General features: G+C 41.0%; 3 protein-coding genes across 10 annotated transcripts in view; 2 read left to right on the forward strand and 1 right to left on the reverse strand.

Moving 5' to 3' along the window:
• The first annotated feature begins 14,198 nt into the window (after positions 1–14,198).
• LOC108438159 (gap junction gamma-1 protein-like) lies at positions 14,199–24,812 on the forward strand. Of its 2 annotated transcripts, XM_017715776.2 has the most exons (5): positions 14,199–14,385; positions 19,476–19,958; positions 20,836–20,877; positions 21,222–21,924; positions 22,595–24,812. In XM_017715776.2, exons 2-5 carry the CDS (start codon positions 19,506–19,508, stop codon positions 22,606–22,608), a joined length of 1,212 nt encoding a protein of 403 aa, XP_017571265.1. In that variant the 5' UTR covers positions 14,199–14,385; positions 19,476–19,505; the 3' UTR covers positions 22,609–24,812. The 2 variants fall into 2 exon arrangements, with proteins under 2 accessions (XP_017571265.1, XP_017571267.1); XM_017715778.2 differs by lacking the exon at positions 20,836–20,877 and having other exon boundaries at positions 14,202–14,385.
• An 858-nt stretch (positions 24,813–25,670) lies between these two features.
• inha (inhibin subunit alpha) lies at positions 25,671–33,240 on the reverse strand. The gene is made up of 3 exons (XM_017715795.1): positions 32,892–33,240; positions 26,594–26,892; positions 25,671–26,114 (listed from the first exon to the last, which is right to left on the reverse strand). Exons 1-3 carry the CDS (start codon positions 33,199–33,201, stop codon positions 25,671–25,673), a joined length of 1,053 nt encoding a protein of 350 aa, XP_017571284.1. The 5' UTR covers positions 33,202–33,240.
• Positions 33,241–42,082: 8,842 nt separating this feature from the next.
• The window catches only part of spega (striated muscle enriched protein kinase a), a 48,732-nt gene continuing 19,503 nt past the window's right edge, over positions 42,083–71,311 (forward strand). Inside the window, exons 1-18 of one of the 7 annotated variants that reach the window (XM_017715773.2) lie at positions 52,457–53,119; positions 53,890–53,932; positions 54,401–54,435; positions 54,803–54,898; positions 55,194–55,329; positions 55,990–57,299; positions 57,939–58,082; positions 59,133–59,315; positions 62,356–62,519; positions 62,683–62,771; positions 62,932–63,107; positions 63,239–63,499; positions 63,786–63,944; positions 64,832–65,021; positions 66,984–67,213; positions 67,959–68,078; positions 68,181–68,285; positions 71,021–71,227. In XM_017715773.2, the coding sequence (XP_017571262.1) occupies positions 54,847–54,898; positions 55,194–55,329; positions 55,990–57,299; positions 57,939–58,082; positions 59,133–59,315; positions 62,356–62,519; positions 62,683–62,771; positions 62,932–63,107; positions 63,239–63,499; positions 63,786–63,944; positions 64,832–65,021; positions 66,984–67,213; positions 67,959–68,078; positions 68,181–68,285; positions 71,021–71,227 (3,526 nt within the window). In that variant the 5' untranslated portion in view covers positions 52,457–53,119; positions 53,890–53,932; positions 54,401–54,435; positions 54,803–54,846. Of the gene's footprint in view, positions 42,361–42,790; positions 43,303–52,456; positions 53,120–53,889; positions 53,933–54,400; positions 54,436–54,802; positions 54,899–55,193; positions 55,330–55,989; positions 57,300–57,938; positions 58,083–59,132; positions 59,316–62,355; positions 62,520–62,682; positions 62,772–62,931; positions 63,108–63,238; positions 63,500–63,785; positions 63,945–64,831; positions 65,022–66,983; positions 67,214–67,958; positions 68,079–68,180; positions 68,286–71,020; positions 71,228–71,311 lie in introns of those variants that run through there. The other 6 variants (XM_017715772.2, XM_017715769.2, XM_037536315.1 and 3 more) reach the window with 6 other exon arrangements.

The following is a 71,311-nucleotide window of genomic DNA, read 5'->3' on the forward strand; positions in this document are numbered from 1 at the left end:
AACTAAACTATAGCTTCAATTTCAATTTAATTTCAATTCAATTTAAACTTCAATTTAATGCACAATTTCTTTCTTTTTTTTTTTTTTTTTTTTTTTTTTTCTGAGTTTTACATGTTGGGGGGGGGGGGAAATCAAGTGGAACAAATGTGCTGGACCTACACCTTTTTGTGTTTTATTTTTTCTCCAGTATGTTCAAGTCAGGGCAGTAAAGCCCAAACAAAGCTGTTTAATTCATTTGGTCAGGTTTTGTGTATTTCTCTAAGCAAAGGTTTTATTTGCTCAGAAAAACACAAATATTAGAGTAAATATAATAACGTTAATACAGGTAAGTAGTGTTTTTTATGTATGTCAGTGTAACTATTTCCAATCCTCTCTTCAAGGTGGTTTAGTGTCACTGGAGCCACATTTTGTTCTTCAAACTAGCTCATGAGATATCTACTTTTTTTTCCTTCGCAATTGGAAGAAGACCTTGTGTCTCCAGAATGGTAACTTTACAGGAGAAAGAAAAAATGTTAATGTAACATTTTTTTTCCTTCAAAGTACTTTCGGAGGAGTGCTGTCGCCTCACAGCGAGGAGGGTCTGGGTTCGATTCCCCGGCCGGGCGGGTGTGTGGAGTTTGCATGTTCTCCCCGTGTCTGCGTGGGTTTCCTCCGGGTTCTCCGGTTTCCTCCCACAGTCCAAAGACATGCAGTCAGGCCAATTGGACTTGCTAAATTGCCCCTAGGTGTGACTGTCTCTGTCTGTCTGTCTGTCTGCCTGCTTGCGATGGACTGGCGACCTGTCCAGGGTGTATCCTGCCTTCCGCCCGAAGACTGCTGGGATAGGCTCCAGCACCCCCCCGCGACCCTGACGGAGAAGCGGCTTGGAAATTGGATGGATGGATACTTTCGGAGGACCATTTCTATTGGTCGGTTTATTAAAATTGAAATTTCAACGCAATGCAAAGTGTAACTGCAGCTTTCAAATGCAAAATGAAAAAAGACAAAAATGGACTTTACAGTTATGCAAACACAGTGGTGTTTGAAAGTTTGTGAACCTTTTATCATTTTGTGACTTTCTATGAGACACAAAATATGGTCAGATCTACATTTAAGTCATAACAATAGATGAGAGCTCAAATAACAAACGAGAAATGTAGTTTTTCTTTTATTTACTGAATGAATGTAATCTAACTGGTAGGTAATCTAACATTTTTAATATCTTTGTTTGCAAATGTATCTGAACCTCTGCTCTCAGGAACTGATGTTCTTCAGCCAAGCAGGCCCTTTAACGTTTGTTCAGCCTGCATACTGAAGGAATCTTGGCCCATTCCTCCTTATAAAACTGCTTCATGTGCATTATGTTGGTGGGCTTTCTTGCATGAAGGCCACATCTTAGGTTCTGATACATTTTTGTTGGACTTTGATGAAGCCATTCCAAAATGCAAACTTTCATCAGCCTTAACCATTCTTTGAAGACTGTGGTGCTTTTAGGGTCGTGGTCTCTCTGTGGCCCATTTTTTGTTGAGGTTCAGGTCACGGTTGGCAAATGACGGCAAGCTGTCCTGGTCCATTAGCGTCAAAAACAGACCCAAACTGTGATGTTGCCACCACCATGTTTTACAGTTAGCATTGGGTTCTTAAGCTAAAATGCAGTGTTCAGTTTTGCCAAGCATAACGTCTCTTATTTAGGCCATAGTGATACATATTTGCCTTATCTGTTCTCAGGCCATGCGTACAGTGTTTACCTGATTATGGACTCGTGAACACTGACCTCAGCCAGTATAAGAGAGACCTTCAGATCCTTAGATATTACCCTGGTTTTTTTTGTGGTCTCCAGTCTATTCTACAACTTAGTTTTGAAGTCATGTTTTGTTGGATGAGTACTCTTGGGAAGTGTAACTTTGGTGTTGAATGTCCTCCATTTGTACACTGGCAGTGTATCAGTGAAGTGGGAAATAGTTTTGGAACCTCTTCCAGCCTACTAATTGTTGGAGAGCTTGAGAAATCTCATTTGACTGAGTCATGGCATGCACTAACAAATGTGTGTAAAGACCAGCTTTTGATGGTGAAGACTCGCGTTGATGTTTCTAAATAGGGTACACCCTTAAAAAGATGGTTCTTCAAGGTTTCTTTTTTAGTAAAGACAATGGTTCTATATCCAAGGCCATTCAAAGACCCACTTACTTGCTCAAAGGGTTCTTTGCACTATGAAATGGTTCTTCAGATGAAGCACCAAAAAGGGTTCAACTTACTATGATATAATGATAATGAACCCTTTTTGGTGCAATATAGAAAGACAGAAATATTTGAACACATCAGTGAAATCACATTAATATATATATTAATCTACTGATTAATCTACTGATCTACTACTATTGCAACAAATGGAAGCGTAAAGTGGTAAAGTGATCTTGACTTTGAGAAAGGTACTATATCTATAAAACGAAGGTTGACAAATTACTCACTGTAGGCCTCTGCCCTTCACACAGTTTGCCTTGTCTTAGAACTCTCTGTACCCCAAGGTCAGGTTCAGATAAGGTATCTTAAGTATCCTATTGTACCTTTCGCTGAGAGCATCTACAGCAGTTAAGGGGACATTCAGAGACACGTTTCAGAGAAAACTGCTCATTTAATAGTTTTGTTAAAGCATCACAGAAGAATGTATAAAATGTAATGCATTGCTTACTATTTATCAAATAGGACACCTATAAAAGTGTTATTGTACTGTAAGAATAGTGTATCCTTTCAAAGAGATGTGGCAAATGGATCTTCCATCCATCCATCCATCCATCCATCCATCCATCCATCCATCCATTCATTCTCTAAGCCGCTCCTCCCTCAGGGTCACGGGTCCTAAAGAATATTTGAAATAAAACAAATTTGCATCTTTGGGAAAATAATATTTTACTGCTCGTAGTCTCCAGGAATTCCATTGTGGTCTATGGACATTTTTCCTACAGTAAATATGAGGTCACACATATGGAAAATCTCTCTGTCATCCATCAACACGGGTAGGGATCCATCGATGTCATTTACAAGTACAAGTACATCATGTACAAGTTCTTTGGTACTTGCCAATACTGACACCATAATGAATAATTGACAGAATTAAGCAACTGTTAGTGTGGATGTTGGTGTAAATGAGTGTAATATACCAGTTAAATCAATAAAATCTTGATTTCAAATAAAGTTTAGAAAGAATGGGCTAATCTTAACTACTTTGGATGGATTGGCATTGCGGTGGAGAAATGCAGGTTTTGTTCCCCGTCAGTAAGGCGCTTCTGTAAGGTTGAAGTAAAGCGGGTTTTATTTAGTAGTTTAGATCCTCATCAGTCGTTTTAACTGCATATTGAATGCCGCCTCTGAAGACAGCTTTGTCTATAGACAATTTTCAGTAAAGCTATTTCATTAAAAACACGGTTTCCCTCAAATACCGAGCAGACGTTCTGAGAAACGGATCTATAGCAGCTTTGTTATCGTGTCACATTGTGCACTGAAACTAAAAGCAGGCGGTGATGTACGTAGGTGTGACAGGATGATCTCTCAACAGCCTGTTGTACAATGACAGGTAATTTTAAAAGATCAACATGTTATGTTTAGACCTCACAATTCTGCTCAGTCGAACAGTATAGGGGACGTGGTTTTGTCCACTTGGAAACTAATACAGGAAATATAGAAGTGGGAAAAGTGACCAATGACCACCACGGCATCAGCAATACTTCACTGTGCGATTGTAACCTTGTTCACTGGCAGCTGGAGTCACTGAGTCGCAGCATACGTATGAGTAAATGAGCATGCTATCAGGCCAATACCGAACACCAGTACTGATACTGATGCATCTCTAAACACGGATAAAACCAAAGAGCTTTCAGCTCAAATAAGAGTTATGGACCCCCATAGATTAGGAAATGGTTGTATAAAAAAATAACACTCGGCTGAAGTTACCATTAAGCACAATCAGAGAGATAAAACATTTAGAAAAGTATGGAACAGTTGACATTTTTGCCAGGAAGAAGAAGATGTCACCATACTGCCGCTATGTACAGTGAGAAGGGTGGTAAAAGACCTCAAAGATGATGTATCATGAATTATGAATTCCTTATAGCTCTGTTTACCAGAAGGCTGAAACTTGGCTGTGGATGGACCTTTCAGCAAGATAACGACTCCAAACGCACATCAGAATCCACAGTCTCCAGATCTGAACCCAGTTGAAAACCTTTGTATTGAAGTGGGCAGTCCACGAGTGAGGACTTCATAATATCAAGCAACTGGAAGCGTTCTGAATGAAGGAGTGGTCCAAGATCCCTCAACAACTGTCCTCCAATGTTACTATAAAAATGTGAATTTACAAAACAGTGTAAAAACAAAACCAAAATAATATGCAGTTTAACCCTTTGATCAAGCCTGAAATATCTCACATCACATAACGTGGTTTACAGGGTTGGGATAGCTACTGAAAAATCAGTAGTTAGCTGCTTTGCAGCTACTTTCCCAAAATGTGTAGCAGCTACAATTTAGCTACTTTTCCAGAAAGAGCAGTGGCTACTTTTTGAAAGTAGTGCACTACTTTTTTTAGCTACTATTTGAAAGTAGTGCACTACTTTTTTTAGCTACTATTTGAAAGTAGTGCACTAATTTTTTAGCTACTATTTGAAAGTAGTGCACTACTTTTTTAAGCTACTTTTTGAAAGTAGTGCACTACTTTTTTTAGCTACTATTTGAAAGTAGTGCACTACTTTTTTAAGCTACTTTTTGAAAGTAGTGCACTACTTTTTTTTGCTACTTTTTGAAAGTAGTGCACTGCTTTTTTTAGCTACTTTTTGAAAGTAGTGCACTACTATTTTAAGCTACTTTTTGAAAGTAGTGCACTACTTTTTTTTAGCTACTATTTGAAAGTAGTGCACTACTTTTTTTTTAGCTACTTTTTGAAAGTAGTGCACTACTTTTTTTTAGCTACTATTTGAAAGTAGTGCACTGCTTTTTTTAGCTACTTTTTGAAAGTAGTGCACTGCTTTTTTTAGCTACTATTTGAAAGTAGTGCACTACTTTTTTTAGCTACTATTTGAAAGTTGTGCACTACTTTTTTTAGCTACTATTTGAAAGTAGTGCACTACTTTTTTTTTTAGCTACTATTTGAAAGTAGTGCACTACTTTTTTTAGCTACTATTTGAAAGTAGTGCACTACTTTTTTTAGCTACTATTTGAAAGTAGTGCACTACTTTTTTTTAGCTACTATTTGAAAGTAGTGCACTACTTTTTTTAGCTACTTTTTGAAAGTAGTGCACTACTTTTTAGCTACTTTCAAAGTCAGAATGTTTGTGAATCTCCACCTGACACACCAAACGAGCCCAACTGATAGTGTGAACAAGACACTGCATTTAATGATGTTCCAGAAAGAAACACACAATTGAAAAGTTGTGAATATACAAAAAATCACCACAAAGTGTAACCAACAATCAAACGTACACACCCAAAGGCCTGATATCCAACAAAAATTTAGACTCATTCCAGACTCGATCATTCCAGGTTTTTCCTAACAAAAATCAACAAAAATCAACAAAAATAACCGTATATAAACCACATATATAAACCAAACAATTTTTCTCCAGTTTCAACATGTCAGCAAGATCTGGACAGACATGACATTTGGAGTCCTTCGTCAACACTTTATCAGTGACCCTGGCTCTGTTTGGGGTGACAATCAGGCCTGAATAATGTCTCCACTGCTGCAGAGATGTAAAAATAACATATTATTATTATCGTTATAACAGCTCTAACACAGTTTTCACAATAAATGGTCTTAAATGCTGGCGTTAACGTAGAACTGCTAATTCACCAAACTTTAGTGCTGAAGACTGACGTGCAGACTGTTGGACATACAGCAACGCAGATAACGAAGTGGCGAATTAAGGTGGAACGGGACAGTTCGAACGAGAAGCAGGAGAATGAGAAGCGACTTAAGTCTCTTAAAACCACTGAAAGATGTTTTACAAGAAACTCATAGAAAACTGTCCTGGCTGAGGAGAAACTAAGCAAAGTAAGTCTGCGTTTTCATTTATGTTATATTTTTAGCCTTTACTAGCACATCAGCTCATACTGAGACTTATTTACAGCCAAGATGGTAAAACGGATTTAACGGATATAAAATGTTGTAGCTCCCCTGGTGGTCTCATTTGTGTTGAAAGGAAAAATGGCTCTTCTGAACATTTCAGTTGCCAAGCCCTGAGCTAATCCTGCTAGTAAGGGGTGATCAGAAATTATAGAGAAAATTATTGTTATAGCTACACAAAAATTCATAGACGCTACAGCTACTAGCTGTATTTCATTAAGCTGTATTAGCTACAAGCATTTGTAGTTAGCTACGGTAAGTAGCGCGCTAGCTACTCCCACCATCCCTGGTGGTTCATTACATATATAGATTTTAGTGTATTTATTGCCAATAATTCTAGAGTTGATATGAAGGCATATCGGTGTCAATGAATTTCAGTAGAAAATGTTGGAGTATTGGAAAGGAAAAATAGAAAACACATTTTTTCTAATAAAATCAGTATTAATTATAATAAAGCTCTGATATTTGTGTGATGTGATTTTGTTAGCTGCAAATTTCTATGTAATGGTAGGTCATGCTGTCCTGGCATCAGCAAATATTCATTCATCAGACTGCCAGATATTGAAGCATAATTCATCACTTCAGAGAATGTTTCCAAGTCCAGCTGCAACATTTATACTCTCCAGACAACACTTTGAATCGCACATAGTGCAGTCAGGCTTTTGTGCTGCTACCCTGCCTTGGAAACTCATTTCATGAAGCTCACGACATGCAGTTCTTGTACTGATGTTGCTTCCAGAGGCAGTTTGTAACTCTGTAGTAAACGATGCGACAGAGAACTAAATTTTTTAAAATGCTTAGCACTTCGCTCTACCCGCGCTGAGTTTGCATGGTCTAACACTGGCCCTAGTTGTTGGTGGTTCCATTTAACAATAAAAGCACTTACAGTTGACTGGGACAGATTTAGCAGGACAGAAATTTCCTAAACAGACTTGGCAATGGTGGCATTCTACCCCGTTGCCACATTTAAAGTCTCTGAGCTCTTCACTATGACCCATGCTACTTCCAGTGCTAACAGATTCCGGCGATTTGCTAGCATCGTGTTGAACAACAGAGGAAGCAAGGCCATCCTCCTCACTCACAAAGAGGAGCGGCAGTTACGCTCCCTTGGACTCTCGGTTATGGATGCCTGTGGTATCACCAGGGCTTGAGCTCAAATGTCCTGATGATGGGGGGGAATAGCGCAGGGGCCTGGCTGAAAGTCCACACTTGCAGTTTGTGTTCACGTATTTTCAAATTAGCAGAAGTTCAAAAGCTCTCATGAGCACGAGTGTGAGTATGTACGTATCTTTGTGGGACAAGTGGTTGAAGACTTTCTCACAATGTTAACATTCTTCACACAACACATTGAACTGTAGATATATACACAGACATATGCAAATGTGTGTTCATTTTAACACGTCCTCTTCAGAGAACACACCTATGCATTTATGGCATTTGGCTGACGCTCTTATCCAGAGCGACTTACAGTTTGATCATCTTACACAGGTAGGCCAAGGTGGTGTTAGGAGTCTTGCCCAAGGACCCTTATTGGTATAGTGTAGGGTGCTTGCCCTGGTCGGGGATTGAACCCCAGTCTACAGCGTAGAAGGCAGAGGTGTTAACCTTCTTCTTCTTTCGGCTGCTCCCTTTAGGGGTCGCCACAGCGGATCATCTGCCTCCATCTTGCCCTATCCACTGCCTCCTCTACTTTTACACCAACCATCTCCATGTCCACCTTCACTACATCCATAAACCTTCTCTGAGGCCTACCTCTTCTCCTTCTACCCGGCAGCTCCATCTCCAACATTCTTTGCCCAATATATCCACTATTCCTCCTCAACACATGTCCAAACCATCTCAACCTGGCCTCTCTGGCTTTATCTCCAGATTAATGTTTATTTGCTACATTTAGCATATTGGAGAAAAACAACAAACATAAAATGTGAAATTTAAGCGTGTCCCTTGTGAAGGGTATGTTAACTTATTTTGAAATAACTTTGAGTTAACTTATTAACTCTACATAGCCCAGTACCACTGAAGTATTGCATACGAGCACTAGCACTTTTTCCATTGTGCTTATGTCTGTTGGATGGACTGCTTACTGGAAGCACATGAACACACACCTTGTGAAGGGTATGTTAACCATATTGTTTACTGTTTACACCTATTACTTGCACAGAACATTACTGTTTACTGTTTACATCTGTTTACATCTGTTACTTGATGCACTTCATGAACAGCTGCTCTATATATTTGCACATACGCACGTGTAACTAATTTTATTTCAACTTTGCACATACTGTACATTTTTACTTGTACTTTTACTTTTTTACTGCTGTTTTTAGAGTTACTCTTATTTTCTTTTTTTTATTCTCTTAAGATTATATTCGGTGAATGGAGGAACAGCAAAGTAAGAATTTCATTGTACAGTGTAACTGCCTGTTCTGCTGTGCACATGACAATAAACCTCTTGAATCTTGAACTTCTAATACCTTTAATGTGACTAGGGGTGTTAAAACCCAGTACCACTGAAGTATTGCATACGGGCACTAGCACTTTTTCCATTGTGCTTATGTCTGTTGGATGGACTGCTTACTGGAAGCAAATGAACACACACAACTACATAAAACTGCAGGTGTGATCTTTGGACAGGGAGGTGGGGGGTTAGCTATTCACTGCTGTAGTCTGATGGGAAATTGTGCATTGTTAAAGGAAATTGCCAGGTCAATTGCTCACCAGTGGTGATGATGGGAACCGGACGTCTTACGTTTACACAGCAGATAAAAGTGACCTGAATCTGATTTTCTCACCAAACTCGATTTTATAGTTTGGCTGTTCACATTATCTTTTAAATGTGATGCGACTTCAGTCTGAACAGCTTTCAAACCGACACGCATGCGCAGAAGACAATGCTTCATGAGGCGGCCCGTCCAGCGGTAAACGGTCATGACAGCCAGAGAACGCCTGTCTCTCCCGGAGCTTTCAGATTCGTCTTCGCCAGCATCACAGGAGCGAGTATGAAGTTCCAGTGTTTGACAGCTGGACTCATCACCCACAGTGTGCTGGAGTTCGCCGTAAAAAGGGCGTGTTATTCGGCCCACGGCCAGTTCTTTGGTTCGTGTCCTCAGATTCTTTAATCGCTGCAGCCTCGGGTTCCTCCGGCCGAGCTCGGCCCTTTATTTCGAAACCTTTTCTGACTCTGAGGGTTTTGATGAGTCTCGTCTATTTTTATTTTTTCGGTGCAGAAACATCAGCCCAAATGTTTGAGTCTCAGCAGCGCAAGATTATGACGAATGTCGAGTTGGACTGACGTAAACGTTGCATGAATTCGGATCTGGCTGTTCAGACTGGGCTGCATTGACGCGGATGGGATACGGATCGGATTTCTGTACCACATGTGAAAGCGCCTCAAATCGGAATTGAAAATGTCAGATTCAGTGCGGTTTTTGCTGTTCACACTGACACACAGGCACACATCTGTGTCACATATGAGGAAAAAAATCAGATTTGGGCCCCTTTTACCTGCTGTGTGAACACAGCCTAACAGAAAACTACCAAATGAATGATCATGAACTTTTTTATTTTTATTTTTCCCAGTGCATGGCTGAGAGGTACATGTAAGGTGTTATAAGCCAACAAAACTTTTTTGGATTTTGGACTGAATTAACATTATCAGCATTACATATAAAAACACAGCTTCACTTTGGGCTGCATGACATTACATTGCCCTCAGCTATACTATAAGGTGCTGGACTACTCCGATCATTCAGGTTTACATTTTTCCTCCAGAAGCCACGTGGATCTAAAGCAGGTACTTACAGTAGGCCTAGACTCTCCGCTCTTCGACAGTTCAGCCAATGCATACTTCTTTGACATTTTTAGTGCCCATAAATCAGGATGTTGGCTCTAATGAGGCTGTTATGAGATTAATATAGTATCAGCGATTTTTTGGGGTCTGGTTGGTTTGGTTTCCGTTCCTGGGGGGTGAAACTTGATAATCTTGTAGTGTGTCTACTTTGCGCTGTTACACTTGTTGGCCCTCACAAGAAACCAGCAAGTCAGCTGAAACCCCCCAGTTTTCTTTTACTGCAGCTACTATTACTCGATTAAGACTTGATCATTTGATTTCAAATGATTGAATAAGACGTGCCTTCTCAATGAACTGCCAATGACGATGGAGCACATTTTAAAGGTTCCACTGGTCTCTTCTACAGTACGAAGCAGAGCCTGACAGACACATGTATGCACCTGCAACAGTGTATTTTAATGATTCATTTATTTATTTAATATTCATTTATTTGTAAAGATTTCTAGTTCATCTTTTTCCAGTAAAGTATTTTGGCGTCTTTGAAAGGTGTGCATGGTTTGTTCAGTTATTGTTCAAGGGCAAAGATTTCCCAAAAGTTCTGTATCATCAAATCCTTAAGACAAGAAGAAGGTCATTCAGGGTGGTTTGATGTGAAATGCTCCATTCTAGAGAAGCCCGAGAATTGTTCACAGTGGTGGTGATAGGAACCAGACGTCTGAAGGTCCCTTACAGAACGCTATTACACAGAATACCAACAACTACATTATATCATGACATTGCGTAAATATGAGATAAGATTTTAGGCTAAAAGGTGTTTGAGTGTATAAAGTTGTCCCCAATTGTGTTTTTTTTTTTTTAGTTTGACTTTTTTTAACATTATTTTAACCATTTCCGTCATTACATCTAAAACTAAACAACAGGAAACACGTACTTTGCCTGGACACTGTGGATAGTAAACTGGGCTGCAGACTTCACAACCTCAGGTTCCTACCATCACCACTGTAAATAGAATCTAATTCTCTAACCAGTATGTATGAACGTTTAGATCCCAAAGGCTGTACTATGTACAGAAAAATAGGTGGGATTCTGAAATGGTTCGGCCTTTAAAAACACAGCACTGATAATCATTGAAATAAAAAGCGGACCAAATGATTACTAATATAATCAATAGTGACAGTCCTGAGACAGAAGCTTGACACACTGCTTGAACCTTTTTGGCTTCAGAAAGCAATGACAACTTACGGCAACTTAAGATTAATCCTTCTGTTTTATTGCGCTCTCGGGACTCTTTTGAAGCTCATGACACAAACAATTTATTCAATAATGTCCTAAATGATGCCAACCAGTTCCTCAGTATTGTCCAGACTGAGACAGTAAGCAGGCCCTGTTTTTCCTCCAGACATCCCTATTGATTCGTCGAATAAGGCACATGTCTGTTTGGGCGCCGCTCATCCAAAGAACAGTCTACAGACTTGGGGACAGTGTTTTCACACCTTGCGTGGAATTGTGAAACACAGTACGCTGGTCTGGTGGAAGCCCGAGCTTTCTGAGGCAAATGTGATGAAGTGCATGGACTTCTGAGTAGAGTAGTCAACGTTCTTTAGAGCCATCTAGCATTACTGGCAGGCTTGAATAATTTCACCTGACGGAAGGCATACATTTCTCGCACGTTTGTTCAGCGTAAGCTCATAAACTAGACCTTTTTTTCATAGCCATCTTGCTCATATATCTACCTGCCTGCTCCTGTTTTGCTTTATTTATCTGAGACGAATGACTTTCAAGTGGGTGGAATCCAACACAGGAGAATAGGGTAAACATTTCTACCTTTGGCACTAAAGCCACTTTCCGGGCTTCCCCTCTCTAACAATAGCAGACTGTTTACAACTGAAGTGAACTGTGATACAGAGGTGGTTGCATAAGAGTCTTCATAAATAGGTGTAAACAGTAAGCACAGTGTAAGCTTCCTATCCACTCACAGCTTATAGCAACTTGCCTGAAGCTTAACATCACATAAGTTTGGTTTTAAGCAATGATGTCAGGCTTTTCATACCTTTACATAAATACTGCCATATATTACACAGGTCAGCAGCAGCTGTGTGAATTACACTACGGCAGCAGAAGAGATCAGCTTTATCACTAATATAAGGTTCATTAGAAGGTTCCAAAATGATGAGAATGGTTCATTTGGAATGAATTATTAATTGCATTAAAGAGAAACTCTAAATGGCTGCTTAATCAAATCATTCACGTGTAAACAAAGTCTGAGTGATTTGAAATGAAATGCTCCGTTCTAGAAAAATCTGCCAGAATATCTTCACAGTGGTGGTGACAGGAACCAGACATGCAAAGTGCCCAGTGCTTTTAAAAAACAAGTTATTACATGAAATGACTATGAACACACTACCTGGTGATTCTCCTTATTGTTAAACTGATATTTATTGATTTAAATTAATATTGGTCATATAATGTCACTTGTTTGCCTTTAGGTTGTGTAGTGAAACCTTATTTTTAAATAATTCTAAGGCAAAATACATTCTATGGACACTACACTATATTGGGACACCCCTTCGGCAACCTTCCGGTCACAGGGCCAGCTCCCTAACCTCCTTAGGGATTAGGGAACAGGCCCTGTGGTTGCTGGTTCGATCCCCAGTGCTGACAGTCCATGACTGAGTTGTCCTTGAGCAAGACACCTAACCCCCAACTGCTGTGCATAGGGCTGCCCACGTGTGTGTGTGTGTGTGTGTGTGTGTAGTGTTTCACTTCACAGATGGGTTAAATGCGGAGGTGGACTCTCCCTGTTTGTGGGATATCACACCCCTGTCCTCTATGTAAGTGCTAATGGAAGCACCTAGGAGCAACAACAGCTCAGGCACTAAGTAGCTGACCATGCAAAGGGCCGCCGAGTGCTAGTGCACATTGCTTATCCTCTGTTGAAATACTCACTAAAGAGTTCCAAATTTCCAAATTTCTTCTGGCGGCAACATCAGCAAAACAGCTGCGTGTTAGGAGCTTCACAAAATGGGTTTCCATGGCCAAGCAGCTACACACAAGCCTAGAGATCAAGATGCACAATGCCAAGCGTCAGATGGAGCGGCGTAAAGCACACTACCACTGGACATCTGGAGAAACATTAGAAATGTATTCTGTGTACACTCTTCTCCATCTAGCAGTTTAATGGACTAGTCTGGGTTTACCGAATGCCAGGAGAACATTACCTGCCTGACTGCACTGTGCCAACTGTAAAGTTCAGTAGAGGAGGTATAATGCTACGGGGCTGTTTTTCAGGGGTTGGGCTAGGCCTCAGCTCTAGTAAAGGGAAATCTTAATGCTCCAGCAGACCAAGACATTTTGGACGATTGTGTGCTTCCAACTTTGTGGGAACAGTTTGGGGAAGGCCCTTTTCTGTTCCACCATGACTGAGCCCCAGTGCACAAAGCAAGGGCCATAAAGGTTCGGTTGGGCGGGTTTAGTGAGTCAGAACTTGACTTGCTGTTTGCTTCCAGCTTCCAAAGAGATTACTAGCCAGGCATCTCGTCCAACATCAGTGTCTGATGTCACAAATGCTCCTTTGGATGAATGGGCGAAAATTCCCACAGACGCACTCCAAAATCTTCCAGAATGCTTCGCAGAAGAGTGGAAGCTGTTCCAGCTGCAAATGGTTGACCAACTCCATTAAAGCTCCTTGTGTGTAATGTGTGTAAGAAGATGTCCCAATACTTTTGTCCATATAGTGTAGTACTGAGACAGCACTTTTTCACACTTACCTTACTACTGTTTCACAATCATCAGTATTACCTATAAAAGCCGGAAAACGCTCGCTGGTTCTTCAGGATGGCGAAGGAAGTTCCTAGGTTTACCTTGTAGACACCGCAACCCCTGGATCTTCTCAGCACCACAGTCATTCTGAATCAGCAGCCTATGTTTATTTCGAGCCCACCATTTCACCTCAAGCCCCTCTTAGTGCTTTACGTCTAAACGAGCTCAATGTGTAGAAATTCTGTGACATCGGTGGAGTTCCCCTTTAACAGCATTAAACCCGGCTCCAAGTTCTAAATGAGTGCTCCAGAAGTGCAGCAGGGGGATCATTAGGGTTCCTGTGGCCGGAGGTGCACAGCAACCTCCTTTACACAGACTTCAGGTGTAATTCACAGGGTTAAAGAACTTAGACCTGGAGTTTAAAGCAGGAGCAGAGCTGCTAGCCTCGGAGCTGTGCTACGTCGAGCTGTGAGGGGGGGAGGAGGAGGAGGAGGAGGAGGAGGAGGAGGAGGAGGACGGCTGGGGGAATTTGGGGAAGGTTGCCCCCTTCTTCTCTGTCTCTCAAATACCGACGAGGATGGAGAGGTCACATGGTTCAACTTCAGCACACCGACTGGGTTATTAGAGAGAGAGGGGGCAGATGGTGAGAATCGAGCGAACGTTATAACGCCGGGATCCCGTGTAAAGCGCCAGAGTCTCACCTTGGCCAACCGCAGAGAGCAGGACGCGTTAGAGGCTTTCTGAGGTAGGTTTTGTCTGCGGTGAGCGATTTAAACCGCAAACACAGAGAGTGTGTGTGTGTGTGTGTGTGTGTGTGAGAGTCTCTTCAGACCGGAGCCACTGAGGTTTACAAGCGAATTGTTCCCGTGTCGAGGTGCTGAGGGGCCTTACACACTCCGAGGTGGCGTGTGTGGAGCTTCTAACGGCACAGCGGCGCGTCTTGCTGAACTTCACGGGGTGAAGTCTCAGAAAAAGAGTTCATTTCGCTGTAATTCGTATGAGGAGATTGTCGTGACGTCAAGCGGCTGGCTGAGGTAGTTAGTTAGGTGTTTTCTGATTGGATTGGGCTTTAAATGCATGAACCTTCCAGCGATTAGGGCGCTTTACGAGAGACGTTTTTCTGTGAGATTGAGATTAAAACACGCGAATAACTCAAATTATTAATTATTTTTTTCTACGTTTCTCAGGTTTAGATTTTTTTCTGAGGACTTTTATCGCTGAGCAGCTCAGCCGCCCCGCGCTTGTTCAGGTAGACTAACGCCTTTGGCGTCACACTCGTTCATCTACAGAATTCATTCATATAAATCAATCCTGTTCAGCTCAGGTCGCTTTTACATTTAGGTTGACCGCTTCCTTGCCAAAATCTCTGGTGTGCTCCATCACTCATCACAGGTTCTGGATACTACGTAAGGCGTTGTGAAGTAATATTGCTTTTTTTTCATATTTCATATTTTCCTGAGGAAAACACATTTTGGGGAACATGGAAGGAGCATGTTGTTTTGTCCACACTGTCCAGTCCAGTCTTTGTCTTTTGGTGTGTTTCCCTGCGTTTCACAGGCCTCGATAAGCGCAAGTGAATATATACAGTGACCAATACAGCAACAGCAGCTTCTGCTGAGAAATGAAATGAAATGACCCCCTATAACTCAAATAACCAGGGAAATAGGCCAGTTGTTTCATGATCCAGGACGGTTCAAAATTCCAGATCCATAATATGGCCAGGAACTTTTTTTTTCAAGTTTTCCAAGAAGCAGTCCCTAGAGATCTGCAACTGATAGCAAGTGTCACGCCCAGCACTGAAGATGAAGTTTCCAGTATTTGACTACCTGCATTGTCCCAGTTGTCTGTGGGAGCCCGTTTCTTTCTGACTCTGCAGAACTTGTAGTGATTAATAATGTAGTTTTACCAGATTCATTAGTCTTTCACCTGTTTTCCATGATGTGGCAAGAGGGCTTGGGTTTCAGTAAATCCAATGTTTGGTAATGCCCAAGTCCCAGATCGTAACTGATCTGAAGAATGACCGTCTGACCGTGACCGATACTTTCTTTTGAATCTGCTAAAGCCTGGACTGTCTGAATGAAACACGAACCTGATGTGGCAGGTTTTGGTCTCAGGTTTTTTCTATGTTCATGTCTGATCGTGTGCTTTGTGCACTGAGACACTGGGTTCTTGAGTCATTTGCCTCCCATAGCCACTGTTATGGTTAGTGGGTCGGGGGGTCATTCATGGTGAGCCTATGCGGCTGCAGCGGTAACCCTGGGTTATCTGTTTACACAACAGTTTAGGGTCTTTAGAACGAATATCCTCACTTCTCTCACTAGGCTGTGAAATATTTAGCCTCCTGGTGTGTTAACGCCTTTAGTGAGCTTCACCTCTTTCTTGAGTCTCCTCCGTCCTCTCCATCTCTGCTCTGTGTTAACGGCCTGCCATGACTTGCCGGCCCTGTCTTTGAAGCTGCTGTTTGCTTGCAAAGTAAGCGATGTTGACCTCGGGGGTGGGGTTGGAAGGGGGCTGTTAAGAGTAGCGGCGTCCTTTTTCTCCAGTATACCTGAATGCGAGCTATCTGTTCCCAGTTTCCTGGAGGTCTTGGAAAAATTAGCAGTTTGCAGTAGTAAATCTTGGCCCTGGAATGTATTTTTGTTTTTCCTTTTTATTTGTTTTTGTTTATCACTCTTCTTACAAGAGATGTGTTTGCATCCATATTTGGGTGATGCTCTTCTTTTTTTTTTTTTTAATATTCTATTCGATGATATTATCTTCCATATTAAAATAAAAACTCCTGAATTTGGCTCCTGAACTTAGTTTGTCCACAGCTAGTTTTTGCAGGCTCTGCGTACATTTCATGATGATTGGTCCAAAAGAAATGGCCCAAAATGACGTTTTGGGGTTATGATTTGTTGCGATTTGTTGTTTAAATATCTTGGAAAGCAGCGTTCTCCACAAAACCTTACCACATCCTACGCAGGGAATGTTCGATCACAGTTTTGCTGCGATTGCAGTATCCTTGCCTGTTACGAGGCCAACCTTCGAGAAAGGTTGAGCATTACAGCAAAACCACTGTCAGAACTATAAGAAGTCATACAGTTGCAGTGAATTGAGTAGATATGATTTTATGGAAGTGTAGCCCGTGTTTATACTAAAGCAGAATACCAGGGGCATTGCCTTTACTCTTATTATAACACACGATTTATTGTGTAGTCTTGAACCTCCTGTGGTTGGAGGCGTTTTTGTAGGCTCTGAATGGGTGGCTTTCTGACGTGTTTCAGACCGATTGCAGGACTGCATAACAACAGTCACAGACGTTCACCCTTACTACCCCAGAAATGCTCCAGCATGCTTGTCAAGGTGCTGGCTTGTTTGACGTCGGCTGAAAACTGAATGCTGAATGCTGAATGTTGCTGAGACATGCATATTTTGGTTTAGGGTTGGGTATAAGGCTAGACCTAGGGGTGTCATAGAGTTCAGTCATCTTGGACTAAACTCAGTAGTCAGTGGGGAAACCAGCCCTATGTGTCCAAAAGTTTGTAGACATCTGCTCATCTAATGTTTTCACCGAAATCTAAGGTATCAGTAGGGAGTCCTCCTCCTCCCCCAGTAAGCCTCTGGGAAGGCTTCACACTAGTTTTTGAAAGATTACAGCTCTTGTGGCTGAATGCAATTCATTCCTCACAGCAGTGTCATCAGATCATGATGTTAGATGATTAGTTTTGGATCATAGACATCACTTCATCTCGTCATTCTGGAGAATGCAGATGCTGATGCTTGCATCTCATTCTATTGGTGGTGCTTTTCTATGGAGGTTATATGTGTGTGTGTGTGTGTGTGTGTGTGAATGCACTGTATTTTTTTTGTACATGGTGCAAAATCCATAAAAGCTGTAATGGGAAAATGCTGCTCTTGTCACTGTGGATAGCTTTAGAGAGGTGTGAGCAGTAATAAGCACCTGGCCAGTGAAATGTAAGGCATGAGTCCTGTTGATTGATTTATTTATTTATTTGTTGCTGCAATGCCATCTAATGGCCAGATGAGTCATTATTATTCAAGGACTATTTGCACATTTGAATTATTAGCTGGATGTTACTGGTTTTTTAAAAAAACATTTTTGAACAAGGTGTCACCTCCAGCTACTCAAGGAATTAAAAAAGGCATTTTGGCTGCTTAGTCTGCACAAGGAACCTTCGCTACTTGCCTTGAAAGTGATTGTAATATTGATTTTTCTTAAGGAAGTCAGAGTTTAATGGAAGAAATTGTTTTCTTTAGCGAGTGTAGACAATAGATCGATAAGACTATACAGAAATTATAATATTATTATTATTATTATTATTATTATTATATTCTTTATATATTACATTAATAAAAATGATATTAGACTGTATGTGGAAATGAAATAAAAAGCATAAATTCTGGGTGTTCATAGGGTGGCTTGGGAGCCCTAAGCGACTGTCTATATGGCCCATATACATAGTCCTGTAAATTGTTTTATAGCTCTCATTTGAATGTTTTGATATTCAGTATCTTCTTGGATATCCATTGTGAGAGAGATTCAAGAGTATACGGCAAATGTTCTTGCTTGACTTGGCTTTTTGCTGAGAGAATACAAACCTAATCCCAAAAAGTAGGACATTACGTAGCTGCAAATGAATCTGCTTTGATCTGTGTTCAAACAACAACAACAACAAAAAAAAAAACACAGCACAATAAGGTATGTAGTTTTATCAACTTATTATATACACACCCAGGGTGATTGAAAAATATTAATTCAATTTCAAAATGATTTATTTCACTTGTAAACCATCACAGAACAATGCAGTAAATTGTAAATGGTTTAAGTGAGTGTAAAGTTTATGTAATTTGCTCCAGCTTTACAGACGACACTGATGCCATAGTCATATTCATTCCCTACCCGATTGAGCATGTTGGGTGTCAATGTACTCGCAGCTCTTTCAATGCACTTTTGGAGATCATCCATTGTTGTTGGGAGTGAAATCCTTAACGTACCCCCACAGAAAACATCACACGGCATGAGATCTGGTGATGTTCCGAGAAAACGTCATCAACTGTTGGTACCAACGCCAAATGCTCTGAGCTGTTAGAGGTTCACTGCCATAATGACAGTCAGAAACTCTATGACCTCCTCTTTCAATTGGTATGTGATTGGTTCCTAGCACCTTGTACACAGTTGTAAAAATGTGGCGCCGTGAAATCGCACATGCATTGGGACACCTACACATTACACCTACAGGAGCTTTTGTGATATTCCATTCTAAATCCATAGGTATTAATATGTAGTTGGTTCCCCCCATTTACAGCCATAACAGCTTTCATTCTTCCAAACCAGGGCTCTGTGTGGGCCAGTCAAGTTCTTCCTCACCAAACTCACCCTGTCCTGCCTTTATGGCCCTTGCTTTGTGCACTGAGGATCAGACATGCTAGAACAGAAAAGGGCCATGCCCAAATTGTTCCCACAAAGTTGGAAACAGAATTGCCCGAAATGTTTTGGTCTGCTGAAGCATTAAGATTTCCCTTCACGGGAACTAAGTGGCCTAGGCCAACCCCCGAAAAACATCCCCATAGCATTATTATCCCTCCTCCACCAAACTTTACAGCGCAGCCAGGCAGGTAATGTTCTCCTGGCATTCGCCAAACCCAGATCATCCATCAGACTGACAGATAAGCATGGTTCATCACTCCACAGAATACATTTCCACTGCCCCTCCATCCGACGCTTGGCATTGTGCTTGGTGGACTATAATGCTTTATTTGTGGCATGTCTCACTGTTTATTTATATTTTTTTTTTCTTATGCTCTCATGTTTTACTTTTCACTTTTTCTCAGTGCTGACTGGTCCCTGGTAACAGTGGCAGCATGAGTTGGAGCTTTCTAACACGCTTGTTAGACGAGATCTCTGACCATTCCACCTTTGTGGGGAAGATCTGGCTCACGCTCCTAATCATCTTCCGGATTGTTCTGACGGTGGTGGGTGGCGAAACCATCTACCACGATGAGCAGAGTAAATTCGTATGTAACACTGCGCAGCCTGGGTGTGAGAACGTGTGCTACGATGCCTTCGCACCACTCTCCCACGTTCGATTCTGGGTCTTCCAAATCATCATGATCACCACACCCTCCATCATGTATCTAGGCTTTGCCATGCACAAGATCGCTCGCATGAATGATGATGACTACCTGCCCCGGAAGCGCAGAAGGACTCCCTTGGTGCACCGCGGTGCCAACCGTGACTACGAAGAGGCAGATGAAATGGGTGAGGAGGTGCCCATGATTACAGAGGAGATCGAGCCACCTGAGAAGGACAAGAAGGTAGGGATGGGATGTGAATATCGATAATAAAATTGAAATGGTGAAACACAAATAGCCCAAATTGGTTTGTCTTTGTAGTTTCTGGGCTTCAGCCAAGATATACAGTATATACAGGTAGCGCTAAAAGATCAATCATTTTTATATTGAAATTGCAATTTGAAAGACTGCAGTTTTCCCTTCGTAATAGCTGTAACTTTTATTACAGCTGACATTATCAACCGCATTGCCTTAGAAAGGTTTAAGTGGAGAAATTGAATCTAGTAACACAGAGCTTGTGAACCTGTAGAGTAATTAGACCAAATAGAAGCAACTAAACCGCTTTATTTTATGTACATGACAACACATTTGCTGGCATTCTGGTAAAATGCCTCCATCATTCCAGTCTAAAACCAGAAAACCTAGATATGCTGGTATGCATGGCCCTATTTTATAGAAAATAACAATTTAAAATGCAGTTACAGAACTGGTCAGAAAAATCGCAATTAGATATTTTCTATCAGTAATTGGATTTATCAGTAGAAAGAAAATTATTAGAAAATTATCAGTAATTTTCTATCAGTGCAGTAATTGGAAGGAGCTGCTAGATTTTGTGCAACAGTTAAGAGAAATTATTTTATTTAATTAGTTTAATTCCAAAATGCTGTTTATCTATTTGATCTATTAAAATGACAGAAAACACATTTTTATTTAACAGATGTGATATTAATCATAGTATAGCATTGATGTTTCTTGTATATGTAAAATAACGCTTTTGTAATTAAACCTTTCAGTTTCAAACTGACTCACTTGTTTCGTTGTGTAAAAAGTAGGAAGCTAAAATAAATGATTAACTTTGAGGAGTTTATAAATGTGTTCGATGTTTGTTTGTATACTGTAGGGGTATCCAACTGCAGTTGTGGAGGGCCAGTGTCACAGTTTGGTAAGTTCCAGTATATTCTTGGAGATTTAGCACCCTATCAAAGTTCATATCAAGCACACCTGGCCCTAATATTCAGATGCCCCTGAAGGCCTTCCTTACCATTACTGATCAGGTGTGTTATAGGTTAGGGTCGGTGCTAAACTCTGCAGGGTTGTAGGTCACAAGGATTGGGCACACCTGCCCTTCTCAAGCCTGGCGGTTAATGATGAGTTAAAGCAGCTGTGTTTGTGAACTGTGCCGGACACCAGCTCTCCAGAACCAAAGTTGAATATGCCGGTTGTATTTTGTGGTCCAAAAAGTGGATAATGATTATAAATTTGTTTTCATATCACTTACGCTACAAGGCAACGGCTGAGTCCTGCAGCACCCCTGTGAAGCATGACGGGCGGCGACGCATCCAGAGAGACGGCCTGATGAAAGTGTATGTGTTGCAGCTGGTGTCACGTGTTGCCTTTGAAGTGTCATTCCTCTTCGGACAGTACATTTTATATGGCTTTGAGGTAGCTCCCTCGTACGTCTGCACCCGCAGCCCCTGCCCACACACCGTGGACTGCTTTGTCTCACGGCCCACAGAGAAGACCATCTTCTTAATCATCATGTACGTGGTCAGCATGCTCTGCCTGCTGCTGACCGTGCTGGAGATTCTGCATCTTGGCGTCGGTGGCCTGAGGGACACATGCCGCGAGCAAGCCGCCCAGAGGCGCTCCTTGGCTGGTCCTCCCCGCACCACTGCCCTGTGCCATCGGCTGGCCAGTGCCCCTCCGGGCTACCACACTGCCCTGAAGAAGGACACCGCAAGCAGGCTGAAGGGAGAGTTCCGTGACTTGGGTGACTCGGGACGTGAGTCACTGGGCGATGAGGTAGCCAGTCGGGATCTGGACCGTTTGCGGAGGCACCTGAAGATAGCGCAGCAGCACCTGGACCAGGCCTACCACAATGAAGAAGGTGGTGCATCGCGCAGCAGCAGCCCCGAGTCTAACAGCACAGCGGCGGAGCAGAACCGGCTCAACCTGGCCCAGGAGAAGAATGTCAGTGCTGCGGAGAAAGGTGCGTAGGAGCTATGCTCAGACCTAGAGTACCTACTGGGTCATGAGAAAGAGGCCATTTCATGGAAAAAGCTTTTTTGAAATAATAGAAGTCTCTGTGCTATATAAACATTGTTAATGGTGTGTGTGTGTGTGTGTGTGTGTGTGTGTGTGTGTAATGTTCATACAGTCCATGTAACAAAGCTGAAAAAACAAACCATTCTAAAATCCTTAACTGCGATGTTGCAGCCATGAACAATTTCTCCTTACTCCAGATGTATTCAGTTAGCCAAGACTTGTTTTGGAAACCAAACGTCTTTAGTTTTGCCCTGGACCCTTGAGGCTAATGTAGCTACCAATTAATGGAAGCTACTTATACCCTTAACACTGTGTAAACTACATGCTCATGTCAGTCTTAAAGCTACAGGACCCAAAAAGCCTGTTTATTTCTAAGGGACAAAAAAACTGCGAGCCTGGCCATGTGAAAATGAATATTGGCTGTTTTGGTGCATAAAACCTCAAATTATAAAGAAAAAAGACCAATACAAGAAATATGTGTATGGTGTTATGACTTTTTTCAGTAACCTAATTTGATCTTTTCTACAGATAAAAACAAAGACCATTGTCCTTTTCTTTCTTTTTTTTTTCCACTCTCATCTCACGTTTGTTCTATTCCCACTTTGCTTCCAAAGGGGTCCATTCTTGAAGCAAGTACGTTGCTGTTGACTTGCCTCTCCATCCATCAATCTGGCCTTCTATGGGACAGGATGCACATATCGGAGGGCAGTCACTGACACGAGGGATACTGAAGATGCGTGTGTGTGGGTTGTGAATGCGCATGTGTTTGTATGTTTAGCAGAAAAATGTGCCTTTCGGTGTTAAAGGGAGACTCCGCTACTTCACACTGTCAGGTTTGTGGCTCATCTGCTCTGCGCAGGGGATTACTGGCTAATATGCTCTGTGCTTTAGCGAAATGATCCAAAGACCATGCATCAGTCAAGCAAAGAGAAGGTGCTTGAGTTTCAAACTCTTACTCGTTACATGCCCCTGTCCACTTGACCTCTCCCGTGGACACTGTCATCTTTAGGGCCATTCCACCACGCTCAAATGTGCTGTGTTAGATGAAGCCCTCAGCTAGGCGGGGATTAAGTGAACCTGGGTTTTTTTTTTTTTTTTTCTCCCCTCAACCCTGAAACATGGCACATAAAGTTGTTTACAAGCCAAATACTATACTAAACTAAAATGCTAGAAAATGCTTAGTAATCAAAACCAGGACATTTGATTTGCTGAGCATGGAGTTACAAACTTCTCCATCTCTTACACCCCGAATATGCTAGAGTGCTTGTAGGACGTCATCACGTTACTCAGCTAGCTTGCTACTTATCATGCTAAATGCTACACCGCTAAAAACAAGAAAAGAAAGGTGGTTCACCACAGTAATACATCACAGTTAAACTTACAGACAAAGCAGTTTTTCTCAGAAATGCATGTACACTATGCTTTGCATGGCAAAGTTTGCTTTACTAGCCATTTAGCACGCTGAGGGTAACCTAGAAGAGGGCAAGTGCGCCGGAAAACCTGCTCTTTACTGCCCCCTTCTTCCTCCCATTGTAACGTAGGTGTGATGAGTCGTGACTCACCTGGCTCTTGATATTGCAATTAGGACTGTACATTTAAAATTTACCATGTCATAAATATGCTGTTGCCACATTCTTTGCCATGACAGAGAAGTAGTGAAATGTCCTTTTAATGTTGGTTTCCAAGTTACGATACAGACCTAGATGCCCTGTTCTGTCAAAATGAGACTTGTTTCTCAGCACATTACCACAAGCCAAAATTGACCAAGTCTTCCACTTCGAGTCATTCCAATGTATGAAAGCTCCATTAGTGTAAATACTTAGCAAACAAGGTCTGTGGTCTGTGGTTTGTAGTGTTTGTGTAAGGTTTTGTAATGTGTGCATACGTGTATGAGAGGCAAACTGTTCCTTCCTCTTCTTTGTGGTACTTCACATCTTCCCAGGTTTGATGCTGGGTCAGATCAGTGCCTTATGATTTTCCGACATTGACTGCACAGTAGGCTCCCTGTCACGCTGTCTTTGTATGTCTTAACAATGACACTAATAACAGTGCACATCTGAATAATGTTACTGCCATAAATGTACATTTGACCAGATTTGGACAGAACTAAAAAAAAAAAAAACCTGGAAAATGCTTGAATAATGTAAATTAAAATCTTTCATGCTGTCTAACTTTTGACTAAAAGGTCTATTTTACATTCATCTGAATACATTAAACCAGTTGTTACATTTTATTCCGTTAGTAATAAAGTCTATACCTAGTATGGGTTTCGCTGTAGTGCAAGTGGGAGAAGTGTACTTTGAATGTGTTAATTTTATAACTTAAATGATTGAAACTAAACAAGAATAGAAATGAATGCATTTGTGCTGTTTTGATCGAATTGTTGCAAATCAGCTGTGATTGTTTAACACGTCGTGCCTTAGCGTTTGTCCATAACCTTCTAATGTTGTCTTGGAATGAGCACACTAACATTTTTCAAACTGTGTCTTCACTTCTGCTTTTCTTTGGATGGATCTGCTCTTCAGAACTCTTCATCATTAAACTGGATTCAGTAAGAGTACTGCATCGGAAAGGTTCGGCTGTGTCGTTGTGGCATCTTTGTCGTTCGTTCTATGCCATTGTAGAAATTAGTTTTTAACTGGAAGATGTGCAATCCTTCATTTTTTTATTTTTGTTTTTTTTTTTGTTTGTTTGTTTTTGCTTTATTGGTGACATGGTACAAACTCATAATCATTTCTGTGCCAATTACACAGATTCCTGTGCATTGATACATTTTGTAGTTATTGTTCTTGTTTACTTGCGTTGAAAAATAAAATTGCGTATTGAAAACCAGTTGAGTATTTTTAATTTTTAATTTTTTTTTTGCCTAAATGACAAAGTTACTTGGATGAACAAGCCAGCAAGCCCCCCAAAACCACCCCCCCCCCCCCCACCATATCATTACACACACAATGTTTACTTGGATGTAAAAACACAAATTTGTTAATTGCATTGTTTACGCCATCTGACAGTTTAATGGTCATTAATACTTGCTGTTGTCATTATTGTTAGAATAATAAGATCATTCAATATATTTGCTCAATATGTAAATAGTATAACCACAATGAATCGTCTTAGTTTATTGAAATTTAGTGAAATCACATAGAATCCAATTACTCTAAAACTCGTGTGTCTTTCAGAGTGGTTTGATGCAATAAAGCTCATATGGAGAAAAATACAGGTTCTGATTTCTTACCTGTAGTGGTGATACGAACAAGGAATTATGATCGACAAAATATAGCCATTTTATTTACTATCCAAACCACCAGTGAACCTACTCAACATCTTGCATCATCATCTTTTACAAGTTGAACTCACCCAGGGATTTAGCTTTGCTTTAAAGTAAATAGACAGTTTTTTTTAATAACTGCTATACCTACTGCGTTAAAAAAGTAATCACTCAGTCAATTAGTTAGTACTCCCAAGAATACTGACTAGCCAATGGAGGGAAATCCATTTTTACTGACCTTGAGAGGTAGAACACTGTTCTCTAGCCATGAAAAGGACAACATATTTTCCTCTCTTTTAATGATGGTCTAAACCCAAAGCATCTTCACATCTTCATGTAGGCATTCTTTACTAATTGAAAATGAATATATCAAATGAAAAAATCAAATAGCATCAAAATACAAGCTGACGGATATGACAGGATCAAATGCAGTTGCAGTCCTCAGGAATGATGTTGGGCAGGGTTTCGTATTTGAAGGAGAAGCCTCCGTCAGAAGTGGTGGTGAAACGGAGTGACTTCATGCTCTCGGGCACTGGCGCACAGCACTGGTTTATCCCCAGCAAAGTGGTGGTGCGCTCCAGGCTGGAGCAGTTACCATGACAGTAGTGGAAGTTGAACACCTTTGGGTGCACGATCCAGTTGTCCCAGCCTAACTCTTGGAAGGATATCTCAATCTGCTCCCTCTTGCAGTCGGTGTTGATGCCTTCAGATGAAGGCCTCTGGAGCTTCTCGATGGCGTTTGGTGACCAGGGGATGCTCGAGGCCCTGCGGGCTCGATCAGGTGCATGTGGCCTGGTATGGAGGTGCAGGAAGGGAGTCTTGTCCTCCTCCTCCGAGCTGTAACAGCTGCAGACTGGACATCGGACCTAATGGGAAACAGGAGAAACAAAGAGTGATCCACCATTACGGCAGGGTTAGTCAGTCTAAGATGATTCAGTATAGTTGAATGAATCTTCCTGTTTTAATCTCTGTTCCTTTGTTTTGGCTGAGCTTGAGCCCATGGACTCATTAAGTATTTGCAGAGCTGACTACCATGTGGGTCTGACCACCACGGCACAGATCAGAGCCAAATCGAATAAAGACGAGAGAGAAGGACGGTTTTTTCAGCTGTTGTGGCTAAACAGCACACAGGAAGGAAGTGAGAGATGTGATCTAATCATGAAGACTTAACTGAAAAAACTGTCAACATAATTTAGTGGATTCATCACGTTTGATGAATCCACTCTTCCAAAATGCGTCAAACACCAGAAGGTAACTGCTGAAAATGAAAAACAGAAGAAGCTGGCTAACAAAACGGAAGTCTCAGCCTCCTGTTGATGAACACCTGTTCATCATTAAATCAGACCTGCAGCATGAATGGCCCAACTTCCATAGCAGTGTGGAGATGGCGGTCAAGTCGATAGGTGGTCCACCCATCAGGACTGCTCTTAGCCGGCTTCTTGGCCACCTGTAGCAGCTCCTGGTGCGACGTGAGGATGTAGAGGGGGGCGGGGGTTGCATCTGCAATGGCCTCACCAGCGTAGAACCAGAAGTGAGCAGAGGTGATGACAGACTCCTGGTTGTCCAGAGACGGCTGGAAGTAGTAGGTGAAGTGGCTGGAGGCCTCTGAGGTGGACAGATTTGACGTACGCAGACAGGTAGAGTCTACGAAGATAAAATCAAAGCATAAAAGATGTCAGCGCTTGCCTAACCACTTACAAGGTTCCACTTAGCCTACACACCAGCTCTGTCCTGACATGACACAGGTATTTATGAATCATCTAACAGCACCCTGTTACATCACTTATGTCGTCTCTGATAGCCAGAAACTCTTTACCATCTTATACGTACTGAAGGATTGGGAGCACCATGTCTTCTTTTGTAATGTTCGATTTTCACGGTTGCTTTTGAATAAAAATGGAATAAAATCAATTAAAAGTAAAAAAAAAAACAGCAACAACGACAATAATGTTGTTGTTGTTGATGCAAATAGCTATTTACAGCAGTTTAACATTTTAGGGAGGGAGAATTTAGCAAAACTGGAACATCAGGTAAAACGACGAGAGGTAACCAGCGTTAATCAAACGTAACTATGATGCAAACGTAAGATTTGTCTTCAACTATGTTAAGTGTGCATTACAATGTGCAGTATTGTGTTCTCTGTAGAGGAGGTGTTACCTTAGGCGTGCCCAAATGTTTGCATATGACTTGTAGGAATGATCTTCATGGGAAATCAGTCCCACCAAGCAGATGATTAGCAGACCATCAAGTTAGAATGCTTTTTTCATACATAATCATTTATAAGGAGAAAGAAAATAAACGTATGTTAAATTTTTATGTTGTCATTTTGTTTGAACATTGTGGGTTTAATTATTGTCTTGATTTAGCTGAACATGTAGGTAAAATACATCTTTTGAAGTCATTGTGGTTCATTATAATCATTTATTATCACACTATTAGGAGCTATTATGTCATAACCACTATGAGACATACACTATACTGACAAAAGTTTTGGGACACCTACGCATTATACCTGCAGGAGCTTTTATGACATCCCATTCTAAAACCACAGGCATTACTATGGAGTTGGCCCCCATTTGCAGCTATAACAGCTTGCACTCTTCTGGGAAGCTTTCCTTTAAGATTAAGTGACCCTTATTAGTCCCACAACAGGGAAATTTCACCTCCACATTTAACCCATCCATGAAGTGAAACACCACATACACACTAGTGAGCACACACACACTGTCCGAGACACATGACACATGACTGTCCGAGAGTTCTACAAGATTTTGTAGTTTGTGGGAATTTTTGCCCATTCATACAGAAGAGCATTTGTGAGGTCAAGCACTGATGTTAAACGAGAAGGCCTGGCTCACAATCTCTGTTCTAGTTCATTCCAAAGGTGTTTGATGGGGATGAGGTCAGGGCTCCAAGTTCTTCCACACCAATCTTACACAACCATGCCATTATGAACTTGGGCTTAGTGATGTAAGGCTTGCATGCAGCTGCTTTGCCATGGAAACCCATGCCATGAAGCTCCTGGGGCAGTTTTTGTGCTGATGTTAATACCAGAGGAGGTTTGGAACTCTGCAGTTACTTAGGCAGTACAGCATTGGTGACTTTTATGCATTGTGCGCTTCAGCACTCGGCGAGCCACTCTGTAACTTTATGTGGTCTGTCGCCTCGTGGCTCAGTTGCTGTGGTTCCTAAACGCTTCCACTTTTTAAAAATATCACTCACAGCTGCTCATGGAATATCTAGGAGGGAAGAAATGTTTCCACACTCTTTAGAATGACTCATTCTTTCACAAATGTTTGTAAAGGCAGACTGCATGGCCAGGTGCTTGAGTTTATACACCTGTGGCAATAGGGGTGAATGAAACACTTGAATACAATGTGTAAGAACTGCATCCCAATACTTCTATACAGTGTTAGTTATCAGTGTTTCTAAGTCAGGATATTTCATACGAGACCTAATTATATGTATATGTACTTACTAAGGGTAGCATAGCTTATTGATGCCTGATGTGTGGTGAGTCTACAGGCTTTATATTAATTAGCTTTTGTGTGGAATCAAGTAACATTCAACACAATTCAAACAATGTATTGTGTTGGCCAAAAAAATGCTCTTAAAGGGCTACCAATTCTAGATAGTGGATCAGGAAGTGCAGAGAATTAGGTGAAGGTAAGGTGGAAGTGAGGGCAGCTTTAAAAAGGATGAAGAATGGAAAGGCAGTTGGTCCAGATGACATACCTGTGGAGGTATGGAGATGTTTAAGAGAGAAGGCAGTGGACTTTTTAACCAGGTTGTTTAACAAAATCCTGGAGAGTGAGAGGATGCCTGATGAGTGGAGAAGCAGTGGACTGGTCCCCATTTTTAAGAACAAGGGTGATGTGCAGAGCTGCAGTAGCTACAGAGGTATAAAGTTGATGAGCCACACCATGAAGGTATGGGAAAGAGTTGTTGAAGCAAGGCTAAGGCGAGAGGTCCAGATCAGTGAGCAGCAGTTTGGTTTCATGCCCAGAAAGAGCACCACAGATGCAATTTTTGCGTTGAGAGTGTTGGTAGAGAAGTACAGAGAAGGTCAGAAGGAGCTGCATTGTGTCTTTGTGGATCTAGAGAAGATATGATAGGGTGCCAAGAGAGGAACTGTGGTACTGTATGAGGAAGTCAGGTGTAGCTGAAAAGTATGTTAGGGTGGTGCAGGACATGTATGAGGATAGTGAGACAGTGGTGAGGTGTGCAGTTGGAGTGACAAATGGTTTCAAGGTGAAGGTGGGGTTACATCAGGGATCAGCTTTGAGCCCCTTCTTGTTTGCAATGGTGATGGACAGGTTGACAGATGAGGTCAGGCAGGAGGCTCCATGGACCATGATGTTTGCAGATGACATTGTAATCTGTGGTGAGAGTAGAGAGCAGGTGGAAGAGAATCTGGAGAGGTGGAGGTTTGCACTGAAGAGGAGAGGAATGAAGGTCAGTAGAGACAAGACGGAATACATGTGTGTGAATGAGAGGGAGGCAGGTGGAAAGGTGAAGATGCAAGCAGTAGAGGTCATAAAGGTGGATGACTTCAAATATCTTGGGTCAACCATCCAGAGCAATGGACAGTGTAGAAAAGAGGTGAAGAAGAGGGTGCAGGCAGGATGGAGTGGGTGGAGACGGGTGTCAGGGCTGATGTGTGACAGAAGGATAACAGCAAGAGTGAAAGGGAAGGTCTACAAGACAGCAATGCGTCCTGCTATGATGTCTGGTTTGGAGACTGTGGCTCTGTCTAAAAGACAGGAGGCTGAGCTGGAGGTGGTGGAGATGAAGATGCTGAGATTTTCGTTGGGAGTGACAAGGATGGACAAGATTAGAAATGAGCAGATCAGAGGGACAGTGAAGGTGGAGCAGTTTGGAGAGAAAGCCAGAGAGGCCAGGTTGAGATGGTTTGGACATGTGTTGAGGAGGAATAGTGGATATATTGGGCAAAGAATGTTGGAGATGGAGCTGCCAGGTAGAAGGAGAAGAGGTAGACCTCAGAGAAGGTTTATGGATGTAGTGAAGGTGGACATGGAGATGGTTGGTGTGAAAGTAGAGGAGGCAGTGGAGAGGGCAAGATGGAGGCAGATGATCCGCTGTGGCGACCCCTAAAGGGAGCAGCCGAAAGAAGAAGAAGAAGAAGAAGAAGAAGAAAGGGCTACCAATTCTACCAATTTTTCAAAATGTCTGAATAATAAAATCATTGAGATGTAAATAAACTCATTCAGAGTGGTTTGATGTGAAATAATACATTGTAAAGATACTTACAGACAGATTTTCTTTATAATGGTAGTGATGGAAACCAGGAGTCACAATATCTACAATGTAAATATTGAGTTTTATTGCAGCTTCTGAGTTTTATGCGTATTGTTCATAATAGTGAAATAGTGGTGAATCTGGAAAAAAAAGTTAGCTTTGCCTTATAATGTCCTGCACGTACAGTGTGGTGTAAAAGTATTTGCCACTCCCCAGCTCCGTTTTTGCATATTGGTCACACTTGAGTGATTAGATCCTCAAACTACTTTTAATATTAGTCAAAGATAACCCAAGTAAACACAAAACACTGTTTTTAAAGGATCGTTTCAATTATTGAAGGAAAATGCTGCTCAGCCCTATGTGAAAAATGAAGTGCCCTCTTAGCTACTAAATCAATCAGTTCACCAAATTCAATTGACTATTGGGTTCAGTTTCGCTAGCCACACCCAGGTAGGATTACTGCCAAACCTGTAGAATCTAGACATCAGTTAGATAAAACCTGTCTGCTAATGTGAAGCAGGCTAGGTCTTTTAAAGCAGCACATAATGCCACATTCTAAAGAGATTCAAATACAGATGCGAAAGAGTTACAAAGCCATTGCTGAGGCTCTGGGTTGAACTTATAAATAACTACAGGCCTCACTTATAATATATAACTACATATATATATATATATACATATATATACATACATATATAATATATAACTACAGGCCTCACTTATAATATATAACTACATATATATATATATATACATATATATATATATATACATACATATATAATATATAACTACAGGCCTCACTTGCCTCTGTTAAGGTCAATGTACATGATTACACTATAAGAAAGACACTGAGCAAAATTGGCATCCATGGGAGAGTAGTGTGCAAACTGCTGCTGATCAAAGAATAAACAAAGCCTTTTCTTGCATTTCCCAAAAATCATCTAGATGACCCCCAAGAATTTGGGAATAATGTTCTGTAGACTGCCAAGTCAAAGGTTTAACTTTTTGGAAGACATGGGTCCCGTTACATTGGGTATAAAGCTAACAACGCATTCCACCATGAAAAACACCATAGCAACAGCCTAAAGGGGAGACCAGCTATGAACAGATCAAAAGAAACAAAATGAAGGTTTGACTTGAAGGCCAAGTCAAAATCCTGACTTGAATTGAGTCACTGAAATGCTAGTGTGAGAGCTTAAACACTCAGAAGACAATATCTCAGACATCACACAGAATATTCATAACCGTTTCATGTAATAACTTTCTGTGAGGTGCCTTTAGAAGCATTAAACTCTGGATATCTGATTCCTATCACCATCACTGAGAAAGATTCTCATTCTCTATAATGGAGAGTTTCATATCAAACCACTCTGAGTGACGTCGTTTACATCTTAACAATGCAAATAATGCAGAAAAATTGAAAAGTCAGTGGAATTCCTCTTTGACCCAAAACAGTCAGAACAGAGAGACAAAAAACAGAATTATGGTAGAGGAATGTATGAAACGTCATCAATCGTCATCAAGAAAATTTCTGGTCAGGAATTGTGGGTAATGTAGTCTTCTGAGTACTGAGGCCATGACAGAAAAGACTATGGAAGAATACAACGTTCAGATTTGCCAGTGCAGTATCTGACAGTACAGCAAGCCTCCCTCCAAGTAGATTTTACTGAAACTTTCATCTGTGTCATCTTGGCATGTGTTAGGCTCCTTCTGTACCATTATAAAACTGCCTTCGTGTTGTATTTAATGTATTTTGTTTCATTTCTTGCTATGAATGGCACAAGCAGTTACTTAAGGTGCCACCAGGAGCCCAGAGCAGGTAATTGTTACAGTTATACAATATGTGTATAAAAAGTGCAAAATTGATTATCCGTACAATTCATTTTCTATTCTCCCTTACAAAAGGATATTTCTCAGATGAGGAGGAGCCCCCATAGCGTGCCGCTTAGTGCCCCCACATTAAAAAACGTCAGATATAAGGCTGAGAATTCACTTCTTGTCTGAGTAAAGTTCTAAAACAATCCCCCCGAGCAAGACGGCCTGCCTCAATAAGCAAACAATTTAGCATATCCCAATAACACAGTCTCACAAACTTGATTTTAAAGTGGGGAGCTGTGTGATTTTTAGGTTCATTTTACTTTCTGAATGTAACAATGCAGTTATTGTAATGCTCAGTATTATAAAACACTGAGATTAATAACTGATTATCCCATTAAATCTTCAGTCAGGCTTCAGCAGAGCATAGTTTGGTGATTTTAGTAATATATGAGATGATTCTAGTGTATGCAATCATGAAAAACACCAAACAGCGCTGGACTGCTGCCCTCTAGGACACGAGATGAGAACCTCTAACCAGCAGAAACCCAGCTGAACCAACTAACCGGAGCTGGGGAACAGGATAACTTGTGAGGTCTCCTGATGATGCCTTCGCTCGACTCTGGTCGCCCTGCTCACTCTTGACGCTCCGTGTTGGGCTGCCCTGTCCACCCTTGCGCCAAGCGGCCTCTGCAGTGTGAGCAAAGGGGGCTCTTCTAGCCCGAGCTCCTCCAGAATACGTTGCTTCAACCATAGCAGCACCACTTCTCGAGGAACATCTTCTCCTGGGCAGGCCTGGGACTGACGGTCAATCAACACTGCCAACATGATCAGTGTACAGGTGAGCAAAGCAGGACACATGGTGTAGATCCCCATTCTTCTCCTCAAGAACAAGAAGACAGAAGCGAGGGAAGAAAATCTCCAAGCCAATAAAAAAATCCTTTGAAACAGAACTTTTGCTTGACCAGCCTAATCAAACGCTCTGCAGACTGTTACACTTGGGACAACAGGAATAGATTCTTACACAACTGTGTTGTACTTGTCCTCTGTCTGTTCTCTTGGTTCTATCTCTGTTTTCTTCGCTTCCTCTGGTTCCTCCTACGAGTGCACTGCATGTTTGATGCCAGTATTTGGGTTTGCGCTATCATTGTGGGCAGCAGGGAAGAGGACAGTGAGATAGACCAGTCTGGGGAACTTTTATAATACCTTGTTCTTGACCTTGGAAGGCCTGTAATGTCACAATGTATAAAGAGCTCCTTGTCTCAAAACATTTGCCTTTCTTACAAAAGTTGTACAGCAGGCTGCATTCAACTGGTGCCTTAACAAATCAATCACTGTAGCAAGTGTTTTTAATCATTGCAGCTGTAATTTATATATTGCTTAAAATATAATAAAAAACACAAGACACCTCAGCACTAATATGTATGCCTGAAACTATTTTGAAGATAAATAACTTAAAAATAACTTAAAACATAAAGAAATCTACAGCTAGAAACATAATCAACAAAATACTTATTAAAGAATATTATTGCTGCATTAGTGTGTGAATCTCTTTATCCCATCCTTGAAACATCCTTTTTCGTGAGCCATTCATTATAGATTATAAAAATGGTATATTTTAGGTCATTCACCTTGTTTCCATTCAGGCCTATGAAAGATCTGTAGTACTCCACATCACATGTTCAGCAGGCCATTACATCATCCACATTCCTGAAGATCATTGGAAGAAGAAAAGCACGCTCTCTCATTATTAAGTAAAGTTAAGTGATACTTATTTGATCCCACAAACGGGGAAATTCCACCTCTGCATTCAACCCATCCGTGAAGTGAAACACCACATACACACTAGTGAATACACAAGACACTAGGGGGCAGTGAGCACGCTTGCCCGAAGCGGTGGGCAGCCCTATCCATGGTGCCCAGGGAGCAGTTGGGGGTTAGGTGTCTTGCTCAAGGACACCTCAGTCACGGACTGTTGGCACTGGAGATCGAACCGGCAACCTTCCAGTCACAGGGCCAGTTCCCTAACCTCCAGCCCATGACGGCCCCCTAATGTCACAGACTGGCTTATGGCAAAGGTGTATAATTATATAATAAATATAATTAATTAATTATAATTAATATAATAAATAATAATAAATATATAAATATAATAAAATAATAATTACACCATTAAAGTGGGATATTGCCAGGAAAGGTATGCAGTATTGTGGCCAAGGCTTTGCAAAGGGAGGCAGCACCTCCTCGTGTTAAATGAGGGGCGTTGAGTTGGTGGAGCTACACTTTCATATCGATGTCGCTCAGTCCCCCTGTCTCTCCTGCACATCAGCACCAGCCTGTGATTAGTACAAGACTAATAACGCAGGGAGGGTCGTCTGCACGGCTACATCTCCGCACTGTTCACTGGCGTTAAGTTTCACAGACAGTGAGAATGATCATCAAAATCGCTCCACAAGGAGGCAGGAGTGTGAGGAAACCCGGCGTCTTCACCATCGCCAGTACAGCAACCGAGACCCCATGGCAGACCCCCTACAGTTAGCACTTATTCCTCGATATATCGCGATTTTACCCTCGTAATTTTACGTCTTTAATTTCTAAATATTACTTTATTCTCAAAGTCTGCTATTTTTATTTTTATTTTTATTAACAGCGGCCCTGAAATGCCGTCGTAGTTCTGTTCACTCAGCAACGTCACTGTGGGGTGGGGGGGGGGGGGGGGGGGGGGGGGGCATAACAGAATAACAGAAATGCCCTCATATGGTGCTGCAATTCGACTCCTCGATTAACGCGCCGTTGGGGTAGCCCGCGCTCAGAACGCTCTCATTTCAAGTTCAAAATTCAACGGAAACTCAACGGTTCAGTTCGGTGACTGTATGAACCGCCTCTGGAGTGGAAAAGTTGTTTATTCTTTAGTTGTTTGTAGTGTGATTGATACTCAGAGACACACTGTCATGATTGGCTCCTCCCACTCCATGTGCGTTTGTTTTGGTTCAGCCCCCTTGTTTGTTGACTCCGCCCCTGATTGTTTTCACCTGTCCCTCGTTATCCCTGTTTTATAAGCCCTGTGTTTGGCCTTTGTCTTGGCTGGTCTTTGTTTGAATCTCTGCTTGTGTTGTTTGTGTTGTATGCAGTGTTGTTTGTAGTGTTGTATGCTGTGTTGTATGCTGTGTTGTATGCTGTGTTGTATGCTGTGTTGTATGCTGTGTTGTATGCTGTGTTGTATGCTGTGTTGTATGCTGTGTTGTTGGTGTTGTTGGTGTTGTTGGTGTTGTATGCTGTGTTGTTGGTGTTGTTGGTGTTGTATGCTGTGTTGTTGGTGTTGTTGGTGTTGTATGCTGTGTTGTTGGTGTTGTTGGTGTTGTATGCTGTGTTGTTGGTGCTGTATGCTGTGTTGTTGGTGCTGTATGCTGTGTTGTTGGTGTTGTATGCTGTGTTGGTTGTACTGGTGTTTTGTTTGATTCTGGTGTGTCATGTCTGGTCCCCGTTCTATCCGTGTTGGCTCATTGACCCTGGACTGTTTAGACTATGACCCTGGATTTGTCCTTAATAAACCCCGCTTATCTCTGCATATGCGTCCGCCTCCTCGCTCCCCGTTACACATACTATCAGTAGAGACTTCGGTGATTTAGTAGTTTGGTAACTAGTCAGCTCCTTTGTAGTGGCAGCGTAACCGTTTACGAGGGTGAGGTCTGTCAGGATAGTCTGCTATCCTAGTTAGCTAGCTAGGTAGCGTTAGCGTGCTCTAAGGCAGTATGTTCTTGTTTTTATGTGCCTGACACAGCGATAAATCTCAGATAATGCGGTAAGATAGCGGGTAATCCGGCTTCGCCTGGTAGCAGGTAAGCTGTTGGCTTTCGTCTGATACTGTAACGTTAACCTAAGTGAACTATAGTTAGCAAGTAGCATGTAGGAACATACAGCGGTTTTAGTGTGCTAGGGAGTATCCGTGGGTTCATTTGCGCCCATGAGGCAGAATTGGCCAATATTAGTTTTTCAACTCTGAGCCGATTACATGAAATCAACAAAACGTGTCGAGTGAGAGAAAGTAGGGTAGCTGCATTAGTCAGATGCAGACCTGCTGCCAGTCCTATGAGTGCATGATGACCGTTTTTGGAGTATCGGTCATTTAAGCGATAGAACTCGAGAGGGAGCGTGTTATCGCCATGTTACAGCTGTGGTGTTATTTTGGGTGTTTTATTGCTTTTATACAGCAGTTAGAAGTAAAGTTTGGGCCGAGAACCTGTTTTAATTAATTCCTTCTGCCAAATTAATGTGTAGTTTCATAACAAGCTGCACTTATATATTATATTTTATTGTATTGCACTGTGTAGTGTAGTTTACTGTAGTGTTGAATGGACTGTGTAGTGTAGTTTACTGTATTGTATTGTAGTGTAGTTTACTGTATTGTAGTTTACTGTATTGTGGTGTAGTGTAGCTTACTGTATTGTGTTGTAGTGTATTGTAGTTTACTGTATTGTATTGTGTTGTATTGTAGTTTATTGTATTGTAGTTTACTGTATTGTGTTGTAGTGTAGTTTACTGTATTGTGTTGTAGTGTAGTTTACTGTATTGTAGTGTAGCTTACTGTATTGTGTTGTAATTTATTGTATTGTAGTGTAGTTTACTGTATTGTAGTGTAGTTTATTGTATTGTAGTATAGTGTAGTTTACTGTATTGTAGTTTACTGTATTGTAGTTTACTGTATTGTGTTGTATTGTAGTTTACTGTATTGGGTTGTAGTGTATTGTATTGTAGTTTACTGTATTGTGTTGTATTGTATTGTAGTGTATTGTGTTGTAGTGTAGTTTACTGTATTGTAGTGTAGTTTACTGTATTGTAGTGTAGTTTATTGTATTGTAGTGTAGTTTATTGTATTGTAGTATAGTGTAGTTTACTGTATTGTAGTTTACTGTATTGTAGTTTACTGTATTGTGTTGTATTGTAGTTTACTGTATTGGGTTGTAGTGTATTGTATTGTAGTTTACTGTATTGTGTTGTATTGTATTGTAGTGTATTGTGTTGTAGTGTAGTTTACTGTATTGTAGTGTAGTTTACTGTATTGTAGTGTAGTTTATTGTATTGTAGTGTAGTTTACTGTATTGTAGTTTACTGTGTTGTGTTGTAGTGTACTGCATTGTATTGTATTGTAGTGTATTGTGTTGTAGTGTAGTTTACTGTAGTGTAGTGTAGTTTATTGTATTGTAGTATAGTGTAGTTTACTGTATTGTAGTTTACTGTATTGTAGTTTACTGTATTGTAGTTTACTGTATTGTGTTGTATTGTAGTTTACTGTATTGTGTTGTATTGTATTGTAGTGTATTGTATTGTAGTGTCATTTACTGTATTGTATTGTATTGTAGTTTACTGTATTGTGTTGTATTGTAGTTTACTGTATTGTGTTGTAATTTATTGTAGTGTAGTTTACTGTAATGTAGTTTACTGTATTGTATTGTAGTTTACTGTATTGTAGTTTACTGTATTGTATTGTAGTGTCGTTTACTGTATTGTGTTGTAGTGTATTGTAGTGTACTGTATTGTGTTGTATTGTAGTTTACTGTATTGTGTTGTATTGTAGTTTACTGTATTGTAGTGTATTGTAGTTTACTGTATTGTGTTGTATTGTAGTTTACTGTATTGTATTGTATTGTAGTTTACTGTATTGTAGTGTATTGTAGTTTACTGTATTGTATTGTAGTGTAGTTTACTGTATTGTGTTGTATTGTAGTTTACTGTATTGTAGTGTATTGTAGTTTACTGTATTGTATTGTAGTGTAGTTTACTGTGTTGTGTTGTATTGTAGTTTACTGTATTGTAGTGTATTGTACAGCACAGAGTTCTGTCTTCAGCTCTGCTCCTTTTCTCTCTGTATCTACAGTGACTCTGTGTTTCTATCAGTCTCTGAGCTCAGGACCGTCTTTCTCTCTAACCTGCTGGTAACTAGCAGAGACACTTTCTCTAGACAGACAAAGCTCTTCTGGTAAGTCACTCTGGATAAGAGCGTCTGCTAAACGCTGCTGGAAATGGAAATGTAGCAAGCAACTTGTTTCTACGTCACAGTAATGAGCTCTGCTCACTCCTGTTCGTTCTCCAGCTCTTTACATTAAATTCCCAAACTGTCAGTACCGTGAGCAGCTTTTTTTGTTTTTTACTGCTGTGGTTTTATGGCTGTCAGATCTGGTCAGACTGTGAAGATGAGACTTCATGTTTATTCGGTTCATTTCTGGCTAATTCCGGCATGTTTAGATGTTTTTCTGTCACAGCTGCCGACTGAAAAGCTTGCTCAGCGGTAATGAGAGTTTGGGAATTTAGTGTAGTCACATCTTCAGAGTCTGATCTAATCAGCTCTGGTCAAATGTGATCTTAGTATCCATTTTCTGTTTGTGTGCTAAGTAAGAAGTACAAACTTGTCAAAGTCGTTGCTTAGCAACGGCGTCTCAGCGGAGTGGATAACAGTTTGTGATGTTATGGCGAAATATCAGCACAGCTAGCTAGAAGGCCTCTCAACCAATCAGCTTGCGTGGCTGGAACTAACTGTTGTATAATATAGCTGTATTTAACGAGCATCATCCGTAATGAAAGACTGTGGACTATGGCGAGATATTAGTCTTAATGTTATTCAAAATGTGTGAATCTCAGTCCATCAGTATCACAGCAGGTTGAATGAAGGCCATGTGGTACCACAGTGGCAGCATACTAACCACAGTGTGGAATGCATGTCACCACTATTTTTTTTAAAAATTACTTTTTTAAAAGAATGTTTTTAATGTTTAGGCCAAACTGCAAAGTTTGGAGGTAAGAAACGAAACTTAAAAGCCAAAAAAAAAAAAAAAGCAAGATTACGCACACACATTATCTAGAACACAGGTTAACATAAACCCAACAGCCAATGTACTGCTTACTTATAAATGAAACGCGTCTGCTCTCACAACATTCACCTCAATGACGACAACGTAAATTTCAACTGGACAGCTGAGATGACCATAACGACATTTTTGAATTTTGAAGTTCAGAAAAAAAAAAAACTCTTCTGATGTGTCGGGGGTATCACATCTCACTTTTACAGTTCCCTCAGGCACATCTTCTGTGTCTGAAGCTTCAGGTTCCTTGCACACTGCAAAAAATACTTGTCCAAGGTAATGATGGATACTGGAACGGTTGCTAAGCAGTGATTGTTGGAGGAGATGAAGTGGACGCTGAGGAAAGACAGTACCAGGTTTACGATCGGGTGCAAAACAACGACCAGTTGTGCTGTACTGCTAATAAAGTAATCTATATAGAGGAATATTATGTCTTAAATTAATCTTTTGTTATATTCATTGTAGGGTGTGTGACGTCTGCATTATATAGATCCAGTCTGGCACTGTAACTCTGATCTCATGCATTTTCATTTGCATTTTTATTAGGATTTAGAGTCTCATTTTACCCTAGCTCTTTGCTTCCAGCACCATTTTTACCACAGTGCATATTAGAAATGTGAATAAGACAAACAACACATACTTTATCACATTTCTCTCTCTGTGTGTTTGTGTGTGTGTGTGTGTGTGTGTGTGTGTGTGTGTGTGTGTGTGTGTGTGTGTGTGTGTGTGTGTGTGTGTGTGTGTGTGTGTGTGTGTGTGTGTGTGTGTGTGTGTGTGTGTGCTTTGCAGGGTGACAAGGTTCAGATGAGCTGTGTCACAATAGAGAAGAGCCATAAGCAACCATGTACAGCTTTCTTTGAAATCTTTAGCCTAAATGCTACAAAAATACACTATATTGCCAAAAGTTTTCACTCCCCCATCCAAATCATTGAAATCACGTTCCAGTCACTTACATGGCCACAGGTGTATAAAGCCGAGCCCCTAGGCCTGCAGACTGCTTCTACAGACATTAGTGAAAGAATGGGTCGCTCTCAGGAGCTCAGAGAATTCCAGCGTAGTGCCGTGATCGGACGCCACCTGTGCAGCGAGTCCAGTCCTGAAATTTCCTCACTACTAAATATTCCACAGTCAACTGTCAGTGGGATTATAACAAAGTGGAAGCGATTGGAAACGACAGCAACTCAGCCATGGAGTGCAGTGGTGTAAAGCAGTGTAGAGCAGTGGAGACAAGTTCTCTGGAGTGATGAATCACGCTTATCCGTCTGGCAATCTGATGAACGAAAATGGGTTTGGCGGTTTCTAGGAGACGGCACTTATCTGCATTGTGCCAAGTGCAAAGTTTGGTGGAGGGGGGATCATGGTGTGGGGTTGTTTTTCAGGAGTCGGGCTCGGCCCCTTAGTTCCATTGAAAGGAACTCTTAAAGCTTCAGCACCAAGAGATTTTGGACAATTTCATGCTCCCAACTTTGTGGGAACAGTTTGGGGACGGCCCCTTCCTGTTCCAACATGACTGAGCACCAGTGCACAAAGCAGGTCCATAAAGACGTGGATGAGCCAGTTTGGTGTGGAAGAACTTGCCTGGCCTGCACAGAGTCCTGACCTCAACCCGACAGAGCACCTTTGGGATGAATTAGAGTGGAGACTGTGAGCCAGGCCTTCTCGTCCAGCATCAGTGTCTGACCTCACAAATGCGCTTCTGGGAGAACGGTCAGAAATTCCCATAAACACTCCTAACCCTTGTGGAAAGCCTTCCCAGAAGAGTTATGACATCATATTAAACCCTATGGATTAAGAATGGGCCGTCACTGAAGTTCATATGCGTGTGAAGGCAGACTAACCAGACTGAGTACTTTTGGAAATATAGTGTATCACATGACACAGCAGCTGTTGTTTTTAACAATATATTTACCTGAAGCCTTTCTCACGTTTATCATGTTTCGCTGCATTTGTTATCTGTGGAGACGACCAGTCTTGCCCACAACATATAAGCACTTTGACACATTAGCTCTCTCAGGCTCGTGTCACTGTGGAGGTTTGGAGCTGTGCCAGCGATACCCAGCTGTAGTCTGGGAATGCATTGCGCACGGCATTAGCTCATATACTTTCATAGAAAAAAGATCTTCATTGAATAATTGAGTAATATTTTTATTATGACTAAATTATGAGTAAAATATAAACACTACAAAGGTGAAGTTGAAGGGTTTAGTTTTAGTTGGAGTGGTATTATTCAAATTGGCCAGCAGGTGGGGTGAACTAACTGGTGATTGAATCCAAAGGCTTGAGGATCTTGCGGTGAATACTTTGGTTGCTGCCTTGATGTAAATGTTTCGGCAGTCATCAAAGGAGTAGGCTAAGAACGTCAGGTTTGACAAAGGGAAATTAAAGAAGAGGTTCAAGGTCAAAGTGTCACTTTTGCTCAATCCCAAAAATGATAAATTGTTATATTTCACTCAAAAGAATGAACTAAAATGAGCAAATGATGTTAAGCACAACATGCCTTGAGCAACATTTAGTTCCTAAATAATTTACTAGTTGTAACTGATGATTCAATGCGAGCTAAATATTTCACTACCGCCTCATTGTAGTGTATTGTTTAGTTAGATCACATGTCTTCGATACCTCATGTTCCTGGTAGGCTGCTATCTTTGACCCATGAATCAGACAACATTCATTCAGTGCCATGTCCTTACGCACGCAGCCCTTGTACACACACAAACAGCGTAGTTGTTTGGTTGGTTACAAGGGCCCACTTGCCTGGTTAGTCAAGGTGGGGGAGGTACAGAAGCACAGGGGCCGCCCAAAAAATGCAGCTTATTATGGCTCCAGCTGTCACTTCAAGGATGGTGCTGCTCGCCTATCACCTCCATGGGGAGTTGGTGAGGGTTAAAGGGCAGGAGCAGGAAAATGACACTTAGAAGTGAGGGAGAGCCCAACTTCAGAGAGGACAGGAAGCTTAGAGTAGCCTGCTGGCTTGGGCCCTCTTTGACATTGTCAGACTTGGTAGGGCACAGAGAGAGAGAGAGAGAGAGAGAGAGAGAGAGAGAGAGAAAGGGTCCGCCTCACCTCACTGGTGTAAACAGAGCTCCTGCTAATGCTGCCTGATCCTTAGAGGGCTTAGTGCAGTGGCCATGCTGGATGGGGGCTCAACGATATGCTCTGTTCTCTTAATTGGCCAAAGGTAAAGACTTTCTCTTTTCAGAGTCTTATTATGCCAATTAGACATTTTCGAGACTGAGGCAGTGTGTTTCTCAATGATGCTGAGTTAGAGCTAATTCAGTCTGAGCTGTTCTGGTGCTCAGTACATTGATACATTTTCATAATTCGCCTACCGTGTGACTGTACAATAGATGCACTGCCCATCAAAAGTTTAAAGACTTATCTTTTCAGAATGTTTTAGCATGTTTTCCTTTTCGGTTTGCAGTACTAATCCAATTCACCAAATAGGTTTCTATAGGACAGTGCAATATATGTATGTTCTGCCTGCCAAAAGTTTGGAGATCTTTCCAAACTACAGATCCATATCAGAAGTTTTATACTAATGTTACCATTTCTTGTGCATCTTGCATGCAAAAATGTTCCCTCATTGTTGGATTATTTTGGTGGTGCAGATCACAGCAAGACTTCATCATGGAAACCTCTGAAGCACCATGGAACCTGATGCCTGATCCAGTCAGATGTTCATGAAGGATTTATCCTAGCCCAGCAAAACAGTGTAATTCTTAAATATTCTTGTTAAATGTCCAGAGATAAGCTTGAAGAAGAATCGTGAGAGAAACTGACTTTCTTAGGTCAGTGGAAATGATGCCATCCAGCCAAACTGAAGCTACCTCAGATCAGCATGGCGCCCCTGCCCCGCCGGTCTTCCTACGCAAGCTGAGACGGGCTGCTGTAGCAACAGGATGCGATGTCCGATTAAGGGTTACTGTCGGGGGTCGCCCACAGCCAACCCTTCATTGGTACCGTAACGATGACCTACTGCCCTCTGATGACCAGGACTACGGAGGGCTGTGGATTAGGGACTGCCACCAAGCCGACGGTGGACTTTACACCTGTGTGGCCATTAACGCCATGGGGGAAGCCAGGACCAGTGCAGTGCTTGCCGTGTTGGACCTTGGTGAAGGTAAGATGAAAAAGAATTGATTACAGAGAGGAACTGGCTGAGTTGGGCTGATTTACAACAGAAATGTGCTGTAAACTATAAAAATAGCTCCCCTTGTTACCTTAAATGGTTTCTAGCATGTTTTGAGCATTTATTGCAAAAGTTGTGCTTTAGATTTTGATTAGTCAGCTTTCTTGACCTTTTGGCCTCCTGACTGAAGTCGTTGGGGTACTTGTGAAGCAGTTAACCAGGTGCAACTTAACCGCAATTTCTATGCAACATATTGCATAATTACATGGTACAAAGCTACCAAAATGGAAAAAAGCCATCCCATTTGGGGAATAAAGTAACCACAGGGGACTGATGAAGCAGAATTTACTGCCATGACTTCATTAGCTGAGCATGCTACCAATAACTACCACTACCACTAAGTGGTACCCAAATAAGGACTTTATGACTAAGCAGTTTATGTCTGTAGGAAAGATTAAATCACCTGTGTAGTCAACAAAAATGTTCCAAAATGGACTTTTTTGATACAGATTTTATGCTTGGTCAGAGAAAGGGCTACAGAAAACTGATATTTTCTCAGAAGGATGCAATTTTCTTATACTAATACAGTTTTCTCTGTGATGTTTCTTGGCCCCCTGAACTACGATATTGTAGTCTAAAGTAGACTGAAATTATTGCTCAATTCATGCTGAAAACAACATAATCCTGCACATTTAATTGGTGTCACTAAATTATAATAACGTTGCTGCTATAACTGTACACATCATCAAAGCTATTGTATAATAGGACTACAACAAACGACTAAATTGATAGTCGATTAATCAATTACTGAAACAAATAACAGTTTGGATTTGAATCAGTGCATTTCCGAATAACTCTTAAGTAGCTGTTAGCTTTTAAATTTGGCTTTTTTGTTTGCTTTCTGCTGTCTGTCCTCTCCCTGTTGCAATTTAATGGTACAGTCACGGGTCTTAATTGAAAGGGAGGAAGTTCAGTATCTCTGCATGCTCCTGTAAGAGGCTCGCTCTCCTCAGGGCAGATAAACACAGCTGATGCGCTCGGATGAAGCGGTGAGGAAAGTGAACGTTTGTGGCAAACTTCTCCATGAACAGTTAAATGAACGATTTTCTGTAAACATTTCATTTTATCTAGCTGCCTGAGTACTACCTCCTGAAACTGTTCGCGAGGGGTGGCGACCGTTATCCGAATGAAACGCGCTGGTGGCCTGGACGTTAAGACAACAACGCAGTGTTTAAAAGTTTTGAAAGAGAAAACGTTAACAGCTCACAGGGTTAGACGGCCTTTAACACTTTAACTAGCTCACTAGCACAACTATCGCCACGTCCCAAACCACATCTTTTGTACTCCTGTACTTCATATATAATATATATATATATAATATATGCGCTATTTTTGCGCACCATTTGGAGTGCTTGTATGTGGTACGGGACGGGGCATATCTTACAGAGATTAGTCTTCTTCACTCAGTGAGTCGGCAAGTTTCCTTCTCAGATGCTCCGACATGGAGGATGTGCTCCCATGCCCGTTGAAGTCCATCCATCCATCCATCCATTTTCTAAGCCGCTTCTCCGTCAGGGTCGCAGGGGGGTGCTGGAGCCTATCCCAGCAGTCTTCGGGCGAAAGGCAGGATACACCCTGGACAGGTCGCCAGTCCATCGCAGGGCAGACACACAGACACAGACAGTCACAGTCACTCACACCCTCACACCTAGGGACAATTTAGCACACCCAATTGGCCTGACTGCATGTCTTTGGACTGTGGGAGGAACCCACGCAGACACGGGGAGAACATGCGAACTCCACACAGAGAGGACCCCGGTCTCCCGGCCGGGGAATCGAACCCAGGCCCTCCTTGCTGTGAGGCGACAGCGCTACCCACCACGCCACCATGCCGCCCAGTTGAAGTCGACTTTACAAATAGCAAAACTGGCAACCTGTTTATTGTGAAAAGCTCCCACACTTTGGAAGATCCATTTTTTGAGACTACAATTGCACTTTAGTTAACTCTCCAGTAAAAAGCAATGATAAAAAAACATTCCTAGTGAGTGGGAGAAAGACGTGTGATGACATCAGCAACTTATCAACTTATATAATTAAATTAGCTGACAACTAATTTGGTCGTCGATTTGAGTTGACTAAGTCGAATAATCATTGCACCCCTATTGTATGAGACCAGCTATTTGTGGTCTATAGTGCCTGGTAGCTTGCACGTAGTAATAGTCCTATTCCAACTACTTAACAACCCTATAATTGAAATGACACAGTGGTATTTGGGGGGGCAGTTAGCAATAAGCAGCACCGCAGAAGGTGATGTGGGAAAAATTTTGAAAATGCCATTAATTAATGAATAAATTCACTCACTCATGTTTGACGCATGCATTGATTTCTAAAGGTTAAGACACTGAAAAGAATTTAGTTTGAAGGCAAGAATCTTCCAAGCCAACTGTGTTCTTGTTGTGTTTTGAAATAGTTAGAGGAGCACATAAAAATCGCACATGCATACACCCCCTCACACACACTGAGCTGGGTGAAAGTCCGCTCTGTGTCAGTCGGCTGCCGTGACTATGCAGGGCCTTCAGCTGTCAGAACACTCAGCACCTCTGTTGCTGTCTTTGGTCTCTCTCTCTTTCTCACTCACTCCTCCCCCTCTGTGTCTGAGGTTATTTACAGCGTGGAATGTGCCAGGTCTCGAGTTACAGCCCTACTGTCACTCTGCCACACATCATACACAATTATAGCTCCTACGCTGCTGAGCTGCCGTTGTGCTTGTGGAGTCTACATCGCTGACGAGCTTGGAACATGTGCACAGGCGGGGAGAGCAGGCATAACTCAGCCCAGTTGATTTTAGGCAATATTTATTCCCATAACGCCAGATGAAAAAAATGGGCAAATCAAAAAACACCATGCATTGCATCTTGGTTTAGATGGCACCACTGATTTTGCCTCACAGAGAATAATCTCACTTAGTGTATTTCCTCAACATGCAAGCCATATGCCACTCCTGAAAGAGTTTATATTACCTGCTGTACAGGCATCTGCTCATGGATTATAAAATCAAGCATAAACAATGGGATTTCTTTCATTTTGCCAAAGGCTGAAGTTTACAATATAATGCCTGTGGATTAGTTTTAGCAGAGAAGCTTATTTAAATTGAATGAAATCTGTGGTGCTTAAGGCACTTAAGTCAGTGTGATGGGAACGTTTTGAAGGCGTTTAAGCAGGTCTAAACACAAGCATGTGAATTGTGAGGTGGTTTGCCACCATAGCTGTGTACTAACGCTTTTCACACGCTTTGTCCTCCATGCCTCTCACTTCTGAAATCATGACGCCTTTTCCTTTAGTAGTGTGATGTACTTTTGAGTGAAACATGATATCAGGGAGGAGGATGATGGGAGTAGGATATGAAAAAAGATATTATTGGTTTTCCCCAAGAAGCCTTTAAATCACATGATGTAGAGAACCACGCTTAATATAAACGCAAGCATTAATTAATTAATAACATTTAATGTTGATTGTAAAATGCTGGCATTAGCGGTACTTAGAAGAAAGAGCAGTAAAACTGGGGGAAATAAGCAGATGCTGCATGGATGTTAGAGAAGCATGAAATATTAGTATAGTCATGACACTAAAAAGGTCATTTTACAATTTTTTAAAAAAAAGACAACCGTTCAGACTGTACACTGTTATACACATATCAAAATAAGTGATTTTACTGCAGCGTTTTAGACGGGTAATAATCAGATCAGTCAAACTGGATCATAAGTCAGGGTTACATGCACTGTAAAATGGTCATTTGACACAAAATACGTCACGCAAGCTAAATATATCAGTGTGAAATATCACAGTGTAGTGATGTTACTGTAGCATTAATTGAAAGCATACATAGTATTGGTGCATAGTCAACTTTAGAGTATGCAGACAGGAGCAGGGGATCAAAAACAGGAGTGTGAAACCCCTAGTGTGTGCTGTTACATCAAACCCTTGAACCCCTGGCTTATTCACTTATTAATCTTAAGACTTAATCAGTAACTACTGTGATCTACTTGACAACTACGGTGAACATTTTTGTATGAACTCAGAAAACCTTTGTTCATGCTAGTTTCCCAAGTGTTTTACTGAAGGGCAGTACTAAAGATCAAGTGATCCTCTGCCGTAATCTTCTGGTATTAGTGAAAGCAAGGCCTAAGTGGTGTTCACTGGGGGTGTATTATGAACCACTCAAAATAGACCACTGGGCTCCCCCGTCAGCAGGCAGAGTTGTGAGGTATCTAGCAGATATCCACGGTTGGGGTAAGAAAGCCACTAGGGAAGGGAAGAATTTTTCCGGTTTAGTCAATGGGAAAGCTCAGTCGCCCCTAAAGGAATATACATGACTTGAGGATAAGATAGGCAGGTGGGGAGCCATGATTCGGAAAGAACTGTTGGATGCTCGGAAGGCATTGAGAAGTGTGAGGAGGGAAAAGACGGATGCCTCCAGCAAGAAGAAACACAGGGGTGAGTTGTGTTTCTGGAACACCATCCAGGCAAAATGTGTAAGCAAGCTCTATGAGCAAACCATGCTTGAACATGGGTTTTCTACCAGTTTTTAGCTGACACTTGATAGAGTTTAGGACCAATTCATTCAATTTCTTCCATTTGTAATTCTGTAGACTACAGGACACGGAGTGTCAAGACATTTCTGACTGTATACTGAATGTCAACAGAGATGATATGAATTTATCAAGAATTACAAAGTGTGTATAAAGGAGGATTTGACTAGGATTTGACTAGGATTTGACTTTTATCACATATCGTCACGGACATACTATCCTTGTCACTCCAAATCTTCGTAGTTTTTCCTCACTTGAAACTAACAGATCCCCTGTATGTTCTTTGAACATTTCACAAGGGGCTTTGAGCATTTTCCCCTGTAACGGTACCAGTTTATGAAATTTTGCCTACCTTTGTGGTTGCAAGGAAGCTCTGTAGGATGAAACCATTCAAAGTGGTAAGAAAGCTACTTGTACATAGGTTACCGATAGTAGTGTTCGCAAAACGTTCACTCATAAATCTGGACTTTCAGTATTATGTAAGTACTGTTCGAGTACCAGACTCAGGAAAGCAGAGAACAAGAAACTCTTGCAGTGTTTAGGAAATGAATGCACGCCACTTTCATTAGGTCTATTAATGCAAGTGTCTGTCTTGTAATCCACTATGGTTTCTATGATTGCTGACCCCAGCACTAATTCAGGATGGTCCTGCATAGAAGCTGACCATACAGTGCAACTTAATTAATGCAAAAATGTTTCACAGTGATGCTGAAATGAATAGGAGTGGGTTTAAAATGGCTTAGATGGCCTATGTAGCTGATGCTGGCTTGGTTTGTCTTCTAGTGTAAATGAGCTATCATTCATTTAGACTCGGACGGCTTTCATTTGAAAGGAACAATATTTCAACGTTTCACAGTTAATGATGTATTGTTGTTCTTGAGACGTGTGCGACTACTGATAGTGTTCGAATGTTATAAGCTTAATGGGGTGTTTTTAATAGACCTTGTCAGATACACTGTTCTGGAGCAGTTCAAGTTGATACTGAAAGCCATTTGTGGTCACTATTCATCCAACTGCAGTGCAGACTGTGAAGCATATTGCTTGATGTAATACCTGTTAAACACTCTGGCTAATTTTGGTGCAGTAACCTGACGTTTTCTAAAGCATATGAAAATATCGTGACTGTCGTTATGGAATTACCAGTGGAGTATTTTAATTAGAATTCATAAAGCCTCAGGTTTCTGATCAGACCGCACCTGCTGCTGAACTTTAAAGTCAACCTAAAATCAAACCATGTCTTTTAGTTCATGTGACTGATCATATAGAGCCTAACTCATTATTTCATATTGTTGAAAACACAAAACATTTCTGTAATCTTACATCAAAAATATGAACTTTTGCTTGTCTCTAAAATATATTCTGGTTTTTGGTTACGACACCAGCGCACCGGTGGGCAAGCGAAAAATTATACTCAACAATATTCATTTTATTTGGCTTCCCAGTTCTATCACCCCCACCTATCACAAGTTAAACACTTAGCTACCCTAGAGACCCTCCCTGATAATGTTTCACTTGGAAATATGTCATGGTATTAACTGCTATTGATTCTGTTATGATTCATATTAAGAAACATAGACATTTATTGTCGGCAATAGAATTAGAATTAAAACAACGCACGACAAGACATAAAAACAGACCTGGCAAACATGTCCAACCATTTGAAAGCAAATGAAAACACATTGGGAATTCATAATTATCCTCCACAAGTGCACAGGCTCATGTGGTATTACATTACATTACATTACATTACATTACGTTACATTACATTACATTACATTACGTTACATTACGTTACATTACATTACATTACATTACATTACCTTACATTACATTACATTACGTTACATTACGTTACATTACATTACGTTACATTACGTTACATTACGTTACATTACATTACATTACGTTACATTACGTTACATTACCTTACATTACATTACATTACGTTACATTACGTTACATTACATTACATTACATTACGTTACATTACATTACATTACGTTACATTACGTTACATTACATTACATTACATTACATTACGTTACATTACGTTACATTACATTACATTACATTACGTTACATTACATTACATTACATTACGTTACATTACGTTACATTACATTACATTACGTTACATTTAGCAGACGCTTTTATCCAAAGCGACTTACAAATAATGAGGTACATAGAACAAACATAGTCAGGCCTTGGAGGAGGCCAAAGGGTAATAGCGGGGTAGAGAAGGGAAGGAGGGCAAGAAGGAGATGAGGTTGGTAGTGGCATAAATATATTAATAAATAAATCAATAAAACTGACCTCTGGGGAGGAAGATGTTATTACCTTGCCATGCCTCTAATTTGTTGGCCATTGAAACTGGAGCCTAACATTAGCACATTATCATTCAAATAAGCAGGATGCAAAGTTCACAATATTTTTTCTGGTTCCTGCTATGAACAGATTTCTAAAACAATACTCTTTCCCTGTAATTTCATGTCATCTCAGTCAGAGAGGATTATGCAAGAATCAATAGATTCAAGAGTAGCTAATTCAAGTACTGTCTGTAGCCTCATGTAACAAGGGCAAGTTCACCACATAACGTACAAGAGGAGTCCCGTATCTGAGGCTTATTACATGGCGATGCACATGCAGTGTTGTTGTCAGCAGGTTTGTGCATGTGTTCTATTCTAAATGTCACCTGGACTCATGAGTCTGGTAGGGATTAGTGGCTCTTATACGGTTTCACAGCACTGCTTGCCCTGCTTTCCGATCATTCTAGCTGGAGCTTCAGTCCTCTCATCTCATGTTACAAAGACCTCCACGTCTCGACTCATAAATGGCAAAGCCGAACAAAGAAAAAATGACAGAGAATTGTGTTTGAATTGGATTTTGTTTGCTGTTTTGTTTCCTAGAGAGGTACTGTGCTTTAAGCAGTGATGTGTTTGGGGATGGACCATTGAAATAAACAAGTAACACTCTGCTGGAAGCGCCCATGGAAGGGCTAAAGGGCTATTAAGCTTCCCAGCATTGGGCTATGAAGTAGAAAATTTCTGTTTCCTGAAATCACAGAGAACCATTTAATAGTAGCAGCGACATTTGTTATCCAGAACTAATCAGCCAACATCACCGCCTGAGCTCACTAATGTTCTTGTGGCTGATTGCAGTCAAATTCCCACAATAACATTCCATTATCTGGTGTAAAGCCCAACAGAGTAGAGATTGTTCAGGAGCCAGATGTGAGCAGATGTCTGCAAACTCTCTGCTATACTTCGATGTGCATGTTTGATGTTTTTGTTAATATTTGTGCTTTTTCACATGAATGCTTGTTAGTTCTAACTCAGATTCTCAGTTCAACGCATACTTCGGACAAAATGTCATGTTGTCGGAACCTAAAACGGAGGAATGGCATGCAGCTTGAAAGCTTTCCATGCTTGTCGTTTAAGCAAAATAGGTTGCGGTTCAGCTTTTCTGTTTCCTATTTCACTGGCTAGGGTAAAAATCAATGGGCTTTGGGTTTTTTTGGTCTTCCTTTCTCCGTCACACATTTCTGTTTGTGTAAACATCTATCAGCGTTAGAGCCTCAGACGCAGACTTATTTCATAAAAGAGATTCATTGACTCTTTCTTTACCAATCCATCTTTTAACCTTCAGGCATTTGGTTTAAAATGTTATCTCTAGAAACAGATCTGTGTTTGCTTGGCACTTTATGTGAGGCACTTTTCAGTTGTGCGCTTTTGCTGGATCGATCCCACTTAAGTGAGATGTGAAGGCAGCCTGGGCAGAGTCTTTTTTGTTGAGTGGGCTCCTTGTATTGATTGCCGCCTATTAGGGAGAAACCGCGGGTGATGTCGAGCTGTGGGAGGGTTGTGCGTTTGCTGACTGGGAAAGCTTACCAAGCTGAAATGCATTGGTATCTTGAGCTTGATGTCGTGTCAATCAAAGGGTTCATCAATAAGGTTTGCCAGATTTGATGGAAAGGTGCCATGAGCGATACACGCTCTAAAGGCATTGTACTAGCCCTGCGGAGGTGCTTTTGCTGCATCAAGCAATTGACTTGAGGTTCCCCATGTTGTTACATCAAATGCTTCTTTATTGTAGTGATGCGTTTCTGCCAAGATCCATTGGGTGAAAATGAAAGTGATCTGACAACAATTATTCCTGATTATTCACGTCCGAAATGGACTGCTCATGTTTCCCTTGTTCTCATGTCACAATGTTGCACGTTCTCACAAAGGCATATAATTAGCATTTGAATGGGTAGTGCTGCTACCAGCTTGAGATGGATTGACGTCGAGTGGAGCAGATGAAGGGAATGTTACTGCTCACTATGTCAGCTTCCTCTCTTTTCCTTAGCCCGGCAGCAGCAGCACCAGCAGCAGCGGCATCGACCTGGGATTAACGTGACGTCACTGCCACAGCCAGACAGAATATATAATTGATGCTTTTTTGCTGAGAGCCACGCTCCCTCTCTCCTCGCAGTCAGCACCAGAGACAAAGGGAGAGGAGGAAACTGGGAAGAGAAGAAGCAGAGAGGGAGAGAGAGAGAGAGAGAGAGAGAGAGAGAGAGAGAGAGAGCGAAGGAGCGCCAATACAGCACCAAATCTTATTTTAGCTTTGATTGCCCTCAGCTCAGCCACTGTCTTTCTTTCTCTCAGTCTTTTCCAGATTTTTTTCTCTCTCTCTGTTCCTCAGCACTCTTTTTTCCACCTCTCTTATCTCTCCTCTCCCTTCCTTACATCTTTTAATGGGATTTGGAGAGGAGGAGTGGGTGGCTGCAAGCCGAGAAGGTTTTTTGTTGCTCTTCTTCTGAACGGGGGCTATCTGACCTGCAATCCCTGCAGTGCCTGGAATCTGTGGATTCTTTAACAGAAGCGTTTTGTGTTTTCTAAGATCCAGTGGATTGTTCTTTACATTGCCAGTGGGCTGATCCCAGTACTTTTGCATGAAGAATATGGGTGGATATCTGTAGCATCCCCCTCCTCTCTTCAGAATCGAAGATATCAACAAGAATATTATTCTGAGTTTCCAGCAAAGTAGCAAGCGGTACAGATCCAGGCCGCAGGCGCTTTCAGAGACTAAGTAAACTCAGAGGCAAACTCTAAATCCAGTTTAGCCTCTGCGCTTCTGCTCAACACATGCAGGTTAATGGGGAATCGCTCGCACTTTAGAGCCGCTTTAGTTCACCTTGGGTCATGAAGAAAATCTGGTCCAAGAAACGGTTCCAGGTAAGCCGTCTACAGTACAGGATTCATCTTCTGTCGGAATGAAACCAATCACTGACGTTATTCTCGTGTTCCTGAGGCTTTATCTTCACAACTTTTTTTTGCTCTCTACAAATATCTCCAACAGTTGCAGGTTATTCATCGGTATACTGGGTGCTAATCGTGCTGTTTATGTTTGTTTGAGTCCTCTAACCTTTATTTAACCTTCACCTTAACATCTTGTGGAAGAAATAACTTCCTCGGTGATTCTAGCAAGCTTGTTTTGGTTTCAGTGATGTTTGGTTTGCCTCTCAACCAAGCTGTGGAATAAAAACCTGATTTAACTATGTTAGGATTAGGTCTGATAATGTTGGGAGAAACTGTTGGGTAACGCAGTCCATTTGAAGAATAAACATTTTCTCCAGCAGATTGGAAACTGATGGAGCAAGAGAGAGAGAGAGATGCCCACAGGGACAATTATATTACCCTGTTGCCTTGGTAGCAAGATGGGAGGGTGTTTAAAATACTGCAAACCAGCATGACAATTGACAAAACAAAAACTGATTCTGAGGCAATGTAACAATCTGAAGCCTTTTTAAATAGAGTCCTTTGTTTTATGAACATATGAACCGTTTTCATAATTTGCATTTTCTGTTGGTACCGTTTTCTGATGTTTGTGTTGTGATACGCCTGACGAGATGAAGCTTTAGATAGCATCAAAATATTGATGCGCACCCACGTATTTAGACCTAACTCGCATCCTTAATGCCTTAATTTGTTGTTGTTCTTTCCAGAGAGCTGGACACTCTAGCTGGATGTTTGGAAGACTCACTCATGGTGTGTTTAGTTCTATGAAACAATTATTGCTAAAGATTAAATGTAGTTGTGTGATGTAAGTGCGCTTACCTATAGGAGGAGATTCATGTGTTTTGCAGCTGGTTAAAATGAAGATAGAAATACAAATGGATATATTAGCTTCAATACTTGGCAAGTAGCAAAGCCATTAGGGATCAGTTAATATTTTTAATACTTTGCTTTTTTTTGTTATTCTAGAATTTTTCATTATGCCAATGGATTTTGGAGCTGTTTAGATTATGCAAGGATTATTGGATTAGTGTGTGATGATGAAATGCCATTGAAATTCTGTGTGTGTGTGTGTGTGTGTGTGTGTGCGTGTGTGTGTGTGTGTGTGTGTGTGCTTCTGTGTCAGTGTCATCTGTGCACCCGCACATGCCTGCAGATAGACATTTGTTTCTATAGTAACAGTGCTCTTTTGTCCATCTCTTTTTTCTGCCGCTATGGAAGTGAAGTTTTTCGCTTGTGCAGGAAGCAAAGCAATGGTAATTCCTGCTTTACTTTTTCATCTCTTCCACAGTTCAGTAGACTTGTGGAGTAACGTTCCAAGTGATATTTATTTACAGGGAGTAAAGGGATCACTGGATATTGAAAGATGGTGCAGTATCATTACAGAACATCCACAACACGCAGTGTTTTGGTATTGTATTTGCTTGTAGTGGCGGCTCGTAGTATTTATGATCTGTCATTACTCATCATGTAGCACTCTGGCCTGTAGATTAAAAAAACAAAAACAAACTGCCATTATTTACATTACTGTACTTTGTATGTACATGCAAGTACCAAATTTAAGGAAACCAGCACTGGTTAAAACTATAGTCTTTTGACAAGCCCTCCTTTGTTTCTCTGCAGACTCAGAAAACACAGATGATGAGAACGGGGAGTCCCAGGTCTCCATGGAGACGAAAGAAAGGTCCAGGACTCAAGCTGTTGGCAGTCAGCTGAAAGGTAAAAAAAGTCTTTAGTGCCTTTTATTTGAGTAATTTTACTCATAAAGTACAGTGTACTTGTTCATAAAGCGTGCAATATAGCAGGTGTAATCATTTCCTGGAAGGCTGGAGTCACAGTTTGGTGATTTCCCTGCACAAACAAACCTAATTCAACTCTTCTATTAATTACCAGGTATAGTTGGTGTGTTTAAGCAGTGAAATTGGTGAACTGTGCTGGCCTTCCTGATGACCCCAGCACTGTAGGCATTGTGTGCTTTTTGCCTCTGTGTTAATACAGCATATTATCCGTTCAGGTGGTGGAAAGACAACAGTTGCCCATATTCCCACTCCATGTGATGGCCCCATAGTGGAGAGAGAGATGATGGCCCTGGGCTCAAGAGCCCCAGGTCTACAAGACCCCCTCCAGCCTGGCAGGCAAGCAAATGCTGGGTGTGTTGAGAGCCCCCCTGTAAGACACCTGGGAGTGGAAGCCCTTGTGCGGGCCTCTCAGATCAGTGTGTACTACCCAGCGGTGGGGTCCGAGGAAAGTATGTCCTTAGCCAGTGACTACTATGGCAGCGTGTTCAGCCTCTATCGACAAAGGACATTTTCCATATACAGTGTCCAGGAGTAAATACTGGCTCTCATGATAACACAGCACAAAGCTTTGTGGTTTAAATGGGCACAAACCAAATTTATATAAATATTTTTCATCTTTTCAATTTTACCATTCATTCTTATTTGTCACAGTCTTTTAAGTTCTCCTTTAAGTTCTCCCTAATATATTTTCCACTGTTTTTTTAATTATTACCTTCCTTTGACTCCACTTGCTTTGTCAATCCTCGTTGGTGTTTCTGTGATGGCGTGCATCAATGTGTGTCACTTGCATGTCTTTGCTCTCATGCATCGCTTGGTTTTCTGTTGTGGATCATGGTATTTATAGCACATTTTTATTGTCTTTGCTTTATTTGATACTGTAGACTGCTGCAGTTTGACATTTCACACCCTTCTGTTTCACTCCAAGACTGCAGTGTAACACTTCAAAAGTGGTCTGCCGTTTCATTCTTTCTTTATCATAACATTACGTTTCCCTCAATCACCCTGTTCCAGGAGCCAGTTGGACTCTTTTACAGGGGAAGCGTCCCCACTTGTCCCAAGTCAACCTTCAGAAAATGCCCAGAGCCCCATATCTCCCACACACTTCATTAGTGGGGCAGACTTAACAACAGCCCACAATGGTAACAAAAAGGTAGAAGATGAACTCCCTGGAAAAATCAAATCCTCCACCTCATCTCTGAGTCGTGGTTCCCAAGACCCAGCCTTGCTCCAGACAACCAAACTCCCTCAATCAGGTTCCAAAATCTTTGATAAGGTAAGAGCCTTTGAGGAACGTAGACACAGCATTGATGCGCCAAAAGTGACCTCGTCAGGGCGTCCGAGGGCTGGTTTCAGGCAAAATATATCCAGTGGTCCTGAAGATGTGAATAAAGCGTTTAAGGTCTGTGACAACCCCGTAAGCGACGTGGCGCTCAAAAGGTCCATCTTCAAACAGAGAGCCTCCTCGCTAGAGGAACAGCCCAGCTATGCCCGAAAGGTCCAAAACTTTCAAAGCAAGTTCTCAGAGGAACTTCAGCGGATTAAAAAACTCGTCGGGAGACCTAATATCAGGAAAGCTTTCTCAACTGAGCACCTTGCCCAAACTAACAGGCAGCCAATGGGCAAAGTTGAATTATTTGATAGACTTAATGATGCAGATGAGAAAAAAAGTAACAATGCAGAAGTATCTCAAGATGACCTACCAAAGCTACCAGCAAAGGAACTGTTGCAGCAAACAAAAGCAGAGCTGTTCTATGAAGCACCAAAATGTGAAGGCATATTGAAAATAAAACCCCAAGTAGAACCTACTGATGTTCCTGAGAGCCAGTTAAAGAAAGACTTACAGCCCAACCGTTTAGTAGAGAGCATGGGCACCTTTGAGAAAGTCCCTGTTCAGAAAGTGTCGGAACAGTGTTCACCAAGGATTACCAGAAAAACCTTGGGAAGTAGATTACCATCTCCTATGAAAGAGGTACCATCTCCAGAGGCTGAACAGCCATTGCCTAAGAAGGATCGAAAGTCTACAAGCCCTGTGGCCAAAAGAGCGCAGTCCTCCCTCCAAGAAGAAGCAACCCGAGCACCTCCAAAGCCCCCAAGGCTTCTTGGGTCGGCTTCCACATTTCCAAGATCATTTAAGGGAAGAGAAGAGAAGAAGTCCCCATCACTCCTACCTAAACTGACCATACCTACCATTGTAGTTGAAAGTGAGCCTATGAGGGGAAACGAGCAGATGACAGTGTGCGGGCAGAATATAATAAAAAGAACTGAGGAGAAGAAAAGAGATGGAAGAAGTAAACAGAGGCGACCAATGTCCCCAGAGCAAGGTGAGAAAACCAGTTTGGATAAAATATGAAGTGTGACGGAGGACAGGATGTCTCAAGGTTGAGCTAAAAATATTCATGTGGTGTTCTCTTGTAAGTGTAAAAGAACGCACAGAACCTGTTCTGATAGGAACATTTTCCACTGCTTTCTGTGAAAGGGCAGGAATCAAAGTGTTTAAAAATGAAAGATTAGATTAGAGAATTTACTTTGTTGTTTGACTATTTGATTGTCAGTAACTATACAGATGTTATGATACACATGTGGCATAAATTGGCTCATACGGGCCTCCTTACAAAAATTTGTTAAGTAAATGTTCAAAAATCCTGCAAAATAATGTTCCTGCTATTGTTACGTCTCAGCCTGTATACTTCAGCCAATAGCCTACACCAACTACATTAACTGAAGCTCTTACATAGACTAATGGTTGATATTATAAATTTATTGTAGATACCAGAAAGTCATGGGTACACAATTGCATGAGTAGAGCTAGAAGAGGTCCAGTAAAGAAGTTAGCTGATGGATAAGGAAAACATACAGATGACACACGGAAGATGATTCCACATAATGAGGTTGTTGCTGGCTGGTGTGACGCTGTAATTGTCAGTGGATTAACAACCAACACCTTTGCTTGGCTTTCCAAGAGGACTCCTCTGATGATTCCTACATGTCTACAGAAGAGGATCCAGAAGGGCTTCCTGCATTTGAACTTCCTCTGAAGGATGCTATGGTGGCCCCTGGCTCAGAGGTGATGCTGGAGTGTGTCATCACAGGAAACCCTTACCAAGGTAGGACTGTTTAAACTTGCATTGCTATGATCTTGAGGCAGTGTAATTGCTAATGTTATGAGCAGCAGCAATGGGAAACAGCAAATGCATGAATATGTGAGGGATAGTAGACAATAAGGACCAAATACATGGGGGAATATCTAAAAATTGTGACAGAAACCTCCCAATGTGTGGCCGTCTTTTTCTAGAGCTGTCAGATATGGAGTTATAATGAGAAATTTGGTATTAGATGAACACTTTCAATAACGTCAAAAGCTAATAGATAATAGATTTTGAGATAACCCACAGAGGTTTAGTTATAAATGACATTTGTCTATGCTGTCTAAAGGCAACTGCACAATCAAATACTTCATTGCATAGTTGGTTATGTTTACGTTGGACTGTCTGCTACAACAGGTTGAGCCAATGCATACTACATGATTATCCCTGATTTTCCAGTTGCACACGCATTTTTGAGATCTATGAGGAGCCCACTGTCTTTGAGTAAAATATCATGTGATGTGTGAGCCTCCTCTGCAGTCTCTTGTGTAGTGTGTACAGAAGTATGTAGACAAACAACTGGTTGAAAGGGATGAATATTGTGTAGTGTGAGCAGTTCGTGATTCTGAGACTTTGAACGTGTAGTGTCTATTTGGCACTGGAGTCTTCAGGTTATGATGTTTACTGTTCGTTTTATTGTCAAGAAAAGCAAAAGCACAAAACAAGACTGTAATAACCAGACAATAACTGTTAATAACATTCAACAATAATAACATTTACACAAGTACACAAACGTGGTATTGATTGATACCGTGCATAATCTGCCTTTTGAGCATAAGAAACAATAAATATAATATTAGTAATTTCAGATTAATGTTGTTATTGTTGACTTGGATATTTCTCTATTAAAGTTTTGCTCTCTCAGGCTTTAAGGATATGTAAAAATTAAGAATAAAATTATTTTCCTGCGACTAACACTGTAGTTAAAATGGCCTACACATGCGTGTTAGCCTTTGATAAATGAGTCTTCCAGTCACGGCACATTTCTGAATCATGACTGGTCATTGGCAGTGACGTGGAGGAAGGGTGACGTGCAGCTAAAGGATGGCGCGGGGTATGAGGTGATAGCAGAGAGAGGGCGGCACGCTCTCCACATCCGCCAGATGAGACCCAGTGACGCAGGCACCTACTCTGTTATTGCTACCGGCAAATTGGGACGGGTGTCCAGCAGGGCTACGCTTTTCATCCAGTCAGGTGAACGGAGTGTCCGGAGTTTTTGCCCTCACGGTTAGACTGCCCATTATACTGGAACAAAGTGCACATTCAGTTTGCTCGAATGCATAACTGTACTTCTGAGCCTTTTCCCCTTCCCTAAGCACATGTTCCCTTTTTCATACTAGAGACCGTCTCAAATGATGGGCCTTTGAAAGTGCAGCTTAAGCTCCTCACTGGTTGCCATGGTGATTGATAAAAAAGGAGCTCTTCGTCCTAAATCTGAATGACGAGATTATCATTTTTTGTCGTTTGTTGGCCTTCGGTCTGCTAATGATAAAAGACCTTTCCATTTGCTGTTCACAAAATGATAAGGGATTAACATGTAATCCAAATTGTGGTCATTGGAATGAAGCAGTAAACTAGCAGGCATTTCAAAGGGTTGGTAAAATGTTGAAGATTGAGTGAGCCATGGTTCTAACTTCAAGTATTCTTAGGACTTGCATAAGACTCAAAGACTTGAGAAGCGAAATTAGTCCTGCTATTGTTAACTTCAGCTTTTCTGAGCACATTCTAAGCACACATTGTCTGGATGCAGTGGATTAACTGAATGTGCCACGTTCCTCTCCAGTAAAGCTGCAGCTATTTCTCTAAGTGCTTCTGCTATCTGGGGCTAGCGCAGAAGTCAGGCCTGTGTTTCCTTATTAGGCCACTAAGTACACAGTGTATTTATAGTGTCCCTTGTTCCTTGAAGTAATTGCAGCCTGTTTTCATTTCCCTCTGTAAGATTAATGTGCCTTTATAGCCAGGAAATTCAACCATGGGTCAGACTGAAGCTTGAGAAAGAGATAGAAAAGACTGCTGCGTACTTATGAATATTATCAAACGCGCTGGTGAAACTTCAGACAACATGCATGGGACCAAATTAATAATGACAGTTGAGCTGATTGGCTCCGGGTCGTAAGCAAATTCAGAGTGGCTCGTGATTGTGAGAGGTAGCAGGGGATTGTATGGGGAGAAATAGAGCCAGAAGGAGGGAGGAAGGGAGGCAGAAGGAGAGATTGCAAATGCAGATTGGGAGAACAGTAAGTTATAGTTATGAAATAAACCATGACAGGCTGGCATACTGGAGATGCTGCAAGCCTTTGTGTTTGGTTCTGAGACAGCGAGTATCACCTTATATGCCAACTGACGTTCTGTGCTTCTGATGTTTATTTATTATTGTCTAAAAGAGAACTATCTGCAATGAGAACTGAAATAAACACAAGCTAATTTGTAGAATATTTTACAGGGCAATACAGTACAATATATTTGAAATATGTTGTGTTTGTCATTGTGTATCAGCCGATGTTAGAGGTTAGAACAGTACATTTACGTTTATGGCATTGGGCAGACGCTCTTATCCAGACCGACTTACAATTTGATCATTTTACACAAGTAGGCCAAGGCTGTGTTGGGAGTCTTGCCCAAGGACTCTTATTGGTATAGTGTAGGGGGCTTACCCAGGTGGGGGATTGAACCCCAGTCTACAGTGCAGAAGGCAGAGGTGTTAACCACTACATTACAAAATACCACTGCAGTAGTGTCATTGCTTTTTTCCTGTATGTAGTGTAATGCATGCCTGTTATCCTGTTACAGTTACAGTTAAATTCAGTTTCATTGAGTTGTTTGTGCATCTTTAAGAGAACAAAATAAATAAAGTGCATTTAAACAAATTATGTCTCTATGTATTATCCATGCCTGTCTTTGTATAGAACGTGCGCATGTGCATGGTACCTGTATTAGCTGACTGTGTGATTCTGATTAGAGCAGTGCGAGTGCAGTAAGTAGTGTAGTGCAGTGATGGATAGAAAAAAAAGACAGAGCCCCAAACCTCAACTAAACAGGCAAGACTTGATTTTCATTCAGAAACAGCTCTAAGTTGTCCGGTACAGCGAGCGTGTTGTTTTTCACCTTCTTGATTCAGAGATCAGGACAATATTAATAACAAGCTTATTTAAGCAAGTCTTTCCTGCCTGTGTTGACACAAGCTGCCAGTACAGGGCACATCAGGCGTAGTAAGTGCATTGTTGTGTAGGCAACAGTCGGTCCTCTCAAAAAAAGTATTTCTGGAATTTTCCACTCACATGGAGTATGCACTGCCTCGGTAGTTCTTCCAATGAGTGGAAACATTTTGATTGGGTCAGAGACCGAAGGATTAATCAATTTTATCTCCAGCTGTGGTCAGTTAGAACTCACTCTCACTGCCATCTGCTTCTGCTCGTACACCACGACCCTCTATAATCTCTCTCCTTGGTTGCCAAGCTCTGCGGTGCCATGGCAACATCCATCCTGGTAATAAAATCAAATACAGTGGCAGTGTAGGCTACAGTTATGCTACTGAGTGGGATGAAAAATATCTATCTGTCTGTCTATCCATCTGTCTATTTATCGTTATCTGTCTTGTGATTGCCGGGTTGACTGTGACGATCGCTTTTGTCTTTTCTATCTATATATCTGCCTCAGTGAGGCCTTGAGACATATTTCCTATTTGCTGTACATTAATGTACATTATGTAATTATTGAAATGTGTCCACATTATTATATAATAAATTACTGTGGGTTAATCGTATAAATTCAGCTTACAGAATTTCCATTTAATTCTTATTTACATTCTTTTTATCAACGGATTTGAGTCTGCATTTCCAGGTTTTTCCTGTTTGTTTGGGAAAGGCTTTGAAAAAAATACATGTACTTTTCTGCATAGTGTCTGAATACTCCCCGTATACTTTTATCGACTCATATGTATCGAAATCATAATAAAATATCTCCTGTTCAACTTGCAAGCTCAAATGTGGCATTCACTGAAAGTTCATCCACATTTTTGACAAAATCTCTGCTTGTTTCATTGAGCAACAGATGCAGCATAAAGGAGTAGGTTCTCCTAGGTGTAGGAACCTTGAGGGACATGGGGGAGTTCATTTGTTTGTTGTATTGTGTTGCATTGTAATTACGTTGTGTTTTATTTCTTTATTTTTTTTGTATTGAGGGCTCATTGTGACAGTTATAACGCCACATAACTGTCTCTGGGTACCTGTTTTAGAGCCTGTACAGATGAGAGGTGGAGCTTTGAGCTTGCCGCTGGAGCAGACTTGCAGCCCAGTGGCCTCTGATGAGGAGTTTCTTAGCCCCATGGAGGAAGTTGTGGATTTTGGGATGCTCAACAGGAATGAAAGGGCACGGTTAAAAGAACCTCCCATATTTCAGGTGTCATGTTTTTTCTTCCTTCTCTCAAACAGTCTTGACTAATTTGATCTGAGGTTATGTTTGTTACAGTCAGTGGAGTCATCATACAATACAATTAGTCTTCATATAAGCTCATGTCAACATCTGCATGTCTGTTGATACGAATATTCATTCATCTTGTCAGGTTGCCCTGGGTGACCAGGTAGTGACAGAGGGAGAAGAAGTCGTTATGTGTGTCCAGGTGTCTGGGCAGCCGAAACCAGTGGTCCACTGGTGGGATATGTTTACATTTTCTATTTTCTACGAGACAAAGTTTTACATTCCTCAGAATTCGGCCTGATTATGAATTACTGTACCTTTACTGTTGAACCACAGTGTATTTAAAATAGATGGAGTGGATGAACTGTGTCAAATAATGCAACTGTGTTTCTAGGCTTAAGGACAGACTGAATATTAGACCAGATGGCCAGCACGAGCTCCATGAAGTGGACAATGGGAAATATAAGCTGAGAATCAAGTCGGCTGAAAAATCAGATGCTGGAGTTTATGTGTGCAAGATTATTAATGAATACGGTACCAAACAGACTGAATGCCGACTGGAGGTGAAAGGTGAGAGCGAGAAAGAGAGACAGACGTAGACATATCTATCTCATACAAGAGGTAGACATAGCAATACAGATGGGTTATACACTGCACTGTGCCAGGCTTGTAATCTCCATGGCAACCCATTTGTTTCTCAGCCCCTCCTCCACCGGAGGTTTTGGCTATCACCAGCCCCGTTCAGGATGTGAGGGTCCGCGCCGGCAAAACAGCCCTGTTCGAGTGCCACGTGACCGGGCCGCAGGACATAGACGTGGACTGGCTGACCAGTGGGAAGCTGATACAGCCAGCCCTACTGGACTGTAAGATGCAGTTTGATGGGAAAAGGTGCCGCCTGTTGCTCAGGTCCGTCCATGAGGATGACAGCGGCTGCTACACCTGCAAACTCAGCACAGCGAAAGGTGAGCCTACTGAGTGACTAATAACTCTTCTTTAACGAAAATGAACAGTTCAACTGATAAAATGATGCATTGTTTCATTTTTAATAAATCTTTACAATAGTGCTGCAAACCAGTATGAATTTTACATATTCATATCTAATATAGTGGTTTCTCAATACTTGAACTTTTTTAGTTGTTATTTTAATAATAATTTCAATAAAAATCAAAACAATGTATCCGGTGTTTTTTGTTGTTCTATAAAGCAGAGGTTTAGTATATGTAATGTTTTTTCATATGCGTTGGTCAGAGGAGCTCATTACCAGCGCCAAGCTCACTGTCATCCCGTCAAAGGAACCCCTCTTCACACGAAAGCTGGAGGCGCTGGAAGTTATTGAAGGTCGATCTGCACGTTTTGACTGTAAAGTCAGTGGGACACCACCACCTGAAGTTACATGGATGCACTGTGGTGAGAAAAATCCTACTAAGCAGATTATATACATTTGTATACAAGCAATCTACATATTTCAGCCACATATGAAAAAACTAAAACTTGTTCTGTTTCTGGTAAATACCGTTTATAAACCATTCAGCTGGAAGCGGCAGGAGGGTTACAAATTAACGCAGACACAATTAAGTCAATGCAATGCGATGTTTGAGCTTTCAAATCTAAATACATGAAAATATATTTGTTAAATTAAATATGATTATTGAAAAGAGGCTGTGTCAAGGTGGCACACTTATTTTTGACCACAGAGTAGAAGAGGAAAAATCAGAACAGTAACATTTAAATATTTTTTATTTACATGATATATCTGAAGCATATTTTGGTGAATCTGTGCAACACCCTTTCAAAATTGATGTGTTGAATTTATAATTGAGGATATGAGCTTTTCTCATTGTTATTACTAAGCCTTGTGCAGGGTGTGCTGTAGCCAGCTCTTATTGTGAATTGGTTATATGTTTCAAAATGGTAAAATATTACAGCTGCAAAGACAATGATAAAAAACTGGAGGTGTGACCTCTGTGACTTCTTGTGTCTCAGTAATCAACAAATACACATAATGAAAAAAATTACTTTTATGGTACAAAAACTTTTATTGTTTATAGGCTGAATCTCCAGGAATATGTGTTTGCTGAAAATGTGTTGATAACGTTGCTATGGGAAAATGAGAAACCATGTTCTGCTAAAATGTCCATGTTATGCTCTCCCATACTTCTCCCAAAGGTCCTCACATGGCTATCTGGGCAAGCCAGGAGTAACCTACTATGATGATTATTTTTGTGTAATGCAATAGAGCCTCACTTATTTTTCGGGGTTTAATTAAGGAAATGTCTGTTCTTTCCCCTCATTAGAACATCCAGTAGTGGAGAGTGAAAATATTCACATTTTCACTGAGGGTGGTCGCCATTCCCTGGTCATCTCCCATGTTACTAAGCAGAGTGAGGGGTTTTACTCGGCTATTGCTCGAAACGCTCATGGGCAAGTCGAAACCTCGTCTGAACTCTATGTGCAGGAACCTCGGCCAGTGATATCATCTCACATGTAAGACGTTGTCAGTTTTCTAGATCAGCAGTTATCCAGCTCTAGCTCTGTCCTGCATTTTGGGGGGTTGTTTCTGCTCTTCCATATCTGGGGTCTCATTTATCAACTGTGCCCATGCACACTTCTACACATTTGATTTCAGAGGTTTTTCTTGTCAGTGGGACTCTGCGTATATCTAGAAGTACTTGTAACCATGCGTGTGCAGATACCTCTAGTGGTAGAAAAGTGTAACCACAGGTAAACTAATTAAGAGACACACAAACTTCCAGTTCTTGTCCTTCATTGTGGTGTAACTGATAATGCCCATAGACAGTCATAGGGGGAAGTTTGGCGCCTCGGGTCAGGTTATATTTTTGTTAGTGTTCTAAGTGAAAAGTGAACACATCCTCTACACAGAAAACATTTTAATTCTCAATTACTGTTTATTCGGGGGGGGGGTGGCATATGGCATATACAAAGGTTCTGGCACGTTCAGTATGTTATGTTTTTTATTTTCCATGAAAATAGAAATTGTACTCTAAAATGAGCAGAAAGTTGTACTGACCTGGATGTTCTGACCTGCTGTCACTTAAAAGATCAGCAAAACATCTCATTTGTCTAGAGAAGTTCAGTGTTTTGCATAAGAGCATAGATGAAGCGCTGACAGGTGACACATGTCAGCTGGTTCCTTGTAAATGTAGAGTAAAATCAAATAGAAGACACATGTGAAAACTGATTATGGTGCAGAGAGTAACTAATCTTGCCTTACTTGAAACTTGGACGCATGTGGTTGTTTGCGGAGTATGGGGCTTGTGGCAAGCCAACTTAGTCTTCCTTTTAAATCTGTTGAAATCAGAAGTGCAGTGTGAACAAATAATAATGTTAATACTAGTAAAGATGTAAAAAATAATGAAAGATGATAAAAAATAATAATTATAACATCAAAATCTATTGCTACTAGAAGTTATTTTCTAGGCCGTATGAATTCAGTGAGTAATAGTAAAATTTTCATGCATTTTACAGCTTTTTTTAATGGGAGGAACAATGTAGTGATTCAACTGACAAATGCAAAAAAATACATTTAGGCATAAATGCAACAGGAAGTTAAGCTAATTGAGCATATTAAACGGAGGTTATTTACCATGTATAGCTATTTGGGTGCTGTGGAGGATTATCATAATTAACTGTGTAGACGTGCGTACATTACGCAGAGGTACAGTGGGCCCATGGTTTGGTATGTATCATGATTTTTGAGCCACGGCAGCAGTACAGTTTCAGAATCTTTAGGTTTAAGAAAAAAATATCACTTTTAAACAGTTTATTCTTTATTTTGCCTGCACACAAAACACTTTCCATTCAGATAAACAGCAGCATGAGTTGCCAGGCCTGGTTTCTGTCTCTGAGATCAAGAGGAGGAAAACATTAAGGCTTAACTTCTCTCTGTCTTGCTAGCATTTGCCATTATCATGTTAAAGCTAAGAGAATGTTTAGTTCCCTCTTTCTCCTCCATCTCATATTTGCACACAGAGGGCCGAGAGGCTCCAGGTATGTTCTGTGGATCTGCATGTACAGCGTGCAAATAGCTGGCATATCATATGTGCACGTATTGAACCGTAGGGTCATACCAAATGGTTCAGCAATGTGCTGTGTACTGTTGCATCCATAGCTCATATGTTCAATAAATGCATAATCTGTAGTGTGTACTGGCAGTTCTTACACACAGATTCATAACATATTATATGCACAATAAATGAGCCCCCTGATCCATCTAATACGTAATTTACAAGCCAATTCTTAAATGAATTCGGTGAGCAGGGCAGATCATTGGCACTATTTAGTCACTGTTTATTAGTGTAAATTAGTCAGCTGGCAAGCTGTTGTGGTCTTTAATTCCCTAATGTTAAGTTTATTGACGAGAAGTTTATTACTGTGGATTCTAAAATGGAAAACCAATAAAACATATATTTGCTCTGTGTGTTCCAGGTCAAGATTGGAGAAAATGCCTTCTATACCAGAGGAGCCAGAGGTGCTGGAGGGAGAGATGGAGCGCAGGACGATGCCAGACTTTGTCAAGCCTCTTAGCGACCTCGAGGTGGTACAGGGGAAAGAGGCAGTACTGAAGTGTAAAGTGACAGGCATGCCATACCCCACCATTGCCTGGTACCATAACAGCCAAAAGATAGAAAGTACTGAAGACAGGAAAATGACACAGTGTAAGTCTGAACTCCAAGCACTCCATCTGTAATCATTCATACACATTTGAACATGAACTGTATCGACACCGAAGAACAGAATGCACTAAATTCCTTTTGTTCAAATGGGTACATTACCACCCATGATTACAGTGTATTGTAGAAGCACGGTTATTGCCACACTAAACAAAGCGTGTTTATGTAACAGATTGGTGCTGCCACATCTTCCGAGTGGTAAAACGGAAATAATGTTCTTGACACTTAATGGATGTTAATGGGATTTTATTGAGATTCCGTGTATTCCGTGTTATTTTGGAGCACTTCTGACATTTTACCATGTTTTAAGGACCAGCTGGCATTTCCAAATTCTGTTCATAAAAAAAAATTAATTAATTAAACAACAAAAATGGAAATGCGAGGTTTCAACAACAACATTTAACTGAAGTGGAAGTGATGTCTACATCAAGTCAATTCAGTGCATTACTTTTTTCAGTGTATGTTATACTGTAGTGGTGATGTAAGCTATTCTAAGGTGTGTGCCGTAACCGTGCATCATGAAACTTCAGTGACTGCCAAGGTGTTTAGTGTGTTTGGTTTTTTCAACATAAAAAATATATTGAAGTATAAAATACTGTGACTTTCTCTAGCAGTCAAGATCTTCAAAGCTGCTTCACCTCACTCTCCTCTACTTTGTTCCAGGTGTACAGCAGTTGTATAATAATGTCGCCTTAACTGCATTGCTTACCTTCTCTTCTTTGCTCTCTAGCTGGGGATGTCCACAGTCTGGTTATTCGGTCAGTGTGTCATGGCCACAGTGGTGTGTATAAAAGCGTCATCTCCAATAAGGTGGGGAAGGCCACTTGCTATGCTCATCTGTACGTGACAGGTAAGAGGCTATCACGACTGAAGTACGGCCGTGTAGCCACAGGTAAATGTTCAGCATTCTTCTCCGAGAGAAGCTGTTACAGAAGCTGTTTTCTCTCAACAGACATCATACCTGAACCACCAGATGGGCCTCCGGTAGTTGAGTCCATAACTGGAAGAACCATCACATTAAGCTGGAAAAGCCCGAAGAATCTTGATCCATCCATTGGTAAATACCCATATTATTGCCTGATTATTGTGCTTATATTATTGTGTATATTATTATGTATATTATGTAGTAGTATATTATGCATATTACTGTGCTTTGTTTGTACTTTCCCCATGCATCTGTAATAAACTGCTGTATTTATAGGAGTACAGCCTGTGACTGCTTTTAAAGCACATTTTAAAACCTTGTTGATTGGAAAGACTACTGTTTGATTTATGGCTTTGCCTCTACATCCTTGTTTTTAATATACACTTTTACTATTTAAAGAGCTTTTATTGATTCTTTACTTTTTAATAGAGCTCCACAAATCACTGCATAAGCTGATGCTTGCAGTACAGGCAAAAAACGTATTTTAAGCATATAAATTCAAGCACAATCACTCTTTCTCTTATGAAGAATGTTTAAAAAGGAGTCAGCAATGTGTACGATATTTTTCACATTGTACCAACTCCAGCTAGAGCTTTGGAGAAAAACAGTGTTTCCTTAAAGCAGTGCTTCAAAGTCATCGTCATTTGTCCTGACTGGCTTATATAGGTGTACATGTTTTAAATATCGCTTTGGCCTTTAAAATGATTTTATTAAGTGTTTTATCTTTTTTTTTCTTGCAATTCAAGTTGGACATTTCATCATTTTTTTTATATCAAGAAAACTCTTTTTTTTTTTATCCTCCACAGATTGTTACATTTCCCTCTTGTCAAAAAAACTAGTTTTCCCTCCTCAGTTACCCAGTTTTATACTTTTGTGCAAAATAGCAATGAGACCTCCAGCACCATACTTGACTTTTCAGGCTAAACTGACTGCAACGCTGCTTGTAATACCAGTTTTGATTAATTAGATTACTTAATTATCCAATAACTGCAGAAAATCCGTTTTTATCAGTACTTTGATCAATCTTACAAGCATTTTATGAGATAATATAATCACATAATGAGAACACTCCAGGTCTACATGTCAGGCAATGTTTATATTTCTGCTTTGCAACCTGCCAGTAAAAGTCACAAAAGAAGAAAAATGGGATATAAAAGTCAGACTATACATAATGAATGAGTTTTTTCTTCTTTTTTACAAATGGAGTAACTTAACCGGCAAATATTAATATATATCATGTTGTATATTGATGGCACTTTCAATTAATAGAGTTGATTTTAGGCCTTTTTAAAAGTCTACTTTTCTTTGATGTTTCTCGACAAAGCAGTAATCAAAGTAAGAGCTTAAACTTCAGATAATGTTATGTTTCCAGCTCAGGCTGTCAAATCATATACTGTATAACTTTTTCTCAAATGCAGTATTTTTGCAACCCTTTTACCAGTTTTTAGGGGGATGTAAAAAGACATTTAAAAGGCTGTGTCAGTTCATTATTTTCTAACAAGACATACATATATTTGTGAAATGCTTTTTAACTTTTAAATGAAATAATAAATATTTACAGTTTTCTCATATTTTATATATTTCTGATATACACTATATTTCCAAAAGTGTTCACTCCCCCATCCAAATCATTGAGTTCAGGTGTTCCAGTCACTTCCATGGCCACAGGTGTATAAAGCCGAGCCCCTAGGCCTGCAGACTGCTTCTACAGACATTAGTGAAAGAATGGGTCGCTCTCAGGAGCTCAGTGAGTTCCAGCGTGGTACCGTGATCGGACGCCACCTGTGCAGCAAGTCCAGTCGTGAAATTTCCTCACTACTAAATATTCCACAGTCAACTGTCAGTGGGATTATAACAAAGTGGAAGCGATTGGGAACGACAGCAACTCAGCCACGAAGTTGCCGGCCACGTAAAATGACAGAGCGGTCAGCGGATGCTGAGGGGCATAGTGCACAGAGGTCACCGACTTTCTGCAGTCAATCACGACAGACCTCCAAACTTCATGTGGCCTTCAGATCAGCTCAAGAACAGCGTAGAGAGCTTCATGGAATGGGTTTCCATGGCCGAGCAGCTGCATCCAAGCCTTACATCACCAAGCGCAATGCAAAGCGTGGAATGCAGTGGTGTAAAGTGCCGCCACTGGACTCTAGAGCAGTGTAGACGTGTTCTCTGGAGTGACCAATCACGCTTCTCCATCTGGCAATCTGATGGACGAGTCTGGGTTTGACGGTTGCCAGGAGACGGTACTTGTCTGACTGCATTGTGCCAAGTGTAAAGTTTGGTGGAGGGGGGATCATGGTGTGGGGTTGTTTTTCAGGAGATGTGCTCGACCCCTTAGTTCCAGTGAAAGGAACTCTTAGAGCTTCAGCATCAAGAGACTTTGGATGATTTCATGCTCCCAACTTTAAACCCTATGGATTAAGAATGGGATGTCACTCAATGTAATATTCGTGTGAAGCCAGATGAGCGAATACTTTTGGCAATATAGTGTGTGTTACCTCAAAACATTTAAAGTTATTTCCTTTCTGTAAATGCAGTGCAGCCTTTCTTAGCAATTTTAACTAATAACTGTTGTTCCCAAATTGGTGCTACTGGTAACATAAGCTTACACATTACATGTTTTAAACATTACATGTTTTAATATGCACAACCACATTTTTCATCCATCGTTTTGATAAATTTGTCTTTAAAGACGTTCTAGCTAGAGAAATGCAGTTTCTGCTACTCTGAGACGAGTGTAATTACAAAATGTAATTATGTAATTGTAATTATATCTGATACATGAGCAGTCATTACATACATTTTAAATACAGAGGTCTACCTGTAGCTGTAATATTGCTGGTTTTCTTATGTGTCTTTCTTAACAGACCCTAGTTCCCTCATGTATGCTGTACAGCAGCAGGCTTTGGGCTCCATCCAGTGGATCATCATAGCGTCCAGTCTGAGGGAGACTTCTTACACCATGACCTCCCTTTCGAAAGGTGTCCGATATGCCTTCAGGGTCCTCTGCAGCACCGGCAAAGCTTTCAGCAAACCCTCTCAGCCTACTGATCTGGTTCAGCTCGTTGACAAAGGTACAAGCAGAATGTCTGTAGATTACCAATTACAAGTCAGTTTTCGCCAGGAAACTTTAAAATGATGGAACTTGCTGTTAGGGG

This window comes from Pygocentrus nattereri, chromosome 30 (genome assembly GCF_015220715.1).
Source record: "Pygocentrus nattereri isolate fPygNat1 chromosome 30, fPygNat1.pri, whole genome shotgun sequence".
Lineage (NCBI taxonomy): Eukaryota > Metazoa > Chordata > Actinopteri > Characiformes > Serrasalmidae > Pygocentrus > Pygocentrus nattereri.

Bases quoted from the DNA above. Each gene is read 5' to 3' on its own strand.
- LOC108438159 (XM_017715776.2), top strand. From the start codon at position 19,506: ATGAGTTGGAGCTTTCTAACACGCTTGTTAGACGAGATCTCTGACCAT. The intron at 19,959-20,835 runs GTAGGGATGGGA...TGTATACTGTAG, and splicing joins CACCTGAGAAGGACAAGAAG to GGGTATCCAACTGCAGTTGT. The intron at 20,878-21,221 runs GTAAGTTCCAGT...TTACGCTACAAG, and splicing joins AGGGCCAGTGTCACAGTTTG to GCAACGGCTGAGTCCTGCAG.
- inha (XM_017715795.1), bottom strand. From the start codon at position 33,201: ATGGGGATCTACACCATGTGTCCTGCTTTGCTCACCTGTACACTGATC. The intron at 26,893-32,891 runs GTTAGTTGGTTC...TTATCTTCGTAG, and splicing joins TATCCTGTTCCCCAGCTCCG to ACTCTACCTGTCTGCGTACG. The intron at 26,115-26,593 runs GTCTGATTTAAT...GTTTCCCATTAG, and splicing joins TTGGGCCATTCATGCTGCAG to GTCCGATGTCCAGTCTGCAG.